We start from the raw sequence: 72,089 nt of genomic DNA on the forward strand, positions 1-72,089 counted from the left end.
AGCCTGCCAGTATTCCAGAAATTGTGTAGATTTTGTGTATTATGTTGCTTTAGTTTCTAAACTAACCCTATAGAAACTAACAGGGGAAAAGCTAGGAGAACCCACGTGTTAGAGATAAGCCTTAATTAATAGTCTTAATGATGAAAGCTGAGACTTGATAGGCTTAATGGCTGCTTTTGAATAAAGACTCCTTTCCTTTATCATCAAACATTTGCCTTTGAGATTTTGCCTATAGGGTGGCAGCAGGCAATGAGACCCCACTTGTTGTTCAGTAACACCTGGATTGGAACTTTCAATACTAAAATTTGGAAAAATCCCAGGAAAACAAGAATGAATAGATGACTCCTTCAAAGTACTATAGGAAGATGTTCAGAACACAGTGGAGACTATATGGTTATAAAAAGCTATTCAGAAACATATTGCTTGCATTATATGAATCTTAGAAAGTAATGTTCAAAGAAAACTTTTTGATTAAAGGAAATATACAGATTATCATTATAACAAAAACTTTATAGTAATATATCTAATTCTTGGTTTAAACAGTATATATCAATTTATTTAATTTATATAGCAACTCTTTTCCAGTTTTACAGACTTTTAAAATATATTTCTATTAGGCATCCTCCTAAAAAATCTTCACAGAGAAGATCATATAATTATGACTCAGGCAACCTTGTGATATTAAAGATTATCACAAGGTTAAAAATATTGTAGATTAAAATAATTTAGAAATAACTGAGATACTGTATGAAGTACTCATTAATGTTCTAAGTCAACCATTCTAAAAATATTTTCAAAATTTCATGGACATAAATTAGGTAATATAAAATTGCAATAGGTTTTCCTGATAAGTGTTGATTGAAAAAAATAAGCTAAGTAAATAGTATAAAGAATAAAAGTAAGCTAAAAACTCTAAGATGTCAAACTCAACCATGCCAACTTGTTGAATAAGTAAGAATGTACTTGATCACAGTCCTCAAAAAACACTATTCAGTCCTTCTGTGGGAAGAAAATTAAAATTTACTAAAAATACACTATTATTTAAAAAACTTGCAGAAACATTTAAAGAGTGACATTAATAAAATATTAGGGGATTTTGTATCTAAAATTTTGACTCTTCTATTCAACTCTGGGAAATACCTGAATTATATGTTTAACTATAGACCAATCTCCTGAGGTTTCACCATTTTATTTTTTATTCTTTTCTTTTTGCTTACTTAAGATTTCTTATTATGGAAACCAAACTACTGAAAGAACAGAAAGTTATAAACCTCAATTAGAAGAAAATGACACATATTGAGAACACTGGTTCATAGTTGAATAAAATAAAGTGTAGCAAATTATTGTCAGTAACACTACTGAAATGTAATTATTTGGAGACAAAATATTGTTAAGAGCATGTTCATTCATTCAAATATTCATTCAACAGTCATCCTTGACCTCTCTCTCTTTCTCTCTCTCTCTCTTTCTCTTTCTCTCTTTTTTCCCCAATTTAATTAATCAGTGAACTCTACCAGCTCTACCTTCACTTGTTTCACTTGTGTTGGTCATTTTCATTATTATCTTTTTAATACTGATCTCTCTACCTCCATTATTTTTCTTGTCCATTTCAAATGTTCATTCTAAACATCCATTCAGATAGGTCATGTCTTAGTGGACATGAGATTCTGTCATTGCTTTGCTTAAAACCTCCAGTGGCTTCTCATTGCATTTAGATTAGAAAGTAAAGTCCTAGCAATGGTCTAATGTATATATTGCCCATTCCTTATAGCTTCTTGACCTTGTCTCCTATCTTTCTTTCTCACTGCCCACTTTCTAGCAAAATTAATCCCCTTGCTGTTATTCAAACATGCAAAGTGTAATTCTCAATGAAGAATCTCCATTAACACATTGGTGCTAGGTGTGCTCTGCCTAGGAAACTTTACCCCAATGTAACTCACTCCTGTCCTTCGGGTCTTCATTGATGTATCAATCATGACTGCATCACTGCTTGACCGCCTTATTTAAATAGCAAGTCTTCTATCTCCTTTCTGTACTCCCTTTCTTGGTCCTTGCTTGATTTCCATAGTATCTGTCAATATCTAACATATATTATTTACTTGTTAATTTGTTTTCCAAGATGAAGGGTCGCCCACGCATCAACACCAGTTGTGCCAGCAACCCAGTTAAGACCCAGCAATTCATCAACAAGATGGAAGATGCACTCAGCGAGGGAGTGGCGGCAGATGACATTATCGAATCCAATTGGCCACGTCTCCGCGACACCATATACAACTCCACCATTATTGCTTACGGGAAGAAAGAGCGGAAGAACACTGACTGGTACGAGGCTCACTGGGAAGAAATGGAACCCGTGATCGAGGCTAAGAGGAAGGCCCTACTGGCTTACGAGGTCACGCCCATTCCCAGTACACTTCAAGCTCTACGGGCTGCCAGGAACAAAGTCCAGAAGACCGCCCGCCACTGTGCCAACACCTATTGGCTAAACCTGTGCAGAAGCATCCAGGAAGCCACCGATATAGGCAACGCACGAGGAATGTATGAGGGTATCAAGAAGGTAACAGGCCCAATCCCCTCCAAGATTGCCCCCCTTAAGTCCAAGACAGGTGAGGTCATCACTGACCAGGAACAGCAAATGCGGCGGTGGACTGAGCACTACCTCGAGCTATACGCAACGAGGAACACCGTAACAGACACTGCTCTTAACGCCATCCCAGACCTACCAGTCATGGAGGAGCTAGACACCCCACCTACTGCGGCAGAGCTCGGCAAAGCCATCGACCGCCTCGCTTGCGGGAAAGCACCAGGAAGCGACGGAATCCCTCCAGAAATCCTAAAGAGCGGGAAACCAGTCCTGCTACAGCCGCTCCACCATCTACTCTGTCTCTGCTGGAAGGAGGGTTACATCCCCCAGGATATGAGAGACGCCAACATTATCACCATGTACAAGAACAAAGGAGACCGCAGCGACTGCAACAACTACCGGGGCATCTCTCTCCTCAGCGTCGTTGGCAAAATATTCGCCCGGGTCGCTCTTGCCCGCCTGCAGACCCTTGCTTCCCGCGTCTACCCAGAGTCCCAGTGTGGCTTCAGAGCTGGCCGATCAACAGTGGACATGATCTTCTCCCTACGCCAGCTGCAGGAGAAGTGTCATGAGCAGCATAAACCACTCTACCTCGCCTTTATCGACCTCACGAAGGCGTTTGATCTGGTCAGTCGAAGCGGACTCTTCAGCTTGCTACGGAAGATTGGCTGTCCACCACATCTGCTTGCTGTGGTCATGTCCTTTCACGACAACATGCACAGCACGGTGTCCTACAACGGCGCAACCTCTGAGGCCTTCCCAGTCAGCAGCGGAGTAAAGCAGGGCTGCGTCCTCACGCCTACGCTGTTCGGAATCTTCTTCTCCATGCTCCTCCAATACGCCTTTAAGGACTGCAGCGAGGGTGTCTTCATTCACACCAGATCCGATGGCAAGCTCTACAACCTGGCCCGTCTACGAGCCAAAACCAAAGTCAAAGAGGTGCTCATCCGTGAGATGCTCTTCGCCGACGACGCAGCCTTGACATCACACTCCGAAGAGGGACTCCAGCAGCTAGTCACTTGCCTTTCCCACGCATGCAAGGAGTTCGGACTAGCCATCAGCCTGACGAAGACAAACGTTATGGCTCAAGGCACGGGGACTCCCCCATGCATCACCATCGATGGATACACCCTGGAGGTTGTCAACGATTTCACTTACCTCGGGTCCACCATCTCGAGCTCTCTGTCAGTCGACTTGGAGGTCAACCGGAGAATCGCCAGGGCAGCCACAGTTATGGCCAAACTGAACCGGCCAGTGTGGAACAATTCCAGCCTCACTGAGAAAACCAGACTGCGCATCTACCAAGCCTGCGTACTCAGCACTCTCCTCTATGGCAGCGAGACATGGACCACCTACGCAAGGCACGAAAGGAAACTCAACAGCTTCCACATGAGGTGCCTGCGACGAGTCCTGCATGTCACCTGGCAGGATAAAGTTCCCAACACCGAGGTGCTGAAGCGAGCCAACATGAGCAGTTTGCATGCAGTTCTTAGTGAGAGACGCCTCAGGTGGCTCGGCCATGTCAAAAGAATGGATGCAGGCCGTATTCCCAAAGACCTCCTCTACGGCGAGCTAGCAGAAGGCCAGAGGATGACAGGGCGCCCAAAACTGCGGTTCAAAGACATCTGCAAAAAGGACATGACACAATGCTCCATCAATCTCAACACATGGGAAGTTCAAGCAGACGACCGCCTAGCCTGGAGGCTCGCGGTCAGGCAAGGTACGTCACGCGCAGAGGCTGCGCGCAACGAGGAGGCGGTCCAGAAAAGATCGAGGCGGAAGCAGCGTCAACAGCAGCAACAACAGCCATCTGCCTTCACCTGTAACAAGTGCGGCAGGGATTGTCACTCCCGAGTCGGACTGCACAGCCATTCTCGGCGGTGCAGATAGACTCTCAAGAAGCTACGCCATCGTCTCTCGAGACGGACGGCTGCCAATGACGATGACGATGACGATGATGATGTTAATTTGTTTATTATCATCCCTGTTGGAATAAAAGCTGCAGGAGGGTTAGGAATTGTTCTTGGTTTTGTTCACAGCTATAATTATAAGTGCCAGATGGTAGATTCTCAAAAATTAGTATAAAACAAACTGCATTTTATTAAATAATGATTTGGTTGATAATTTAGAAAGTAGAAATTTCAATGTAAAGGAGACAGACAAAGGGTCTATCCTCAGGGACTTTACATTTAAAATTTTATATTCAGAACTTTAGGATTAAAACCCAGTCCTCATTATCTCCTGTAAGAGCCTGAATAGATCACAGACTCAGGTTCTCAACTTCATTTTTAAAATGGGCACTGAGTCATACCTACCTCACGGGTGGCTGCAAGATTAAAAGAGCTAATAATGAATATACAACAGCAGAAAGGTCACAAGTGAGAGAGATCTATTAATGAAGAGACTAAAATTTGTAAGTAATTAAAAGTCATGCTCATTGTGGGAAGGGAAGAATAATTTGGAAGAACAAATTGTAGTTAAGGGGAAGTGTTAGGTGACATTTCATATATAAGCTCTCGTCTTTCCAGAGCCACCATGTATAGTTGTTCAGGATGCTTACTGAACAAGAGGGTCTGGACAAATATATGGGAAAGGAGCTAAAATCCAGTCGGTGGTTTGTATGGCAATATACAAAGCATAGGGTTGCCATCTGCCTAGAGAAGAGATGTTGATTGCAAATGAGCACCAAGACCCTGTATGGTCTATTGACAGCACTTTACCTTCTAGCCCAGGTAACCTCAGAAGTCAGACTGTCCACATTTCTTCTTCACAGAAAAGACTACTGTTTTTAAAACACCCATTGCTCATGAGACACTCTTATATGATGCATTTTATTGTTAGTATTACTTTATTGCTGTCATTATCTGTCAGTAAAACTTTTACCATGTGGTAGACATTTATTGAGTATCTGGAATGTGTGGGCTGGGATATTAGATGTAGATATGTTTATAACTTCTCTCTCAAAGAACCTAAAATGCATCTCGAATGTAGGAGTTGGTAGAATCTATTTGGGCCCCTTGTACAATGCCTGTTTAGATGATTTTTGAAGACATTTACTAATTGAGTTGTCTCTTTTTTTAAGACATTGATTGATTGATTGATTGACTAGGATCAAAATTGTCTGAGGAAAGCCAAATACACTGATAACAGACAGTAAAAAATAAGAATATAAATTAATTACTAAAATTGAAAGTGTAAATGTGGCTTGTAGCAGATGAAAAACTAAAGTAAAATCTTGAAAGCTTAGGATGTTTTTCTTACACTTCTTCATCTGTTGATCATCTTGTTTTTAGTTTTAGTATTTTTATGTTCTGACTTTTTATATGTTAAGATTTAATTTTAAAATCAGTTTCATATTAGAAATATACTTAGAATGACTTTGACATATTATTGAATGTGACTTTAGTTTTTCAAATAAGTGAACAGGAAAAGGGTGGGTATTATCCCAACATTTTTGAGAAATATATCTACTTCTTTTACAGAGTTATTATGCCAGTTAAGACTAAATTCTTGTATTCACATGTCCATTTTATTAGGACTTCTGCCTGGCAGCAGCAATTCTAAGATACCATCCATTGTAAGTCAGATTCTGATTTCAGAGATTTTAAAATAAGAGTATTTCATATCTTAGACTTGATGAAACATGGTAGTGGGTGAGCAGACAGGTTTTGCATTGGGAGAGGTGGGTGGGAGGATGTGCAGACCTAGACTATAGGAAAACTGGGAGACCAAAGTATAAGACCTCACTTTGGACCCAGAATAGGTTCAGGTGTGAGTGAGAATAACACAGGGTCAGGAAGCTCAAAGGAGTGACTTACAGCTCAAAAGGTTGCTGGCTGATGTGAAGGAAGCAAACCCAATGACAAGCAGAGGGGAGGGAAGGATGTTCTGAGGATGGAGTTGTGTAAGAGGCACATGTGAGTTAGATCTAGTGAGATCCAGCCTCAGGTGTGTGTAGATTTATTAAGACAGCTCAGGCAACCAAAGCAAACTGTTACTCTCCCTCAGAAAACCTCCACCGAAACTCAAGGTTACATTCGATTTTCTTTGTAACAGTCTATGCAAAAAGGAACAAAAATTATATTTTGCTTTAACAAAAATAAGATCAAATAAACCAATATAATAGGGCAGTCCCATTCTCTAAATAGATAACTAAAAGATTAAAACATAACAAAACAAAATAAAAACACCTCGATGACTGTATGACTAGTACTATTTTAATTCTACTGCTTTTCACTGTGTCTGCTGGTTTTATACAGCATAATTGATTTCCACTGTCATTGTGGTTGTATTATTAGCCTATAGCCCTGGGAAAATGCAATAAAATAGGTTTTATGAGAATGCAACTGGAAGCAAGGGATTTACAAAGGGCACTATTGTTCTGATTATGAACATTAACTCTATATTTATGTAACAAAAATATACTTTACTGAGATATTATATAATTATCATTTAAAGTAAAGCTCCAATAGCTTTGGATTTAATCCTGTCTCTGCTTGGAATAAAATTATACGGGCTCTTCTTCAACAGGGAGAGTGTAGAGCTAACTATAAATGAGAAAATTTGCAAGTTTCCTCTCACATGGGCCACATGAGAGTAAGACGATTTACCTGTGTGGCATGTGACCTGAAGCTAATGAGTAGCAGTCTGGAGGTGGAAGAAAGAAACTGTGTTCCCTTCTGGGATGGAGGGTTGTTTAGTTTATATGTCTCCCCAAGTCTTCAAGTTAAATCTTGGCCACATGGTTGTAATATTGTGTATACTATCAGGTCCCACAAATCTAGCACCTCAATCTCATTTAATACCACTTCCCCCACTTTCTCTATAATCCAGCAGTTTGTTCTTTAAATAAAATTTTACGTATCAGTCATGTGATACTCTGTGGTTTTCCCATAGTGCCATACCCTGCTTTGTTTTCAAGCCTTTATGCAGGCTGAGTTTTTTTTTTTTTTTTTTTTAATTCTTGATTCCCCTTTCCTCAATCCTTTAGGACTTCTTTTATATATGCCTAAAGTTTAGATTCATTATTTTATTCTTAACATCGTGCTGAATTTACAGCTGTCATAGCCCTTAACAGACTATTTATAATTACTCATTAATCTTGCATGTTTCTCCAGTAAGAAGGGAATGCAATACACAGATGATATATTATAGAATTGTATACTTAAAACCTATATAATATTATTAAGCAATGTCACCCCAATACATTTAATAACCTGAAATGTAGAAAATATGCCTAAACACATTTGGATCTAAAAAAAGCCATTCATATTATAGCGGTACTATCTATTCCTTGCCAATTATGTTAAGGGATTATAAGAGCAATAAATTCAGGTCACAATTAACTGATCTGCAAGAAAAGATCTAAAAAACTGGAGAACATGTAAAAATCAGGGATCCCACCGGGTTAGAAAACCAATGGTTTCTCTTACTGAACAACTGGATAAAACTAGTATTATTCAAAATCTTTCTCCAAGGAAATAAGTCATTGCTCCAGGCCAGGGATTCTTTGCAATTCCTGTTCCTTGGGATTAGAAATGTATCATTAGTTTACTGTGTTCATTCCATACTTCAATTATCAAAATAGTAGTTTTTACTGAATTAATATTTGTACACTGGGATTCATGTCCAAACCTAAGAGAGTATAGAAAATCACCCTGGGAATATAAAATTTGGGTAAGATAAAGTAATGAGGTGGAATATTTAGTTATTTCTCTTGATTGAGATGGATGGTGTTTTATGTAAGGGAAAGATTTTGTATAAGGATTGGTGACAATCTGGGAAGACTGTGGTGGTGACTGCTATTTATTACCAAAAATATCCATTCCCCTCTTCTTGGCTAGTGATAGAATTGAACTGTACCTGGGATGTAACTTCCCATCTTGGGACTACATATCCCAGCCCTATTGTGCTCTTTTTGCCTCTGTGATTAATCTCCCCAGTGCGAGCTAGGGGGCAGTAATGAGTTCCTCTTTTTTTTTTTATAAGTATATTTTATTGATTATATTGCTACAATAGTTCCAATTTTTTCCCCTTTGCTCCCCTCCACCCAGCAGCCCCCTCCCCCAACAATCCCACCCCAAATCCATGCCCATGGTTCATACATACAAGCTCTCCTGCTTCACCCTTTCATATATTCTTCTTCTTTTTTAAATAAATAAATGATTAATTATTTTAATAATAAAAAATAACAAACCCTCCCTCTCAGATATTAAGATCTTTTATAATCTTATAAAGGACAATGGAAGAAGGTCTCGAGCTCCTCTAGCTGCTTCAAGCTGGACATGGTTGTCATCCTACCTACCCTTGGGTCCAGAAATCCCTAATAAGAGTGGGGGTGTGGAGAGGAGCGTGGCCTTCCCACATGGGGAAGGATCGTGCAGACTCCAGGTCAGTTGGCTGTCCCCGGACAATGGCCTGCTTGGTTTAACAGGCTGGCATCCTTGTTGTATTCCGGGGACAACAGATTTGGAAAAAAGGCTAAAAAGACATCATTCAATCCATAACTACGAGATGACAAAAGGCAGGAATTAATTTTTCAATGTCCCACATTAGGGAAAAGAAGGGCTTCTTTGGAGGAAGGTGTGCCAGGCACATCTCACCTGTCCAAAACCCTTTTGCCCATTATACTTAGTTTGGACTGAGGGAAATAGTTTAGGTTTCCCCCCTCTCAGACCTCTGGGCTCTTTCTGTCCAAGCCATTAGGATAGAGAAGAGAAACCAGTTTTAAAGTGAAGCCCACAGACCACCCAATTCTTCACCAACCCAGCTACTTAGTTCAGTCAAACCATTGAGTCTCAGGAGGCAGTGCTGCAGACAGGATTAAGTGAGGTCTATATGTACAGACAATCACTCAGGTAATGAGGTCATAGGCTTATGCCCTTTGAAAACAGAAAACACATGTTAATTTATGTAACATAACCCACAAACAAGTCTCTAAATCTGTAAGACTATCTTATTGGAAAGACATCCATTTGTAAGGCATTTGACATTCTTCTTGCCTGTAAATTAAATATCTTGATAATACCACACATAGTTTAACTTTCAAGTGAAAACATATTTTAAATGAAAAGAAACTTTAAAGATGGTTAGCTGCACTACTTTATAGTTTACCACTGAGCGTTGTGATTTTCCTTGAATCACGATTTTTCTCCCTAAGGTTACCCTCCTTGTCATTAAAGGGACTGCATTAAGTTCATTTTTAATTTATCCTGTTCATTTGCATAAATACAACAAGAGCAGCAAATGATCACTTATGATCTTCAGTTCTGCTTTGCTGGACCTTACACAAGGAACATTTAGGGTGATCTTCAGTCTGCTCTTCATGGCACAGAAGCTGAGCCACATACCTGGCATTCAGCCTTGCCTGTAAGCACCTGTCTTTTCCAAGTCCTTCTGGTTTTTCATTGTGCCTTAAGATCCCATCTAGCCATCTTTCAGGAAAACAACCTTCATTCCTTCCCTGGAAAGATTGCTGTAGACTGCACAACCAACCACGGTACCACACCTTTTATCTCGTGGGCTTTTATTACCTTCAAAAGTCATTCCCAGTTCCTCAGGGCTTTTTGGTAACAACCAGAGCCCAAGCATGTCTCCTTTAGGCATGACATTCCAGTCAAAGAATTGGTCAAAAAAAAACAAAAAACAAAAAACAAAACAAACCTCTATTAACAGCTGGTCTTATTAGTTTTATGCAAAGAAACTTATGTCATTACTTCTTTAGAATGCCAAACTCTGAAGGGATCAGATAGGGAGAAAAATATACAATGTGAAGAAAAATCCTTGTCCTTCTAATATTCATTACACTGGCATTTCCATTCTTCATATTTTCATTTTTACCCCCACTAAATTTTTTTTGTTTTTCCATTACAGTTGTCCCACTTTTTCCCCCCTCTTGCTTTTCTGCACCCTGTCCTTCCCCTCCCCTACATTCAGTCCCCACTCAGTTGTCCATGTCCTTGGGTCATTTATACATGTTCTTTGACTAGACCCTTCCCCTTCTTTTTCACTTCTCTTTCTCCCGCCTCCCTCCTTGTAATAAGTCCCTCTTGTAGGCTTCCATTCCATGCAAAATATTCATGTGACAACCACTGACCTTTCCATTCCTGCATCTGGCCTTCTGTCAACTGTCTATGCAGGTGTGATTTTTGACATCCCTTCTATGATATCCTTACATACATGAGACACTGGAAATACCAATAAAGCTGTGTAAGAATCATTTCACATAGACATAGTGTGTAACATTTTGTCTTTCTGTGTTTTTATCATCTTTTAGACCTCTATCCAGGAAGCAAGACTTGGATTTTTTCCATTCTCATGCCCCAAAACCTCAGTGAGAATGGGTTGTCTCTCCATGTTTCAGCATGGGAAAAAATTAAACACTAGTCCCATTTCCTGGGTATCCACCAACCTCTTCAATCTCTCTCTCTTTCTCTTTTTATTCTGAGTATTTTTGCTCTTCTTAGTCCAAGAAATTATTTTCTATTCTTGGAAGACTATGCTGGAAGAAAAGAAATCTGACTCTGTTTGTTCTCCAAAATGTATGTTTACACGAGTATTTTTAATTACCCTGTGAACTGAATATTTTGAAATTCAATCAGGGAAAGATGTCTTTTTTTTTTTTTAACTATTCCTCTCTTCCATCATTACACATATCATTCCTAACACAATAAACACAGAAGAACCTTGCTATCAAAATAGAAGAAAAAGATAAAAGAGGAAAGGAAATGTTAGAAAATAGTATCATTGGTTTATATTCTACACTTTAATAGGACAAATTACATGATGCATACTTGTTTGAGAGTCTAAAGTTGGTTCCAATAAAACCTATCATAATATAATAAATAATAATCCCAATTTTAATTGTATAAAGTTTGATTAAAGTTAGAGCAAAACAGATAATGAAAATTTCATGAAGGAACAACAGAATTCTATTTCTCAGAAGAGTTGATTGGTTTCAGACGAGAAAATAACCCGAGAACCAACGTGAAGGCTCCTATTTAAAAATCAAGAAGAAAGGTCATTTGGGGTCCAGAAGAGGTTAAGTTGGTAAGCAGAAGAGATTTGAGATTCTTGGGCCAAGTCCTGGAAACTGTTGTCACACTGCAAATTGTCCTCCAACCCAGTCTCAGGTTCTTAAAAATAGATGTGGGGTGCAAGTGATTCTCCTTGGCAGAGGATGAGGAACCAAACTGTCTTTGTTATCATTGTGACCAATGTTTTTAATTTTCTTCTCACGAATTGGTGAAACTCAGAGAAGGAAGATTACTAGTTACCAACAGCAAGCCTATCGTGAAACAAAAAGGTAGGTTGGTGCAGTCTATTTCTTTTCTCTAGATGATGAAAAAACTCTGAGGCAGGCCTTGGATAGAATATGAGTGTCCCTTGGTATCTTATGAGAAAAACAAATAGTTGATTTGAGAGGCCAAAAGAAAGATACTGTGTATCATAGATATTGTTCTACCACCTCATACAAGCTGTCAAGATCCCATGACACAGAAAGACAGACAGGATCAATGGGTGGTAGGAAAGATTAAGTACTATAGTTTTTAAAGATGTTTTGGTGACTTAATGTGTCCTCTTTGCCAGAGATCTGTCCAGAATAGTACTCAATAAAATAGCCATTTTGAGGAAGTTATCCCCAGACATCACCAATGCTCACCAATGCTAATCCCTAATGCCTCTTCTATGATATCTTCCTAGTGAACTTCTCTACACTTTTGGAAGCTGACCAACTTTCTGAAACTCTCTCCACTCTGGTCACTGAGACATCCTGCCTCCTGATTCTTCTTGTACCTCTCTGATTGTGTTTTTTCCTCTAACTCTTCTCTTGCATCAGATCCTTAAAATATAGGTTTTCTCTTATATTCTGCACTCTGTTTTCTTCCATCTCTTTACTGTTTCCATGGAAAATGTCACCTATCATGGATATATAGCAGATGTCTATCTATATCTGTGAAATCCTTTCAGATTTCACAGCAGAATTCTTGTATCCTCCTTTGGTGCTACAGTGAAATTTGCTTGGAGCTCCATGAGATCAAGGGAAGTCTCCATTCACCCACTCTTTTATAACTAGGTCCTAGCACTGTGCTTAGCATATAATGGTATTTAGTGTGTATAAACAATGCCTGTATGTATAAATGAAGGTTTACTTACATCTCCATGTGTTATGAATTAGCTTTTAGTGCAGCCATTTTTGGTATCAATTAAAAAAATTCCCCAGTCTCAAACGTGAATCCATGCAACTTTCTGAACACACTTGTTTAGTTCCCTTGCCTTTAGCACTTCTCTGTCAAATGGCTTTCTAATCAATTTAAAAAAAAAAATCTGTTTAAAACCATAGTTACTACAACAGGTCTTAACACTAAAAACATATTTTAGGATAATGAAGGAAACAACTACATACAAAAGCAGTGTTCTAGAAAGAGTAATCAAGCTAATAACAATGCTCTTTAATATATTAATTTTAAATACTTAGTGTATTTATAGAGTGGTAGAGAAGCCATCAGTTTATTGTAATATTTCAGTCCTGGTAACAGTCACATTTTTTATTTTCTATACCAAGATAACACCAAAAAAGTTACAACTAAAACTGATCTCAAAATTGAATGATTGATTGAGACAAAAGATACAAAATCTCAAAATTAAAGCTGCCCTTTTGCTAACTTATATTGCGGTGGTAATTTGTTTACCTTCAATGAATACACCAATTGCCCATTTATGTTAATACTAACATTTCAAAATATCATAAGATTATTACCATGTCATTTGCAAGTGTCATTTGCTGATTTTTTCCCAAGAATCAAAGATATTTCCTCCTAAGGGATAATCAAGAGATCATTTTGTTCAGTTCTCTGCTTTTAGACACACAGGCAAGGTATTAATATTCTGATCCTAGAAAGAAGCCACTGTGAATTATGTAACCAAAGTTTACCTCTAGTTACTGGTGAAAGTCTAGGTTTCACATCTTCCAACTGTACTGTACTTGTTACTATTCTGTACTGCTAATTTCCATCTGCAGCATTTGTTATACTGAACTAACTTCATAAAATTCCATTTTGTTATGGTATATTTAGAGGTCCACAATAGTGGGAATCAAAGAGGGAGGGTACCTGAAGAACTTATAGGATCAAATGAAAGGAAAGGAACAGTGATGTTCAGTCTCAGTCATTACACTGTAAAGATTTTAGACACAAAACAAGAAAATAAACCATTCATTTTTTTAAAAATTATAACTTTGATTTGAAATAATAATACTTGAAGGGTAAAGTAAGGGTCAGAGTAATGTCAGTAGTTGGAAAGAAGTTTTAATTCTTTCTCTTTATCCTTTTTCCAATCCAGAATGCTGTGAACAACCAGTAAAATTCAACGCTTGTTCAATTTGAACTGTGTTCATATAGAAAGATAAAAGTGGAAAATATCAATTATATTAATGTTTTGGTACTTGCTATCCACTCTTTAATTTTTAATTAAGAGATTTGCAGAAAGAATCTGTAAATTATTGCATTTGTGTGGTAAAAACAAATACATGCCCTTGTCAACTTTCTGTCTGAAACTCCTTCAACTAAAAGCAACTGTTTACCCCTTCTTCTGCCACAGAGAGATATATTATCTGGCATTACAAAGTCCCATCTTAGAATCCAGTTGTATCTATCCTCTTCAGGCACTGTGCAAAGTTCTGACTTTGTTATCTTTTCTCTTATTTCTCCATCATCATGACAATTCCTACTTCTTTACAATATCCTCCAGTGAAGTGCATTCTGTGGTGGTTGTCCCAGCAGTTATCATCTCTGCCCTCTTACAGTTATAAGCCCTTCATTCTAGGGGCCGGCCGCAATCAGACCTGGCCAATCAGAACAGTCCATCCTCCTAGCCACAATGACTTGTTCAGGTAAAGACTTGTATAGGAATTTGGTCCAATAAAAGTGAATCTCATGACTTTGTTCAGATATAGAATAGGGGAAAAGATGATTTCTGTTGCTGTGAATTGTGTGGTATGTAGATATGAGACCTGTATCTTTCTTGACCATTCTGTTCTGATAAAGAAACCATTGTGAAAACACAGCTAACTCAGCAAACAGGGAAGACATGAGGATCATGCAGGAACAATGCAATGATCAAGTCACACTCGAAGCTTGCTTGTCCTCCTCACTTTTCAGTTACAATGGACAAAATCAGAGTTCAATACAGAGGCAAGTAGCTAGTTTGAGTTAGTTACCTTTTTACTTTTAATTGAAAGCATCTTAAGAATTCACTAGGAAAAATTATGGTGTTACAATGTGCCATGCAACATGAAACTTTCTGAGGATATCGGTCCCAAAGCAACAGGAAACCCAGTCTAATAGTAAAAAAGCTGGTAATTCTGTTTTATGCCACCTCATTAAAGGTATGTGTGTACTAAGTTATAAACTACTGATGGTATAATTATCTGATTTGACAATATAACTCTTCCAAATTATTTTCACTTTTACGGCCAGCTTTTTAAACTCAAAGGAGTGATTTTCTTTTGCTGTTATTTGTATTAAGTTAGTTTGGAGGCCACCAGAGTTTCTTATTAATCTCTCAAATCATACAGACGATTCCATCTGTGTGTGATACAGGTTGAATGAACAAAAATAACATGATCTTACTATGAATTTAAATAAAAAGGGAATGCTATTCCTTCAACTTATGCCACAATTCTTAATTCTCTTCTGTACCATTACTTTTTTCCCCAAGCACACCATAATGTTAAAACTTGTACTTATTTTATAATTAAGGAACATCTAACAAAGTTTCAGTAAAACCTTGATGCTTGCAAACTTCAAGTTTTTGTCAGGTTTGTTATTTTGTTCTGTCTTTATTTTTTTTATTTTTTATTTTTATTTTTGTAGAAACTAAACACAACTGAATTACTGCATAAAACAGGGCCACATAGAATTTTAGTCTCAGCTGCATAACCAAGGCAGATGGAAAGATGCAGCATCTGCTACACATTCTGAGTTAACATTTTGTAGCCTCTTAAACAAATAGAAATTCAAGGTGCCCTGTGCTTCTGCCCAGACCTTTGGCTGGCATCCAGGAGGCCTGGTGAACCATCTGTCCATTCATGCTTATATTGAATTGTTGAAGACATCCATGATGTTCTCTCATTTTGTCTTGTTTACTAATGTGGTTCATATATTGCACTGAGAAGAGCCCAGGACTGCAAATACTGGGTTCTACTTATTATTTTGTGTCTAACCAGCAATGTAACTTCAGGTAGAACGTTTCACCCTTGACAACTCCTTTTCTCATCTGCCAATTATGGAATTAAACTGGATGTCAATCTGAGATGACTTCCAGATTCTCTGAAGAGATTTTCTACACAGAAAAATACCATCTTCCTTCCCTGTGTGGTGACATAAGGCCTGAGACCTGTACTTTGACAAAATCCTTCAAAATCTGAAGAAATAACTTCGGACTTATGCAAAAGCCATGTAGACTCAATAAGCTGTGGCAGTGACTTCAATAAAGTACTAGTTTAAATTAGACACTCTCTTTGGGCACAGTTGGGCATCCATCCATGCGTCCATTCAACCATTAGTTCAACTTGTCTTGAGCATTCACAGTCACAGGGACTCCTGTATTTGTTCTGTGAGAAGTGAGGAATGTCAGGGATGGACACTCTTTCTGTGCGCAAGAGTGAAGCTCACCATCTTGTGAGGGAACAAACATAAATTATTAATTTACTGGCTTCCTTTGTGGGTTTGGGGCCAAGGATCAGAAAGTGAAGGAGAAGAATGAGGCTAGAGTAGAGGAGGCTCAAAAGTGGAGATCACTCTGGATACAGGGGAAAATTCTTTTCAGTTGCTTATTTTTCCATACCACAGTTAGAAAACTACCCAAAAGAAATTCACCCCATGACTATATAAGAAGTGTAGATGGCTAAATATGTACTTAATGAGTCAATTTGCTGAATAAATGTGAACTCGTTGAGTACTGGAACTGGAACTGTGTATTCCCTGATCCCAGCCCTCCAATTAGCACAGAGTCTCTCTGTAGTGGGCACTCAATAAATACTTGCTGAATGGTTACTGGATGAGTTGATTTAACTAATTCTAATCGAAGGCATGTGATGTCTTTTTTTTTTATTATCAATTTTAAATAAGTAGGAAAGGAATTAGACTCATTCATGAACAACAAAGCATTACAAGTTCATCTTTATGACATTGGGAAGAAAATGGTGAGATGACTACATACTTCTAAAGAATTTTAATACTGAAAATTAATGATCAGAGAAGGAAGAAGTAAGAACTTTGTGTGGGCATGGAGCTCTAACAATCCAATTTAATACAGAATCTGCTAAAACCTTATTATTGCATTTACTTAAAAGCCTCTGCTACTGTATAAAAGCCCAGAGCAGCTGGAGGGGACCTCTCAGAGGATAACAGTCAGAGCCAGGGTGGCCAATTTTGAGCAAAAATGTAAGTAGCCTGAGAAACAAAGATCCAGCATTTCACCCTATGACAGGCCTTGAGAAATGTAATGGTAGCCACAGACCAAAGGGCATGTGTGTGTCTCTGTGACTGTCCATCATCCCAGCAATGAGCCTTCTTCTGTCACCCAGAGAAAAACAGCAATAATGTCATCAAGATTGTAGCACCTACAACAGCTATTTTTTTTCCAAACAAAGGAGACCAATATACATTGGAGATATTTACATTTTATTTATATACAATAAGACATTTTGATGCAAACTATTGCTTTTATGTAATTTTTACTGATGGGCTTTATTCTTCTGGCAAAGGAAATTACAGGCCTGAACCTTCTCAAATGAAAATAATTTTAGCTTTTATAGGAGCAATAGAGTGATTTGAAGCATTCGGGACATCTTAATGATTAAAGACCAATATTTTCCAGTGTATAGGGGAACTGATGGAATAGGGGCTTAGTCAGATTTGTGGGTCATAGAATAGAGTCAATGACCAGAAGCTTTCAGAACATTTTGTGGCTTGAAGGAAAAAGCTTTCAAATCTTTAAAAATTGCTCTGCAGTAAGGTATTTTGGGGCCCACTTCCCTTTCAGATTCAACCATTACAAACATGGGAAGCATTGCAATCATTCAAAATGGGCATGTTGTGCAGAAGCTAAGAGCAGAATTAGGGGTATTAGAGCACTTTCTAGTGGTCTGTGCTCTCTCAGTTACTCAGCTAATCTGTTGGCAATGATTCTAAAACTCTAAAGCTACATTGTGTTAGCCAAGAATTATGTGAGATCTCTTCATAGAAAAAAAATGGTATTTGAGAAAGAATGATAGACGCCCTATCAGGTTAAAGTGCTAACATATCCCCTATCTTCCTAGTGGTATAGGCAATTTACTGGTGACCATCTGAATGTCATTTGCTGAGGGAAGAGACTGTCCTGCCCTTAGGAGTTAACTTCTCATCATACCTGCTCCCATGTAATTGACACTTGCCAACATTGCTGACTATAAGCTTCTTCTTTCCTTTAAAGAATGGAATAGTCAGACAATTATGTTAATAGTAGGTCGCCTCGGTATATTTGGTAGTAGATATTTTCAGCTGTCAATCCATAGCTTCATCTGCATAGTCAGAGCTCAGACCTTCTCATGATGGACAGAGCCTGGGTGGCTGGAAGGTCCATGTCAGCAGATGCTGCTGCCATTCAGGCTCTACATACCATTTTTATGTTCACATGACATTAAAATTTTTAGGAAGTATTGACTTCCCAGATATCTATTCTCCCTTTCTTTCTTAAGAGAAATCTGATCAGGGGTTGGGGGGCATAGTATTGTGCTCAATGAAAATATTTAATACTCTGGTTCTCTGTGTTCAAGTGACATAATCATTGCCAATCAAATGTAAGCAGAAGTCTGCTCAGGTGGACCTTCCGGAAAACCCAGAATTTCCTAGAGTGTTGGTTCTCAAATTCCCTGGACCAACAACATCATTATATTCTTGATCCTTGTTAGAACTGCAAGTCCTTTACCAAGACTAATGAACCAGAAACTGGGGCTAAGGCCCAGCAATCTTTGTATTAATAAGTGTCAAGGTGATTCTGAGGTATAATAAAATTTGAGAACTATTGTCTTAGACCTTGAGTAATCCTTCTTAAATGTGGATGAAAATTGGAGTTGCCTGGGGTGATGAATGTTTGGGTACTACCGCCAGAGAGCCTCATTTAATTGGCCTGGGATGTGGGTTGAATCAATGCCAATATCCTGGTTGTAGTACTGCACTTTAGTTATGAAAGATGTCACCCTCTTGTTTCCCAGGTGATTCTCTAGTGTGTAAAGCTTGAAAGACCCTGGTCCCCTAATGGCACCATCCATGATTTTCTGAGTTACTCAGTGATGGAAAAGACTGAAATGGCATCTGCATTTCTACTTCTGTTCTCTTATTAATTGAAACCCTCACTTTAAAAGTAACAAGGAGAGCAATGCCAAGATTCTTGGGTGCTTCCTGTTACCCATCTCCCGACCCTCAGTTGTCCTAGAAAATAAAAAGTGGGTTAGATCTCCAAGGTACTGAGACACTTCTAAGTATGATACCAACAATAATGTAGCTATGAAACAATAAAATAATCTTTGCCTTCTGTTCACTGCAGGATCCCTCAACAGGGCAAGCAATGATTTTTCATATGTTATTGTGAGACATATCCAGCCTTCTCAGGAGGTTTGTTTGAGACCTCCAGCCAAAGCTAGCAGTGGATTTGCCCCAGCCTGAGGTATGCCAACTAAGCAAGTCAGTAGTTTAGACTTGGGGCACTGTGGTTTGTGGCTGTCCAACTTTACTTGTTTATTGGCCTCTGGGTTTCCCTAAATTGTTGGAGAAGCCAATCCAAAAGGGCACAAGTGGTTGAAGCAGGAATCTGAGCAGTGTTTAAAAGCGGGGTTGTGGTGAATGAGCAAGACTGGTTGGAGATGGTGCATTTAGTAAAACACACCATTAGCAGCTGATGATGGTTTTGCTTCATAGCCAGAGTGGACGTGCACAACTTAGAGTGATGCTTGAGAGAGAATTCAATGTAATAATATGTGGCTTCATCTCTGGAGAGCACATAGCTGAACTGAAAAACAATTTACTTGGAGTATATTGATTGTAAATTGTAGAAATTATTTTCCCCAACTCCCCTCAGTTACAGAAAATTATAGCAGGTTAATATTTACTTAGAGTACCTTTTCAAACTTAAATGACATATACACCAGTTTTAAAGAAAAAAGTCTTCATTATTCTCAGTAATGACATAAGATAGTTTTTAAAAATGTTATTTATAAAATCAATAATCCAATATTAAAATTATCATCAACTTAATATAAGTGGTGTCTGCTGAAGGCAAAATAAAAAAGTATTTCATTTTCAACCACCACGATATAATGTTTCACTGACCAGTGCATTATTCTGGGTCCTCAGAAAAGCAGATGCCAAGATGAACATGCAAGAATTATATTAAGACAAACACCTGTGAGAAAAAGCAGGCAGAGAACTAGGAATTCTGACAGAAGTTTGACACCTTGCGAGGGAAGGCAGAATGAAGGCTGCCTAAAAGTGTTCAAGACTGGTGGGCAACGTAAGGAAGGTTTGTCCAGGCCATCAGGGAGTTGTTGAGCTAGAGTCAGTCATCAGAGATATCCTGATGACTCAGGAAAGAACCTGCTTTAGTATCCCAACTATAACATTTAACCAGTAACATTATTACACATTAGTATAGATCAGATATATTCAAGTTAGTACTAAGCCCTAACAAACAGGATCTTTTGAGATAGAGATGGCTATGCAACCATGTGATGTTTGATGATTCAATTCTTCCACCAGTTTCACATATTGTGAAATATTACTGATACAACATGTTCAAAGGTCATTTGGCCTTCCCTTGCCAACGTTTCTTCATTTTCACATTAAATCTTTCTCTGTTCCTTTCTCAGTTGCCAGAAACAATTAAAGAGCAATATATTTTAACTTTATGCTGTTCTTGTGATTACAAAAGTCTAATTTTTTAAAAAATCATTTGTTAAACTACAATGTTGTGCTATGAAAACATATTTTAGTTTTGAAAGACCAGAACAGTAGATTTGTTTTTTATAACCAGAAAAGTAATTCAACATGAGTAAATAGCTGCCTTTACACAGTTGTACTTTTGAAAACGGAACAGGGCAGCTTAATGACAGCCAGTTGCCCTTACCAACCCATGAAGTTAAATATCATCGCATTACTAGATTATTTTTTCACAAATATAAGTATGCATAAAAATACAATGGCAGCACTGCATTTCTGTCATGGTGTGGGATTACTGGGTGGTTGCCCAGATCAGCCCAGATCAAGGATTCTCAATCACAGCTGCCTGATAAAATCAGAATGCCGGTGTCACCCTTTGGAGATTCTGATCCAGCTGTCTTTGAGTGCAACTGGGTGTCTATATGTTTTAAACGCACAGGTTTTAAATGAAAACAACCTCTAAATTTATAGTGAGTTTTTAGATTATTTTAAGAATGAGAAAATATTGTAGAGAGCTCTTAGATCTTTTAAAATATGATCATGGGTGCTATAGCCACTTTGGAAGACAGTTTGACAGTTTCTTACAAAACCAAATATATTGCCACCATATGATCCAGTAATAGTGCTCCTTGGTGTTTACCCAAATGCACTGAAAACTTAGTGACCACACAGAAACCTGCACAGGAGTGTTTATAGCAGCTTATTTACAATGGCCAGAACTAGGAAGCAACCAAGATGTCATTTAGTAAAAGAATGGATAAACTGTTACCTCCAGACAAAGGAATATTATTATTCAATGCCAAAAAGAAATGAACTATCCAGCCATGAAACTACATGGGAGGAATTTAAAATGCATATTAGCGAGTGAAAGAACTCACTTACGAGTTAATACCATTAGTGACAAAATGTATATATGTTGGAGATAATTCCAACAACTTTTGTTCCTTTTGCAATCAAGGGATGGTTCACATGGCTCTACTACTTCTTCTTCTCCTTCTCCTTCTTCTTTCTTCTTCCTTTTTTTCCTGGTTTCCTGAAAATCTGGGGATGTTATAATTCAAAACCGAGAAACATGGACATGTTCTCGGATACAAAATTATGTATAAAGTATCTGAGTTTCCAAGACCCACCCCTGAATATACCCCAAAGCCCTTCAGTTTCATGGCTTTCTATCTCAGTGTGTTCTGAGGATGGTGTCATAGAAAATGCAGAGTTAGGAAGAACCCTGGGCGATTCTGTCATAGAGACCACAAGGGCCAGATGACAACACATACAGTCAGTTGAATTGTATGTAAATGGGTGTAGTTTTCTCTGGTATCCTGGACTCTAACCCACCCAGACCTCTGTGCCTTATTCTCCCCAGTATCTCTAATTTTGATTTTTATGCTGACCAGACCCAGAGTACCTCATTAACATCCTTTTGAACAAACTAAGTAACACATCCTAAAGCCCATTGTTAAGCTTCCTTCTTCCTTTTCAGACTTCTGGCACAAAAATTAGTGGTGAACATGTTCAATTTATTTTCCTTTACAGACTGCTACAACCAATGGAATCTATGCCCTTCAACCTCAGACATGCACTCAACTGACACAATTGTCTTAGCTCTGAACAAGGAAATGACTTTTAGGAGGCCTATGCCATCTGCCACCAGAACCCCTTTCTTGGTTCTAGAAAAAGTACAACTCCTGCTGATTACTATTTCCTGTAAAACTCAAGGCTACTGGCAGGAGGAGCTCCCAAGCTGCGTGTTCTCTCCTTGGTTTTGTTATGCTAAGGCTGACTTCTATTTCTTAATATAGTAATCACAATGACTTACTATTTCATGATCTTGGTCCTTTAAAAAGCACTGAGGAATTATTTTTATATATTCCTCAATCTGGGTTAGATGGATGTTTTCTTATGATTGCATTGAGTTTATACATTTTTGTCAAAAATTACCACAAAAGTAGTATCATGCCTTTCACAAGACATTGTATTAAGGGTTACATGATGTCTACTAATGATCTTTACAACTAAATACAATATGGGATACTAGAACAGTAAAAGGTCATTAGTGGGAAAAAATAGTGAAATTTGAATAAGATTTGTAATTTAGTTAATAATGCTTTATAAATGTTAATTTCATTTTCTTGATAATGGTACTATGGTTATATAAGAAGTTAAATTAAGTAAAGAAGGTTGAGGGATATACAGGATCTTCTTGTAGGACATTTGCAACATTTCTGCGATATGAACATTACTTCGAAATAAAAAGGTTCTGAAAATGCAGGATGCTCAAGAAAGATAATAAAAGGATCTTGTAATATATCAATGAATAATACATGTCTATCTAACCAAGTGGTGGTTAAGATTGCTCTCTGTATATACCGAGCATATTCTCCAGTACAAGAGATAAAGCCTGGGCACAGAGAATATAAGAATACAATAGTTTTATCTCTAAATAGGATGCTTTAAAATAGTTTGATAGATAAATAAACATACAAGCATATTTCTTTACCATGTCATCCAAATCTAAAAATGGATTACAGTAGGAATTTTTTTTCAAGTTTGCAAATATTCTCTGAGATTACTTGTTCAGAGTTTCAAAGTCTACATGGCTGTTGTCCAAATGACTAAAAAATAATTTTAAACATTTCATCTCATTGTTTCAAAATCTTAGATATTTTCTTTTGTAATATAACTCTGGATCAATGCAATTTCATCTAAAATCAGAGGAGGTTCAAGCAAATAATTTAAGATTAAATCATTTTTTTAAAGCAGCTGGAGTTGATTAAACAATTCCAAAGGCTTGCCTCAAGTGTTTTTAGAGATTTGCATTTGAAAATAATTTAGCAAAAATGAGTAGTATTTGTTTTAAAGAAAGTGTTGCTATTGATATTAAAACAAATGTTAAAAATAGACAAAGAATCTTGTTTACCATTTGTGGGTTGTTTGTGGCTTTTTAAAAATTTTGGTATTGTTACTAAGTTTGTGTTGTTGCTTTTTATATGAACTGTTTGAATCAAAGCAGCTGTTTTTGCTGGGACAATATGCCAATTTTGAGAGAGATTTTGAGGACATGCTTTAAATGTTAAATTCATCCAAGAAGTTGTAGGAGGGCTAACTAGGCTAAATTAAACAGGTCCCACCATTCCCCTGTAGCTTCAATAAGTGCCAATTATGGATAAATAGCATCAACATTCATGTATCCAAAATAGAGTCCTGTCTGTGTGAATGAGTATGATTGGAAAGCCCAAATAAGAAGCCCAGGGATTCTTTCCTTTCTTTTTCTCACATGGCCATACTTAATTTCTTTCATTTTTTCAATAAAAACTTTAATCACTTTTCAAGTTTTAAAGAGTGTATCATCTTGTTATCTCAAGAATTATTTTGTAATGTATTTTTCATTGGATTAGTTATGGCAATTATTAATTAATTCATTCAAAAATTATTTATTGACCATTAATTATAGTTCGGCTTCCTAGAGGGATTCTTTGTAAAATGGAAAACTGTTTATGCCTCTTATGTATTGTTCAATAAGTCTCTAATTTTCAAGAGGAAGCCCCAGCTCTAACACAGCAGGGAAGGCCCATTATGGCTGGGTGTTGCTATAACCAACACACTTCCTCTCACCACCAACATTGCTACGGTTCAAGACATATCAGATTACATATGGTCTCTTAAATTCATCCTACTTTTGCACATGACCATCCACAGTATACAATTCGTCCAAACAAAACCCAGCTGCCTTTTGGACAGTATCCAAAAGTCAGCTGCAGGGCCACCTTCTCTGGAAAGCGCTACCTAATAAATTCTTATAGAATAAAAGAAGAGATAAAATAATGAACAAATTCCTAGTTCTGTTCCTGATCTTGTCTGGAGGGTTTTTTAGAGGCTTTGATCCTGAGGGGAATGTCTAGAGCAACCATGGTAGACAGAGTAGTCTGTTAAAACTTCTGATTTATATAATAAATTTGGTCAGCTTCTAGACTGTCAAGAGATGTGTGAGGTTTTTTTCTCTTTGGGGTGGTAAAGATGATGGTTCTTCTCAAACTGAATAATGCTGCCAGCTGAGAGCAGTTCATTCTGGATTTTCTCTGAAGTACTCTGGAATTCTTGTTCCATGAAGAGTATATTCTTTGTACCTATCTCAACACCACAAATGCCTTCACCAAGCAGAGAAAAATCACTGAAGAGAGACAATACTCAGTACAATCAGGGATTTTTAAGTACTAAAAATGAAATCCATCTAGAAAACTGTTAACCAAGAGTTCGGAATAATTCTTGAGCATTGAAGCAGCCTAGAGTGGGACCCTCATGGAAGACAATCCTCTTGCATTATTCGATGCTGGGTTTCAAGGCTAGTTTCTCCATTATGTAGACCACAGGGCTTCCCTTGGTCCACGGTTATTCTCAAGGGCGATCAGTCCTTGGCAGGGAAGGTCAGACACCCTCTTAACTAGCTGAGTGTATGGCTTTCCAGTAAGTTTCATTATCTTCTACAGAGGTTCTTTAAAAAAAAAAAAAAAAAAGAGGTAGCAACACCCTTTCCTCCATCCAATATAAGTTTCATAAAACTCTCAGCAGCTCCCAGGAAGTCCATTATGCACTCAGGACATGATAGCTCCTGACAGCATTCTAACATGGATAGTTGTTACCGTTGATTTCTTGTTGTTTACACAGTAATGGGGCCCCAAGTATATATGTGTTTTAATTTACATATATTTTCTATTGTTGCTATTAATCTCTAAATATCCTGAAGGTGATATTTATATTTGAACCATCAATTTATCCTCCACAGCAACTTGTACTATATTTTACAGATAGAGGTAAATAAATATGGGTTAAGTTATTGATAGAATGAAATAAAAATCATATTTATGACTTAAGAAAAAGTACAATGTGACTTTCTGTAACTTCTATAGTAAAACTTAATTCCATGTTGGTTTTATCATTGTCAACTTTCGGCAAAATATTAGTTTCCTTACTTGATCATATCTACAAATTATAATATAATAAAGTATTTAATGTAATATAAGCAATATTTTGGAGTGGAATACTTGGGGACATTTTCAGAGTGAAGTTGGGCTTTCAGATGGTGTTAGAAAACACACTATGCAATGTTAATCTCTATTGCCTTTTTTATTTTATCATTTAATTCATTAATAATTTCTTTCGGTATGTGGGAAACTGTTATTTTTTTATTGAGCAGAATATATAGAATATTTGCCATTTATTTGATATTTTTAAAATAACAATTAGCTTCTTAAACTAAATAACATAAGCCTCCAGAATTAATAGCAGTGATAAGAAATTATTACAGGGAAGGAAACAATTGCTTCACCTGAACCAAGGATATTTGAAACCCTAGATGTATGCACTAACAGGTTGCATTATTTTGTATTGCTTTCAGAAAGTAGCACTGAAATTTAACTGAGATAGTAAAAACAAATCTAGTCCTACTTGCTCGCATTCCACTGTAAGCTTTGCATTTTAAGATCCTTTTTTCTCATAATCAACTGTAATGAAATTTTATTATTTTTTCAGATTAGAATGCTCATTCACTTAGCTTAGCCACTTTCAATAGGGAGAAAGCACTGTACTAGACTCTCACAAATATGACTTGTCAGCCTACCTCTGTGTTATTCTGTGAAGTCATCTTTTACTTACTTCATGATTTCATAGTCTAACATATATACAATTGTATGTGTCTGGCGCATAACTGAAGCCAAGCCAATATTTGTTGAATGTATTAATTAATGCTGACTGTGACTGGTCAAGAGCTCTTCATCTCTAAAATCAAATACAGGGATATCCAATTTCTCTTCTAAATCAGCGATTCTCATCCAATTTGCTATGAATATAAATCTCAAAGTATTTCAGAGTAGAGCAAAGTAGGCTACTTTATGTTATTATTTAAGTTGTATATTCACATTTCATCAGTGGTTTCATCTTTGGAGAAATGAGTATATCTATATATATGTATGTAAGTATGTATGTATATATGACTTGTATTTTCTATATTCTTAATGATAAAGGCACTTTCCCTGCAAATTTTCTTGCCATAAGTTTCATGTTGGAAAAGGGTTAAATAGAGAACAAAATCAGTCATTATATTTATGCTGCCTGATAGTTTACAATTTGATGTTTCTCCTTTGTTAGAGTTCTACTAACTTCTTCCCTTACCAGCAGCAAACAGGTTTCAAAATTACATCACCATTTAAAATTCATAGTCACTGACTTTCAACACTTAGGAACACACTGTTCTATAATAGCTCTTTTACAATAAAATCTGGTGAGGTTCAAAAAGTTCTTTTGGCTTGAAGAAATAAACCAGTGGACTATTGTTCATGTGAACTAAGACTATGATTATAGAGATGATCTTTAAAATAAGAACTTTCTGATTTTCTTCTTTTTAAGTATACTTTATTGATTATGTTGTTGCATTAGTTTCAATTTTTTTCACTTTTGCTCCTGTCTGCCCAGTACCCCACTTCCCTCCAGCAGTCCCACCCCTCTTAGTTCATATCCATGGGTTACGCATATACATTCTTTAGCTTCACCCTTTCCTATATTATTCTTAACTTCCCCCTATCTATTTTGCATTTACCAATTATGCTTCTTAATCCCTGCACGATTTCCCCATTTCTCCCCCTCCCCGCTCCCAGATGATAACCCTCTGAATGATCCCCATACCTATGGTTCTGTTCCTATTCTGATTTGCTTAGTTGGATTTTGTTCTTATTTTTTAGATTCACTTGTTCATAGTTGTGAGTTTGTCATTATTTTAATGTTCATAATTTTGATCTTTTTCTTAAGTAAGTCCCTTTGACATTTCATATAATAATAGCTTGGTGATGATGAACTCCTTTAGCTTTACCTTGTCTGGGAAGCACTTTATCTGCCCTTCCATTCTAAAAGATAGCTTTACTGGGTAGAGTAATTTTGGTTGTAAGTCCTTGTTTTTCATTATCTTGAATACTTCTTGCCAGACCCTTCTTGCCTGCAAAGTTCCTTTTGAGATATCAGCTGATAGTCTTATAGGCACCCCTTTGTAGGTAACTCTCTGGTTTTGTCTTGCTACTTTTAAGATTCTCTCTTTATCTCAAACCTTTGGCATTTTAATTATGATGTGTCTTTGTGTGGTCCTTTTTGGGTCTGGCTTGTTTGGGACTCTGTGCTTATTGGACTTGTATATCTATGTTATTCACCAATTTTGGGGAGTTTTCCTTCATTATTTTCTCACATAAGTTTTCAATTTCTTGCTCTTTCTCTTCTCCTGGCATCCCTATAGTTAGGATGTTGGCATGTTTAAACTTGTCCCAGAGGTTCCTAAATGTCTCCTCATTTTTTTCAATTCTTATTTCTTCATTCTGTACTGATTGACTGTTGTTTTCCTCCTTATGTTCTAAATAATTGATTTGAACCTCAGTTTCCTTCCCTTGACCATTGGTTTTGTGTAGATATTCTTTCAATTCATTTAGCATAGCCTTCACTCCTTCCCTTATGCATTTTTTTTATTTAATTTTATTTTTTGTTATTCAATTACAGTTGTCCCATTTTTCCCCCATTGCTCCCCCCTCCCAGCCCATCCCTTCTCCCACAATTATATCCCTCCCCGTTGTCCATGTCCATGAGTCATTCATATACGTTCCTTGACCTGACCCTTCCTTTACTTATCCCCCTTCTCTCCCTCCCCCCTCCCCCCTACTGACTACTATCCTAGTCTTTGTCTATTTAGTTCGTTTGTTTGTGTTGCTCTTTAGTTTCCTGTATTGGGTGATATCATATGGTATTTTGCTTTCTTTGCCTGGCTTATTTCACTAAGCATAATTCTCTCTAATTCCATCCATGTTGTCGCAAATGGCAGGAGTATGCATTTGCTGTACTCAAACATATCTGTCAAGCCTGAGAGCACCTTTATCACCAGTGTTTTGAACTCTGCCTCCATTAGGTTGGCTATCTCCTCATTTGTTAGGTTGGCTATCTCCTTGTCACTTATTTCTCCCACTAGAACCTTGATCTCTTCCCACTTTTGGGCCATACTTCTCTGTCTGCTCATTTTGACAGGCTCTTGTGTTTGTTTGCCTCTGTGTCTCAGATAGAACTCTTGCACCTGTTCTGTTGTAAGGGGCGGAGCCTTAGGTTTTCTTGTCAGTAGAGGGCAACCTGTTTCACCACATTGTGGTGTTGTGTGTGGGAGAGGGGTCTGAGAGGGAACAATGTTGCTTGCTCAGCATTTGCCCCTTTTCCAGGCACTTCTCCCACTTTGTATGGGACTGGCACCTCTCTAGTTGTTGCTCTGGCTGTTGTTACCAGAGCGGGTGGGTCTGTGGACATTCTAGGACTGTGGGGGCTCTTTAAACAAGTGGACTCTGCTCAGAGACTGGCAGTTTCTTCCTCCACCCCAACCCCCACTGTTTTCCACAGTTAGAAGCAAAGAGGCTTTATTTTCCCCGGCACTGGGACCATGAAGGGTCCAAGGGAAAGACGGAGTCAATACAGCTTGGCTTCAGGTGCACCGCAGGAGTTGCCGGTGTTGACTACAACGTCAAACCGCCTTAGGGACTCCGGCTCCGGATTTTCTGTCGGGGTTTACTCCCTTAGCCTTTCCCCTGAAGAGGTATGCTGCAAGGCAGCGGAGGTTTTTTGGAGTCAGAGTTTTCCTTCTCTGATGTGCCCTGACTGGAAGATCGAACCAGCGACACTTAGCTCGCAGGCCTTCGCCGCCGCCGCCGCCGACGACTGGGACCATGAGCTACGTGGTCTTGTCTGGTGCTGGGACTGCTCCCCAGGTGTCCCTCCTGACTTTTTAAGTGTGCGACTGTGCTTTCTGCAGGCCTGCTGCTGCCACCACACTGCATCCTCTCTACCCCAGCTCTGCTCCTCCTATCTGTCTAGACAAATATTTCTTCTTTATATCTTTGTTTGTTGGACTTCCATGCAGCTTGATTTTCTGGAACTTCAGGTTGTTTCTAGTTTTGAAGTAGTTGTATTCCTTCTTAGTTGTGGAGGGAGATGCAGCGTGTCTGTCTAGGCCTCCATCTTGGTCAGAAGTCCAAGAGATCTGATTTTCTTTCTAACTCTTGACTAGCTGTTTATCCCACTTTTAGGAAATATACATATACACAGAGCTTTCATTTCTCCACTTCTCTTTGTCTCAGTTGATTATTTTCAGTGAACTTGAGATTTAAGTTGTCAAGGTTGTGCTGGACACAATGTGAGCTCAATTTTTTTTTTTTTTTTTTTTTTTTACTGACATAGATATTTAATTGCCTGATCAAAAAATCTGGACAATGTGGGCTGTTGGTTAAGTACAGACCCTATATATATAGCTGGTTGGGCTCTCTATACCCTAGCTTTCTAACTCTTAATTTAGTTTTATTATCTCTAAAATTAAGTCAAACCCTTACCGATGTGGCTCAGTTGATTAAGCATTGTCCTGAAAAGCAAAAGGTTACTGGTTCAACTCCTGGTCAAGAAACATGCCTAGCTGTGAGTTCAGTCCCTGGTTGGGGCATGTATGACAGGCAACTAACTGATAGATGTTTCTCCCTCACATTGATGCTTCTCTCCCTCTCTCCCTCCCTTCATCTTTAAAAATAATAAATAAAATCTGTTTAAAAATAAAAATAAAATTGAGTCAATTATAGTATGTATGTGTATATTTTTGATTTTTTATGGATTTAGTAAATTGATATATCTAAAGAATACTATCTGAAAAAAAGCACTCAATAAGTTAACTATTATTGTTATTATAGTTATCATTATTTTGAAAGGAGATCTTTTAAACAATCTTTACTAGGCATAATACCAATACACTTTCCTATCCAGCATTATACAGTATTGAGTTTTAAATATTTCTTCTTCAGAGTATAGCTTGAGAATATTATAATGACAGCATGTAAAAAACCAATAAAGTGTCCTTTCTTAGAAAATGGCCAGAAATCTTTTATTGGTTTAATGTTTTGACAGATATTTTCAAGAAAAACCCAAAGAATATTTAAAACTCGATACTAGGCAATGCTCAATAGGGAAGTATATTGGTATTGTTGGCACTGGTATGTTTAAAGACATAAATTTAAACATTCAAGAAGTTCAATGAATCCCAAGCAGGATAAATACAAAAAAAATTATACCAAGGCAATCCCAATCAACTGCTAAAACCGAACAAAGAGAAAATTTTGAAATTATCCAGAGAGAAGCAAAGCTTAAAAAAAAAAAGGGAAGTGGGTGATTTAAAAGATCTATGACTTATCATTAAAAAGCATGGTATTATGAAGCTAGTGGAATGCCATCATTAGAGTGAGAATGTGTCTCAAGAATAAAGACAAAAATACAGAAATTTTTATATAAAAGAAAACTATGAGAATTTGTTACCAGCAGCTCTGCACTACATGGACTTCTAAAGAAAGTTTTTCTGATTGAAGGAAAAGGATACCAGATGGAAACTCTGATTCTCAATATGATATAAACAGCACTAAAAATATTTTTTAAAAGCCCACAATAATATAATATATTTTTAAAACTATATAACCAGATTTAAAAATAAAGTTTTATTTTATTTTTTCCTTTCACTGCTTTCAATCATGTTGGGAAAAAAATCTACCCTTGTTGACTCTAAAATGTCTCAGCTAACATCCATGGCTCTTCAATCTCTTACAGCAGTTAAAAAAGTTCTATCTACTTGATTTTTAAATTTTTTTATCTAATTAATGCTCACTTTTCCCCATCCACTCCTGCGAAGCAAATTTTAGGTGACAATTAGAAATGGGTATACATATGCCCTGTTCTGTCACTTTTTTTCCTTTGTCTTTTCTGTGTCCCTTTCTCTGATATTATATGAGGAAAATGAGAAAACAAAACCATCAACTCTCTTTTAACGAGTGCTCTAACAGTCCTTTTTATGTTGCCTATGATGCAGGTATGCAGCCTCTGGGCATATCACAGGGTCTATGTTGTAAGTATTCAGACTCTGATCATGTCCTGGGGCCTGTGGCACAGATATTCAAGAGCCTGATCATTCCCAGGGGTCTGTGAGCCATCAAATGATATGTCTCATAGACTGGTTCTGTGATGGGCTCTTGGGAAAACTTCATTTTTGACAGTAGCAATACCTCCTCAGCTACCATTTCTATGTAGGTATTCTCCAGTCACATCCTCTGGGAAACCTTCTTTGCCTAGGCTTTGTATAATTTAGTAATGCTCAAGATTGTGCTTGGCTGGGATGAAAGATTGTCTTCTTTCTTCTATGTCTGTTTAAGCCACAGAAAAATCTCTCAAAATGTGTGGGATTACAGATTATTCCACGATGGCCTCCTTTCTCTGCTCATCTATTTATCCTTACCCCCTATCTCACCCTTTTCTCAAAAGAACAGATGACCGATCAGAACTTCTTTCCTAAGCAGGTGAACAACCAGGTATGAGATTCCCATCTTCCTTTTAAGCCTTCTTACTTGGCTGTAAAGAGAGGAAAGAAATGTGTCTTCATTCTACAGGAAAAGAGAGACAAGCCACAGGTCTCTGCCTCTAAGCCAATAACCCACCATTTCCATATATATCCTTGAATTTCCTCTTATTTTAAAACTTTTGTTAGAAAAAAGTTAATGAGAAAATGGCTAGGAAAGCAGAATTTTGACCATTTCTGTTAAAGTCCTAGATTACTCTCTGAGCCTGTGTTGACTCATTTTATAATGTAGGAATAATCACTTTTTTGTGTTCACCTTTGAACCCTATTTACTAATTTAGGGTTGACAGGAAAGGATCTACTTAGCATTCTGTTACAATTGATCAGATAGAAATCTCCTAAATATAAGATCCAATTTTGCTTAAATTTTTTTTAAATTTGGAAGGCTAAACAAAATAAGAAAACACTTTTTTAGTAGTGTGGGGAATTCTGAATTTCTATGTGTTCAGTCATTCAAACTAGACATTAAAAATATGTACATATTCTGAGGTTCAATCTAAATGACCCCAAGACTTCTCAACTCTTGGTCCTGCAGCCTCCATCTTTTTCAATGGCCAACTTAATTGGCACATCCTTAAGAAGAGTCATAATGCTTAAGGTCAGGGTCATGGTTGATAACTGTTAAACTTGAAGGCAATGGTTATATTATTGAAAAACTATGCACTCTATTTCCATATTTATGTCTTCACTAGCTCTTATGTTAATGTATTCTAAATCTGTATCTAGCTAGTCTCCTCTTGAACTCCAGAAAAATATATATGCAATGATCATATAAAATTTCAGCATGATCAAAACTAAACCTATCATCTTTTTACAAATATCCTATATTTATATTTTTTCAAAAAACCTATATTGAGCATTATTCTCACAGATTAGCCAGTCTCAGGGTGCTGGATTGGTAACAAACAAATATTATGTGAGATAATAAATATTATCAATAATAATAAAGAAGGGAACACAGGATGAAGGCAGTGCTACTTTACATAATTTGGTCAGGGAAGTCCTCTATGATAAAGTGCTATACTGGCTGAGACATGAAGGAAGTACAGCAGTAAAACATGAGGATATTTGGAGGAAGAGCAGTCTAGAGACAGGATCTGGGCCGAAGTGCTTAGAGAAAATCAAGGAAACAAGTGTGTCTGGAGCTGAGTGATTGAGGAAAGGAGTGGTAGAAAGTGAGGTCAGAAAGTTGTGTGGGTCAGATCACATATGGTTCTATAAGCTGCTATGAGGGTCATGGATTTTATATAACACGATGTGTGAAGCAATCTGGATTTTTAACAAAGAGGTGCTGGAATCATTATAATGCAAAAGGAGCCATGTGAAAAAATAGACCATAGCAGGAGTTCCTATAACAGAACTAGTATGTAGCAAAACAAGGGTGGTGAGAATTGACTATGAAGGAGGTGACATCATAAAGATGGTGACATAATTAATTCCTGACTTGAATCTCTCTCACAAGAAGATCAACTAGCAACAACATCCCTGGGAGTGAGGCTGAAGCACCTCTGGACCACTGAGACCGAGAAGGACCAAATGGGTAAAAGAAGTAGTTTCACTTTGACCAAATCACCCCTACTCCACACCTGCACAGCCTCACACTGAGAGGGCCCCCCTAGGTCTGTGGTTGCTCTGGTGGGAAAAAGAGAGACCAAGGTTAACATCAGTTTTCTCAACATTGTGGAATGTTTCTTGGAAGATCCACTCTGGTCAAGGCTCTTGGTGTTCACTGAAGGAATCTGCCAGATTCAACCACTGGGGAATCAGATACAGACGGAGTAGGGGGCCAGGACTTACAGCAGCTAGTAGTCAGATCTTAGCAGACTATATTTTCTGCTTGCAGCAAGGTGTGGGCAGAAATCATCACCAGCAGTTCTGTCTCTCTGCACAGCCAAGCTATTGGCCATGTCTAGCCAGAGAGTTTAGTTGGCAGCTCCAATTTGTGTTCTCATTCTATGTTCTCTCCCAGGCAAGAAAAGAAGTTCAAAATTCCACAGCACCTTCGAGTATAACCTTTAGTCCTACCCCCATGGAAAGCAAGGTCACAAACACCCAGCAGCCAGAGAATGTCTCCTACGGCCTGCCTGGTCTGGGAAGCAAACCTGCAGCATGTCCAAATGCTAAGCATAATCCCCAGTCTGCACACTCTTTCTACTTCCTGATATCTTGTTATCAACTCAAGTCTCTGCTCCTTATCTACAATCACTCATATGTTCCTCTTCCCCAGGGATGTCTGCCTTTTCTTTTCCTGTGTAGATTCAGGTGCATTTTTTATTGCTCTGTTGCTTGCTTTCATCCAAATATAATGTAGTGGTCTTTTTACATTTTATCATCACTATTATATTGCGAACTCCTGAAGGTTCAATGGCTATCTGTCTGTCTGATTGTTTCTATTCATTTTTATTGTAATTTACTTCCAAGAACCTAACACAGTGCCTGAAATGGAGTAGGTGCTAATTAAATACATAATGCAGATTCATCTCATATATTGCAAGTTACAACTTATTCTGATCATTAAGGAGAAACTTTGAGTGAGAGTATGTAAAGATAATCCAAGAAATGGAAAAAAAAATTGCATGTTATATATCTGATAAAAGTTTAGAATCTGACTTATATAAAAAACAATTACAACTCAGCAGTCAAAGACAATCCAAATTTTTTTAAAAAGCAAAAAAACTGAAAGTGTTTCTCTAAAGATATACAGATGGCCAACAGCATATGGAATGATACTCAACATCAATATAGTCATCGGGGAACTCAAAACCGAAGTTAGATAGTATTTCACATCCGTTAGGAAGATTATAATAAAAATATTTAAAGATGTGTTGGTAAAGATGTGGGGAATTATAGCCCTATTACTTTGCTGATAGGAATGTAAAATAGGGCAGCTGACATAGAAATGGTTTTGCAAATCCTCAATAAGTTAAATATAGAATTACAATATGACCCACTGATTCAACACTTAGGTATATTCCCAAAAGAATTGGAAGTAGGAGTTCAACCAGAAATTGTATGTGACTGCTCATGCCAGCATTCTTCACAATAGCCAAAAGATAGAAATAACTCAAATGTCTATTAATCAAGGAATGGATAAACAAAATGTACTATGCCCATGAAATGGAATATTACTCAACCACAAAAAAGAATGAAGTACTGATATATGCTATAATACGAATGAAGCTTTTAAAAATATGCTAAATGGAAAAGGCCAGACACAAAAGGCCATCTATTGTTTGATTCCCTTTACAGGCATTATTTAAAATAGGTAAAACTATAAAGAAAGCAGATTACGGTTTCCAGGAGCTGGTGGGAAGCAAGAATAAAGAGTAAGCACTTAACATAGGTTATCTTTTTGGGTGATGGTATCTAGAACTAGATAGTAATAAATGTTGCAAATATGAATGTGTTTAATGTCCCTGAATTATATACTTTAAAATTGTTGAAATAACAAATTTTATCAATCTGCATGTATCGCAATAAAAGAGTGCCCTGTAAAATAAAAATAAAAAGAAACTTGAAGCTATGTCTTTGTTAGAAAAGGGATATTTAGTTAAAGTATTTTGTTTTTTACTAAAATAAAATTAAGAGAACAAGTTAACCAGAATGATATAGGAAGCTACTTTCTAATTGAAGTAGATACATATTCTTTTATACTAGAAAATAATTTAGGCATGGAAAAGGGTGGCCATTTCAATTAGAAGTACAGAATTATAAAGTTTTCTTCTCTAGTAACTAAATTACATATCTTATAAATGAAGAAATTAAAACTTTAAATAAATTGCATGTGTTCAGTAGCACAGAGTTAGTAAATGGTAGAGACTGAAACAGAAGTCACATTTCAAGACTCAATTTTCAGCTATTGCTAATAATACAAATATTAGAATAATATAAATATAAATTATTCTGCTGCATCAGTGTAACTCCATATAGCTGTCTATGTATCTTACTATGTAATAATTCAACCTGTATTAAAGTAAAACAAGGACATCTGATTGCAGGACCTGGTTAATATAATTATCATTAACTCAACTCTAGCCCATATAAAAAATAACAGATTTGAGAACAAAAAATGATTTAATTTCTTCTAATCAACATAAGCAAGTGTTATAGTTACAATATGCTTATTCCAGCCATAAGCCTGAGTAGTCATCCTAAAAATATCTTCTGACTCAAAGCATATACCAAAATATATCAAATATCTTAAATAATGTACAGTTGAGAGCATATGAAATATTGAAACTTGAGACTCCTAATTAAAATGGGATTTTAAAAGAAAGTATAAGCCCACTAGGATTGGAAAATGGGAGCAAGAACAGCATCAACATTTTGGAAATGAGGAAGCATTACACTTGTGATAATGAAATTAACAGCCCATGAAAATGCTGAAATCTAAGCTGGGAGTGGAGAAAGCCAAGAAATGACTTTATTTTTACCACAGAATCCTGTCTCAAATGGCTCAGGACTTAGCAGCACCAGGTACCTGGTAACGGGGTTAAGTTTGGGAATAAATACATAAAATTGGTTGAAATATGTATGAGAAACAGAAGTCCCAAACTTCTTCCCACACTTTGGCAGCAAGCAGGAGGTTTACACTGGGAAGTTATAACAGAGTCTCTGGCTTGGGCAATACCTGTAATTAGGGTAAGTGCTGAAAAACACTAAATGCAAAGAACCCAACATTCTTCCTTTATTCAGCTCCCAGAATGCTGGCAGCCAGGCCCTTGAATCCCCAGCAGGTTTGTTGGGTAGTTTACAGGACTTAACCAGCCAAAGAGAAACAGTGTAAGGATACGAACGTGTAGGGCTTCTTGTATTATTTTCAGACACTGCTGTGACAAAGTCCCACAGACTGAGTGGCTTAAACAACAGAAATGTGTTGCCTCAGAGTTCTGGAGGCAAGAAGTCTGAATTCAAGGTGTGGCAGTGTTGGTTCCTTCTGATGGATGTGGGAGAAGGATTTATTCCAAGGCTCTTTCCTTGGCTTGTATAAGAGATGACCATCTTTTCCCTATGTCTTTGCACATCTTTCTTCTATGCATGTCTCCGTGTCCATATGTTCCTTTCTTATAGGGACGCCTATCATGTTGGATTAGACCCCACCACAGTTACTTCATTTTAACTTGATACATCTACAAAGATTCTCCCACACTGGGAAATACTAGGTTAGAACTTGGACATACCTATTTTGGTTAGACCCAATCCAGTTCAATATTCCAATAAAACTGCCAAGCTCCATAAACATGCACAAAGATTTTTTTTTTATCTTATTAATGTTCACTTTGAAATATAAATAGAAAAAATTGAGAAAATAACTTTGAAGAAAGAGATACACAGGATGAGTAAAATTAAGGAACAATTCTCAGATAGTTAGGAGAAGACAGAAGCAAATAAGAACAGGTATTCTAATTGAGACAGGGTTTAGCATCAATTCTGTTCTTATGTGGGTTCTTATTCTTTTTAATTTTCATAGACCTAAGAGCTGAGAAAGTTTCCACACATATAAAATATAATAAGTAGGTGAGAATGAAAGAAATTTTCTTGTAGCTCTTAGTTAGTTGAACTCCCTGTTATGTAACAAAAACATAAAGATCCATTATTAAATTTTTAAAATGTAAATTAACTAATAAAAAGATTAGATCTTACTAAAGTTTTGTTGAAAGTTAAGCATCATTAACACATACAATACATAAATTTGTTATATAGGCGTTAGAGTTGTTGACTTTCTCTAAATCAGGGGTCCCTAGCCTCCCTCCTCCCCATATGTTGAGACGGCAGCATTACTGCCTGAGCTGTACCTATGTCTCCCACTCCCTCCCCGAGCATGAAAGTCTAAGCTCCACTTCCTCTCTCCCACCCCCAACCTGGGTCAATGGAAAAACTGTCTTCATGAAACCGGCTGCTGGTGCCAAAACTGTTGGGGACCACTGCTCTAAATAAACCACAGTATTTCAAACTATCCTTTTGGTACTCAATGGAACTTTATGGGTTAGTGTTCCATGGTGAACTTCCAAGTGGATACACACATTTTCATTTTCATTTTATTTCACTTTAAATTAATATATAGAAACATTTTTTATTTTACATGTACAGTTCTATGAATTTTAACACAGGTATGAATTCATGTAAACACAATGGCAGTGAGGAAACAGAATGGTTGCAAAAACCCCTTCCCACAAAAAGCTTCTTAGTACTCTGTTCTCCATCACTACATATCTGTGTTTTACATAATATTATATAAATGAATTTACATAGTGTGAATATATTCATTATATATTTTAAGACAATTTTCCACTTAGCATAATACCTTTGAGGTTTATATAAACTTATTCCTTTTTGCTGCTGAGTAGTATTCAGTTGCATGGATATATCACAGTTGTTTATTCATTCATCCATTGAAGGACATTAGAGGGTTTCCAATATGGAGCAATCATGAATAGAGCTGCTTAAACGTTTGTATGTTGATTTTTTTGTGAACATAGGTTTTCATTTATCTAAGATGAATATGTAAGAGTGGGGTTTCTGGGTCATATATTAAATATATGTTTAATGGTTTATGAAACTGCCAAACCATTTTCAGAGTAGCTATATAATTTTGCATTTATCAGCAATTTATGAGAGTTCCCATTGTTTTACATCCCACTAGCACTTGATATTGTCAGTATTGTTTACCTTAGCCATTTTAATAAGTTTATGTAAGATGAAAAAGTGATAGCTTTGAAAGGAGAAATGGGAAAGGAGAAACAGCAAGACACTTCAATAAGCACTATAAGCAGCATCTCAGGAAAATCACTTTAGGGAAAAAATAATGTGGAAGGTGAAGTGAATTGCTTCCATTTAAACTATTTATGTTTGCATGCCTTATGGAGACATTACGCCTGTTTCTAAGGGTACTTTTACCAAAGTCTAAAGAAGTGCCCATAGGAAAATATATGGATGCACTTTCAAAAATATATATGAAAGTGCATTTATATAATATACCTAGTATTATATATAAATACTTGGACAGGAATAGTCATTGCAGTATTGTAATAACAAAAATCTAGAAATAACCTGAATATCCAGAAACTAAAAAGAATTATAGTCCATTCATATAGTGGGAAATACTGCCATCTTAAAAATAAATAATCTAGAGCTATTTTTATTAATCTGGATGAATTTCACAACATTGCACAAAGGTGGAAAAATGTTTAAAGTATCATATCATTTATAAAATGTTTAAAAACAAAAGATAATACTATGAATTATTTAAAAACTCATGTATACATAGTAAAATATAAGTACATGTGTGTAAATGAAAAATAAATAAATAAATGGGTGACTTTTGTTTTTGATCCAGCAGGTAAGAAGATTAATAGTATGCCCTCTGTTCTAAAAACAAATAAAAAGACGAACAAACAGAAAAACTAACAACACTTCTCAGGTCCAGTAGAAAATGAGGTCAAAGGGAAAATTGTTGACCCCAAAACTGAAGAAATAGAGAAGTGGGTTCAGAGGATCACAACTTACCAGAGCAGAAACCATGAGCAGAAACCTCCTTGGGAACAAGTGCTTGGGGAGGAAAACAGGATCTGAAATTGATGAATTGCTGGAGGCAGTGTGCCAATTCTGAAATTAAAAACTTCAGACAGAATGACCTAGAAGAAATGGATAAATTTCTAGAAACATACAACCAGATAAGACTGAATCATGAATAAATAGAAAATTTAAACACTCTGATAACTAATGAAAAGATTAAATCAGGAGTCACAAAACTCACAACAAACTACTCAGTACCAGATGGCTTCACTGGTGAATTCTACCAAACATTCACAGAACAATTAATATCAATCCTTCTCAAACTCTTCCAAAAACAGAAGAGGAGGAACACTTCCAAATTAATTTTATGAAGACAGCATTACCATGATACCAAAATGAGACAAGAATGCCACAAGCACAGATAATTACAAAAATGCTCAACAATATACTGGCAAACAGAATATAATAACAGCACTTTAAAAAAATCATATATCATGATCAAGTGCATTTACTCCAAGGATGCAAGTATGGTTCAATATTCTTAAATCAATATGATGTATCACATTAACAAAACCAACGGTAAAAATCATATAATGATCTCAATAGATGCAGGAAAAGCATTTGACAAAATTCAATACCCATTTAAAATAAAAACTCTCAACAAAGTGGGTACAGAGGGAAAGTACATCAACATAATAAAGGCTTTCCATGACAAACCCATAGCTAACATCGTACTCAATGGTGCAAAGCTGAAAGCTTTTCCTCTAAGATCAGGAACAAGAAGAGAATGCCAAATCTCATCAATTTTATTCAACACAGTATTGGAAGTCCTAGTAAGAAATTAGGTAAGAATAAGAAGTAAAAGTTATTCAGATAGGAAAGGAAGAAATAAAAATGTCACTATTTGCGATGACATGATATTACATATAGAAAACCCTAAAGATTCCACCAAAAACTGTTAGAACTAATAAATTAATTCAGCAATGTTTCAGGATACAAAATCAATATGCAGAAATATGTTGCATTTCTACATACTAATAACAAACTATTAGTAAAGGAAATCAAGAAAAACAATCTCATTTACAATTATCATACATCAAAAAGAATAAAATGTCTATGAATAAATTTAACTAAGGAGGTGACAGACCTGTACACTGAAAACTATGACATTGATGGAAGAAAGTGAAGCCACGAATAAATGGAAAGATATTCTATGCTCGTTGATTAAAAACATTAATATTATTCAAATATCTATACTTCCCAGAGCAACCTACAAATTCAATGCAATCCCTATCACAATTCCAAAGACATTTTTCACAAAAACAGAACAACTGATCCTAACATTTTTATAGACCCACAAAAGACCCAAAGTAGCCAAAACAATCTTGAGATAGAAAGTTAGAGGCATCATACTCCCTAATTTCTGTCTATTTTACAAAGCTATGGTAATCAAAACAGTATGATACTGGCATAAAAAGAGATGCTTAGATCAATAAGAAAGAATAGAGACCAGAAATAGAACCATGCTTATATGGTCAATTAATTTAGGCTAGGATCCAAGAATATACAGTAAATGACCATAAACTTTTATTTTTCTTAACTGATCTAAGAGTTAACATTTTGCTCAAAGTAATATTTGCAACAATGTATGCCTATGTGTGTGCACTTATCGGGTATTTTCATTATTCATTGAGTGATATGTTATTTGAAAGTGGAATTGGATTTCTTATAAATGTATATTACAAACTCTAGAGCAGTCATTAAAATGGTTAAAAATCATATAATAATGATATGATAAGGAGGAAAATAAAATCATATAAAATGATTAATTAAAATCACAAGAACAGAAAAACATGTGTTAAGACAGAAGTAGGAACACTGAACAAGGGCAACAGATAGAAAAACAGTAAAGAATATGGTAGGTGTTACTCCAATTATATCTATCATTTCTTTAAATATTGATGGTCTAAATACACTAATTAAAATAGATTGTCAGAATGAATCAATAAATAAGAACCAACTATATGTTGTCTACAAACACCCACTTTAAGTATGAAGACATATATAGATAAAAAGTAAAGAGATGGAAAAAGTTATATTATACTGACATGAATCAAAAGTAAGCAGGAGTAGACATATTAATTTCAGATAGAGCAGACCTCAGAGCAAGGATGTTATCAGGGATGAAGAGGGCTATTACCTCCTGATAAAGTAGACAATACTCCAAGAAAGCATAACAATATTTAACATGTATACGCCTAACAAGAGAGTGTCAAAGTTGTGAGGCAAAATAAGAGAACAGCAAATAGAAATAGATAAATTCTTTATTATAGTTGGAGACTTTAACACACCTTTATCAGAAACAGACACATCCAGAAGGCAGAAAATCAGTAAGAATACAGCTGAACTCAAGGACACAAACAATCAACTGGATATAATTGGGATCTATAGACTATTCCTTCCAATAGCAGCAGAGTGCACACCTCCTCAAGCTCACATTATACATTCACCAAAGCTGAGATTCTCAGCCATAAATCATTCACCAAGGAAGATCAGATTCTCAGCTTAATACATGTAAAGAAATAAAAATCATACAGTATCTGGTCTCAGAACACAATAGAGTTATATGAGAAATTAATAACAGAAAGATAGCTGGAAACTGCTAATATACTCAGAGATTTAAAAAAGCATACTTCAAACAAGGTCAAAAAGGAATCTCAGAGTTACAAAATATTTTAAACTAAATGAAAGTGAAAATGCAATTTATCAAACTTTGTGGGATGCAGTAAAAGCAGTACTTAGAGAGAAATGTGTTCCACTGATTGCATATTTTGGAGAAGAAGAAGGATCTAAATTACTAATCTAGGCTTCCATCTTAGGAAATTGAAAAGAAAAGAAAAGTAAATCTAAAAGAAGCAGAAGAAGGAAAATGATAAAAATTGAAACAAAAATTAATTTTGTTAATGGAAATTAATAGAAAAAATTAACAAAACCAAAAACTGCTTCTTTGAAAAAAATCCATAAAATTAATAAACTTCTAGCCTGGATGTAACAGAACCCATGGGCTGCTCCGATTGAAATAGAGCCCACGGGCTGTTTAGTTAGGGGCCCGATTGCCTGCCGCCAGAATCATAACTCCGAATACCAGAGTCTGGTGAAAAGGAAAAGAATTGTTTATTTACACAAAGTCCTGCCTCCCCCTCCCAGACCTGGCCAGTCTTAGGAAGGTCAGAAACACCGTTTCCCTACTTCCTAGGCACAGTTCAGCTTTACCAGTAGCTGCCAATCACTCAGTTCTGATTGGGGAGGTCCTTTCTGTGCTGTGGTGCCCTCCAGCTCTCAATGCAGGACCGCCTGGATTCTCAGCCTCCTTGCAAACTGCCTTCTTCCTGCAAACCGCATGGATCTCCTCTCCTTCTCCAAGCAGTCTGGCAAGAGCCTCTTCTTAAAGCCGCCTGGAGACCCCTGCTCCAAGCCAGATGGAGGGAGCCCACAAGAGCCAGAGAGTGAGGGCGTGAGGGCCAGAGAGAGCCTGAGAGAGAGAGCCTCCTAGAGCCAGAGCCAGCCCAAAAATGTCCGCAGCTCCTCTCTCTTCCTCCCTGCCTCCTCTCTCCCGGTGCGTTCTCTCACGCAGTGGGTGTTGCAAACAGTTCTGACCATTCACAGAACCCTCCGTAGGCTCTGTCTGCTTCTTCCCTACAAGCCCACAGTCCAAGATCCCTCCCATCTTCCTGAGTCTTGGAAGTAAAGCGGTTCTTTGCAACAATGTATCCAGCCACTAGCTCCAGGCATGCAAGGGCATCCTGAAAGTTGCTTCCTTTTCCCTATCTCCCAGCCGCAAACTCTGGGGTTTGGTTTTGGACTTCCCTGTTTCTGTAACAAAGACAACTAAGAAAACAGGAGAAAAGACAAAATTTACTAATATCAGAAATAAAAAAAGGAACATCACTACAGATCCCATTGACATTAAAAGGATAATAAAAGGAGAGAAACAAGATGGCGGAGGAGTAAGTGGAAGCTACACTAACTTCCTCCCAGAACTAGTCTGGATTTACAACGCAATTTTGGAGAAATCATCTGGAATAACCAACCGAACACCAGCTGGAGAGAAGTCTTATAACCACGAAGAGACAGAAAAGGCCGCTACATCACAACGTGACCGCTAGGGAGTGTGGAGACGCAGAAGGGCTGGCTGGGCTCACATGGGTGGCAGCTGAAGGGACTGAGAAACAGCTCAGCAGCTGGGGATTCCCCCTGAGAAGGGCAGGGTCTAAACCCCCAGCTGAACTTCCCAGCCTACAGCAACAGACTGGAAAGTAAAGTAGTATCCAGCTGAGAAAAACGAAAAGCCACAGGGTTTCTTGCTAGCCAGAGAGAAACAGCTGGAGAAAAAGAGCTCTTAAGCGGATCACATACAAAAATATTTTGGCCCCCACTTACCCTGGGCTCAAGCGGAGGGAAGGAAGAGAGGACTGAAGATGATTGGGGAGAGTTTGGTGTGGTGGCTTTGAGGGGAGAGCTGGGGAAGTGGCCGGCCGGGTCCCAGGGCTGACTCATCCCCACACTGCAGGCAGACCATTCCCGGCCAAGTGGCATCAGCCTGAGGGGAAGCAAAGGCCCTGCCTACAGGAATTAAGCTGCCACACCCATGGTCCTTAAACCTGATGGCTAATCACAGATTGAATAGATTAACAACTAAAGGAGACAGACAAAGGCAGTAGATCCCTGGAAGTCTCCAACAGGCTGCCTAGGCCCAGACTGGTACAGGATCTGACACCACCAGGGGCAGATCTAGGAAGTGCATATCATTCTAAGAAGCACCAACAAACAATAGGAGTCACAAAAATGGGGAGACAGAGAAACAACCCCCCATCGAAAGGAAAGGCAGAGTCCCCAGAAAGAGTGCTAAATGAAATAGAGGGGAGCAAACCATCAGATATGGAATTGAAAGCATGTATTATGGAGAAGCTCAATGAGCTCAGCGGAAACTACAAAGAACTCCAGAAAAACTACAGTAAACTCCAGAAGAACTATAAGGAACTTACTGAGAATTATACCAGCATGAAAAAGGACATGGAAGCTATCAATAAGAGCCAGGAGGAAATGAAGAATACGATCTCTGAATTGAAGAACACAGTAGAAGGAATTAAAAACAGGCTAGAGGAAGCAGAAAATCGGATCAGCGAGCTGGAGGACAATGTAGACAAAAACTCACAGACAGTGCAACAAAATGAAAAAAGGCTGAACAAGACTGAAGAGGCTCTAAGACAGCTGCAGGACAACATGAAACGTAATAATATCCGTATCATAGGAATTCCAGAAGGAGAAGAAGAAGTGCAAGGGATAGAAAACCTCTTTGAAAAACTAATGACAGAAAACTTCCCTAACATGAAGAGAGAAAGAATCACACAAGTCCAGGAAGCACAGAGGGTCCCAATGAAGATGAACCCCAACAGGCCCACTTCAAGACACATCATAATTAAAATGGCAACATTCAAAGACAAAGAGAGAATCCTAAAAGCAGCAAGAGAGAAACAACTAATAACATACAAGGGAGCTCCAATAAGGCTATCATCAGATTTCTCAGCAGAAACACTACAAGCCAGAAGGGAATGGCAAAATATATTCCACGTAATGAAAAACAAAGGCCTACAACCAAGAATACTCTACCCAGCAAGGCTCTCATTCAAAATGGAAGGTGAAATAAGGAGTTTCCAAGACAAAAGAAGGTTAAAAGAATACATCTCCACCAAACCAGTATTGCAAGAGATGCTAAAGGGTCTGCTCTAAGAAGATGAAGAAACAGAGAGAGACAGAGAGGAACACGAGTACAAAGGGGGAAAATGACAATGAATAAATACTGAAAGAAAGAAGGAACTTCTACCATTTGCAACAACATGATTGGAACTAGAGAGAATTATGCTTAGCAAAATAAGCCAGGCAACAAAAGAAAATTACCTTATGCTATCACCTGTTAGAGGAAACTAATGAACAACACAAACAAATGAGCAAAATTGAACCAGAGGTATGTAAACGAGGAATAAACTAACAGTAACAAAGGGGGAGATGGGAGGGAGAGAAGTGGTAAGAAGGGGAAGGGTCTAGTCAAAGAACATGTATAAGTTATCCACATGGTCAGCTGGGTGGGGACTGAATGTGGGAGAAGGGAGGAACAGGGTGCAAAGAAGCAAGAAGGGGAAAAAAGTGAGACAACTGTAATGGAAAAACAAACAAACAGAAAAAATTTTTGTGGGGGGAAAAATAAAAATATAAAGAATAGAAATGCAAGTTCAGTGAGTATTAGAAGGACAAGGATTTTCCTTCACACTGTATATATTTTCTCCCTATCTGATCCCTCCAGAATTTGGCATTCTAAAGAAGTAAGTAATGACCTAAGATTCTTTGCATAAAACTAATAAGACCAGTTGTTAATAGCGATTTTTTGACTAAGACTTTGACTGGAATGTCATGCCTAAAGGAGACATGCTTGGGCTTTGGTTGTTACCAAAAAGCCCTGAGCAACTGGGACTGACTTTCAAAGGTAATAAAAGTCCACAAGATAAAAGGCCTGGTACCTTGGATGGATGAGCGGTCCATAGCAATCTTTCCAGGGAAGGAACGAAGGTTGTTTTCCTGAAAGATGGCTAGAAGGGACCTTAAGGCACAATGGAAAACCAGGAGGACCTGGAAAAGACAGATGTTTACAGGCAAGGCTGAATGCCAGGTATGTGGTTCAGCTTCTGTGCCCTGAAGGGCAGATTGAAGGTCACCCTAAATGTTCCTTGCGTAAGTTCCAGCAAAGCAGAACTAAAGATCATAAGTGATCATTTGCTGCTCTTGTTGTGTTTATGCAAGTGAACAAGATAAACTAAAAATGGACTTAATGCAGTCCCTTTAATGACAAGGAGGGTAATCTTAGGGAGAAAAATCAAGATTCAAGGAAGATCACAATGCTCAGTGGTAGACTATAAAGTAGTGCAGCTAACCATCTTTAAAGTTTCTTTTCATTTAAAATTTGTTTTCATTTGAAAGTTAAACTATGTCTGTGGCATTATCAAAGATGTTTAATTTACAGGCAAGAAGAATGTCAAATGCCTTGCAACTGGATGTCTTTCCGATAAGACAGTCCTACAGATTTAGAGACTTGTATGTGGGTTATGTTTCATAAATTAACATGTGTTTTCTGTTTTCAAAGGGCATAAGCCTACGATCTCATTACCTGAGTTATTGTCTGTATGTATAGGCCTCACTTAATCCTGTCTGCATTGCTGCCTCCTGAGACTCAACAGTTTGGCTGAACTAAGTGGCTGGGTTGGTGAAGAACGGGGTGGTCTGTGGGCTTCACTTTAAAACTGGTTTCTCTTTTCTATCCTAATGGCTTGAACAGAAAGATCCCAGAGGCCTGAAAGGGGGGAAACCTAAAATATTTCCCTCAGTCCAAACTAAGTATAATGGGCAAAAGGATTTTGGACAGGTGAGATGTACCTGGCATACCTTCCTCTAAAGAAGCCCTTCTTTTCCCTAATGTGGGACATTGAAAAATTAATACCTGTCTTTTGTCATCTAGTGGTTACGGATTGAATGATGTCCTTTAACCCTGTTGCCCCCAGAATACAACAAGGATGCCAGCCTGTTAAACCAAGCATGCCGTTGTCCAGAGACAGCCAACCAACCTGGAGTCTGCACGATCCTTCCCCTTGTGGGAAGGCCACCCTCCCCTCCACACCCCCACTCTTATTAGGGATTTCTTGACCCAAGGGTAGGTAGGACGAATACCATGCCCAGCTTGAAGCAGCTAGACGAGCTCGAGACCTTTGTCCATTGTCCTTTATAAGATTGTAAAAGGTCTTAAGTCTGAGAGGGAGGGATTGTTATTTTTTATTGTTAAAATATTTAACTAATTAGTTAATTATTTTTTTTTAAAAAGAAGAAGAATATATGAAAGGGTGAGCCATGGGCATGGACTTGGGGAGGCGATTGTCGGGGAGGGGGGTGCTGGGCGGAGGGGAGCAGGGGTGAAAGGATTGGAACTATTGTGGCAATATAATCAATAAAATATACTTTAAAAAAAAGGATAATAAAAGAATATTATAAATAACTCTCTGCCAATACATTTGATAACCTAGATGAAATGGACTAATTCTTTGAAAATACAACCTGCCAAAACTCACATGAGAAGAAATAGACAATCTGAATAAGACTGCATCTGTTAAAGAAATTTAATCAATAATTAATAGCCTTCCAAAAAAGAAAGATTCAGGCCCAAATGGTTTCACTAGTGAGTTCTACTAAACATTTAAGGGAGAAATTATACCAGTTCTCTACAATAGTTTTCAGAAGTTAGTAGCAAAAGGAGTGCTTCTATTTCATTCTATATGCTTAGCATTACTCTGATACCAAAACCAGACAAAGAGTTTGCATGGAAAAAACAGACAAACAAAACAATTACAGACTGTTAACTCCTGTGAACATTGATGTAACATCCTCAACAAAATATTAACCAATCAAATCCAGTATGTATAACAAAAACTATGCATCGTGACCAACTATGATTTATTCTAGATATACATGACTTTCAAAATTCATTTATTTAATTATTTCACCTTATTAACAGGTTAAAGAAGAAAAAACTCAACGATCATATCAATAGATGCAGAAAACATATTTGACAAATCTAGCATTCATGATAACTCTCAGCAAACTAGGAATACAGGACAACTTCCTCAACTTAATAAAGGACATCCACAAAAACCAATTACTAACATCGTACTTAATGGTGAGAAATGCCATGTTTACCCACTAAGATCAGAAACAAGACAAGAATGCCCCCTCTAATCACTCATTTTCAACATGATACTGAAAGTCCTATTTAATGCAATAAGACAAAAAGAAAATAGCAAGTATGCTGAATGGGAAGGAAGGAATTAAACTGTCTTTGTTCCCAGATGATATGATTATCTATGCAGAAAACCCAAAAGACATGGAGGCATCTTAAATACACATTACTAATTGAAAAAGCCAATCTGAGAAGGCTATATAATGTACAAGGTGGACTCAAAAAAACCTGAAATTTTTTTATAAAAAATTGTGTATTTATTCTTCATCTTTAAACTTCAGTCACTTTCAAAGTAGTCCCCTTTTGATGCAATACACCTACTGAGATTTTTTTCCCACTGTTCAGAACAGGCTTTGAACTTGTTGATTTTGATGTCTTTTGGTGCTTCTGCTGTTTTTTGTTCCACCTCTTGCACGTCGGCAAAATGTTTACCTTTGAGGACTTTTTTCACCTGGGGAAACAAAAAAAACAAAAACAAAAACTTGCTTGGGGTGAGATTGGGTAAATAAGGAGGGTGGGGTACAAGGGTCATGCTGTTTTGGGTCAAATAGTGCTGAACACTCAGTGTGGTGTGGGCAGATGTGCTCATAAATCATCATGAAATGGGCAAACACATTGAGTCTTCAAAAAAAAAAATTCACTGAAGCCTAACACAACCACTCATAACAATGCCAGTGGGTACACTGATACAGATGGATTCCTAGAATACTCATCTAGTGGTGAGAAGCCTGTACTACAAGGCGCCCACCCTCCAGAAGATGATTGTTTCTGGGGGGGCTCCTCCTGTATGATTTCAACTATATGATCCTGAAAAGGCAAAACTATGGCAATAGTTTTAAAAAATCAGTGGTTGTCAGATTGGGGGAGAGAGGATGAATAAGCAGAACACAGACGTTTTTTAGGTGAGTGAAACTAATCTGTATGGTATTACATTGGTGGATATGTGTCATTACACATTTGTCACAACAACTTAGGATAAACCGTAAAGCAAACTATGGCTTTGGTGATAATGATTTATCCATGTAAGTTTATAGATTGTAAAAATTGTACCACTTGGTGCAGGGTGTTGGTTGTGGAAGAGTTGTACATGTGTCAGGACAGGTGATATATGGGAACTCTCTGTACTTACCATGCAATTTTGCTATGAACCTAAAACTGCACTAAAAATATTTTATTTTTTTTTAAATAAGTGTTAATGATTGATAAGAAGGTATAAAAAGGTAATCATAGATGGATTTTCTACAACTGTAACATTTCTTAGCTCAGTTTTAAATACACAAATACTGCATAATTCTTTATGCCTTTTTTGCTTATCTGAAATATTTAATAAAAGTAAAAAAGATATTCATCTCATCCCTTTTGTATGCTATCAATTTTTTCATGTTCATTAAATGATAATAATTCATTTCAACACTTCTGCTCTTGTATCATATTCCATTTAAGTCTCTAGATCTTAGAACTTATTCGGAAAAAAGGAAACATTAACTATTGATTACAACTTCCAAGACTGTTGATATATATATATATATATATATATATATATATATATATATATATATATGTCATTTTACTTATTTTATTTTATTTTTAAATTTTTGATTCATTTATTGTTTTTCTATTAAAGTTGTGCCACATTTTCTCCCCATTGCTCCCCACCCACCCAGCCCACCCCTTCTCCCACAGTCAGTCCCCACCTCATTGTACATGTCCATGGGTTATTTATACTCGTTCCTTTACTAAACCCTTGCACTACTTACTCCCCTATATTCTTATTTCCAAATGTATTTTTGGATTGAGAAAGCAACAAAATAATTCTAAGACATCAATTTTGGAAGTTAATCTTGATGAAAATTGAATTATAAACCTAGTGTGCAAAATAATTTTTCAATAACTAATTATTCAGCAAATTCATTATAATATGCCTCAATTCTTGGCTAGTTAGGTTTTTGTTTTTTGTTTCTAATCAAGAAGTGGGTTACACCATTAAAACTGTTGCTATGGAGCCCTGGTTGCTACGGCTCAGTGGATTGAGCGTCGGCCTGCGAGCCAGGTGTCGCTGGTTCGATTCCCAGTCAGGGCACATGACTTGGTTGCACGTCAGGTCCCCGGTTGGGGGCGCGAGTGAGAGGCAACCACACAGTGATGTTTAAAAAAAAAACTGTTGCTATGGTTTACTTAAAACAATAGTATAGTGAATTAATAGCAGGCACTATAATATTCTTGTGATTTTCTTCATCTGTATACCATACTTCCTATGTGACTTAGATTTCTTTGCATATCATTACTTAAGAAAATTAACATAAATTGATTAGCTATGATTAATTATATATGTGATTAGATCAATATGATTAGGTAAAATTCCATTTTATCCTAGAAATATTGATTGCTACTATGTTTGCCTTTTCCATATATTGCCCATAAGCTAATCTTTGAACTTCCCGAGGACAGTGTTTGCTTCAGCCATATAGTCTCCAGCACTCTTCAGCATGCCTTCTTTTCCCCAAAGCAAACAGTTTTTTTGAATGCCTGATTAAATGAGCAAGTTAGTGATGCTTATTGCTGTTTGTTTTTAAAAAATTCATTTGCCTTGCTTTTACTGCACTATAATACCAACTTATGTAGAACTCAATATATTATTCATTTAATTACTTTATATAACTGATCATTTCATTGTTTTTACATACTATTTTTAGATGATATTTTTTATTCATATTGCCTAACTAATTCTTTAACAACTATATTAAGGTCTTACTGTCAAGTTACCCATTTTAGACAAGGTTTTAGATGTGGGTGAGCTTCCCTAACTTCTAGGGCTCTGTCAATCACAGACAGAAATGGCTTGAGACAGTAATTTGTAAATGCCAATAAAATCATTCTAGTTTCACAGATGTTTAGATTTATCTGTATCAAATTTGACTGTGAATACATGTTTCTAAGTATAATGATCTAGAGCAAAAGGATGAAAGCTGTTCTTAAAAGAAAAAAAACAACGGCATTCTGAATCTTTACTGTAAATTATACACCATACAAAATCAGTCCAAATTGTTCAAACCCTTGGACACTCACAGTGTTATTATGCTCCCTGCTCGGAGTACTGTGTAATTATCTCAGTTAACAGCATTTGATGAGTGCTGATCTCCTAAGAAGAGATGCAAGGCTTATAGAACTAAAATCAGTACAGATGTGGATCCCTGTTTTTGTTCTCTGATTCTGCATGTAAAAAACAACCACTTAATTCCAGGCTTTTCTCATTTCCCTAGTTAAGATGTTTAGCTAGATGGATTGAGTGGTTGCTTGGTAAATAAGAATTTCAGCAGTGAGCTGTAAAGCAAAGTGTTATATGTGTCTCAAAATCTAAATTCACTTAATGGGAATGGACATGAATTTTTGGACATAATGAAGAAAATTTATTCCATTGTATCCTTTTCCTTTCTCAGCATGGGAAAATTATTTTTGAAAATACTTTGGCTCTTGTTGACACATTATTATAATTTATTACAGTTTCAGAAAATAATGAATAACAGAAAGACTAATGGGAAAAAAGGTAAGAACTAGGCAGGTCTGCAGCTGCATCTCTATCTCTAAAGAGAAATGAGAACCAGAAACGGCGCTTGGATTTAAATGCCCCCCACCCCCAAAATAAAAAAAAATTGAGTACACTGTTTTCAACAACACTAATGTTATTGAGGATCTCTTTGCCTTGCTTTTTCACTGATCCAGAGAAGAATCGGGGTATCGGGAAGGCAGTCATTGTGGAATATATAAAACCCTCTCCCCGGTACAGAAACCTCACTCACCCAGAGGCTCCTCTGGGTCTTGTAAATCACTCTTCACTCCTAATTGTGTCAATTAACAGTGCCCTGAGTAAGCCACAGGGACAAAGCTGAGACGTCAGAGAAGAAGGTGAAGAGGATGTGGCAATTCTCTTGACATAATGGAGACTAACCTAAATTACACACTTTATTATAATGGTATCACTAACCTAAATATCATTGCAGCTGATTCATTCCTATCATAATCATGGGGAAACCTTGCAAGTCAGCCCGGAAGAGAACTGAGTCCTCATTTTCTACCATTTCATTTGACACATTCTGCCTTAAACATAATAGCAAGTTAAGAGTCTGTGGAATTTTAATTCATCTCCAAAGGGTTGCTTTTTTAAAACCAGGCCTGGATCAATGTGACCAAAAATCATGGACATTGAAACCCAGTTAAAAGGGGATTGTTAGGAATGAAGCTGTTTTTTACCCTGAGCATATTTCTGACTTAGTTACTCTGTGGTAACTGGAGCTAATAGGATTGTTCTCCATGGGCAAAATAAATGTGAGGGTTTGAAGCAATGACCTAGATAATCCAGGCAAACCACCCATTTTTGCCTGGAGTGTCAGGAAAATTGCTCTCATTCTCCACTTCACTTTGATAGTGGAAGCCTTGTCAGTTTCCTTCAGTGTCCCATCAGGCTCTGAGCTGCTTTCCGTCCACAGGATGGGGCTGTGTGTGTCAGCTGGAACTCACGCTCTGCAGCTCTGGCTTTGATTGCTATTGAACTGTATGAGACTGAAATAATAATTCTGCTGAACTCATGGGGGCCATAGAGCCATGCTTCACAGTCCAATCACTCTGTGTCATTTAAAATGATGCTGTGTGAACAGCAATAACTGAATGCTTCAGTTGGTCATTCTTTGTTATTTCCTCCGTGTTATAGATAATTAGTAGGTGTTTATTACATCTGTTACAATCCACAGTAGCAGCATGTACATGACTGTAGTGAAAATTGGTCATTTCTTTTGGCCACCTTGCTTCTGAACATTTTTCATGTGTTCAGGAAATTCTCCAAATTGTTTGAGCCATGCTCCTGAGTGGGGAATCCATTTACCCAATAGTCCAGCCTCACTTTTTAGTTATGATACAGGGGAGATTTGGAAGTGGAAGCTAGTGAAGAAAAAAACAACAACAAAGCATTGTGTGGATGGTGGCAGCTCTAAGTTCCATAGCAGCAGAGGGTCCAGCAGTACCTTTCAGTGTACAAAACCGATAGGTGGCAGAAGGTAAAGGGTCTTGTGGAGAGAAGCAGCAGAAATAGCCCTACTGAACTAGTTCTACCATGTGATTTGGGGCATTGGTTTAGCTTTGCAGACTCTATTGTTTTTCCCCGTAACTCCAGAGGCGGATTTAACGGCAGGCACACCAGGGGCATACACCCGGGGCCTCGACTTCTGAAGGGCCCCGCAAAACCCCAACTTTACATTTTTTTTCTAATGACACCCAGTTTGGTTTCATATGTGCAATTTTAATTACATACAAGTTTACAATCAGCAGTAAAACCTGATGGTATATTTATATTCACTTATTTTCATTATTTCATTACTATGCTGCATACTATACACATACTACACTGCATAGGCCCCGCATGGCCTATGTAATTATACTTTTACATATGTTCAACTATTAGTTCAAAACTTTGTGATTATTATTATGCTATTATTAATTATATTATACATATATTATATTCAAATTTTATTGGAAATAAAACATTAATAGTACATAGTAATTTTTATTTATTTAAAAATATGTTAACATGCACTTTTATTTTCCCTGTCTCTCTTTTTTAAAGGGGTCCAATATTTTCTTCTGTGCCGAGGGCCTCACTGACTTTAATCTACCTTTGTGTAACCCAAACGACACATAAGCTACCTAATATAATTTAATAAATACATTTTTTTTCTGAATAAACTATGTAGAGTTGGCTTCTCTTATTTGAGGTTAAATGATTCAATGGGGGACCCAAAACAGAGTGGCCAGTTCCAGTAAGGGAAGAAGGGTGACATGAATGGAATTATATATGTGGCCTCCCTTGAGCTGAGACTCAAGAGATGATCAGGGTTCCCCAAGCCTCCCTAGTTTGACTAGTATTGCATGGACATACCACAGATATGATTTTTGAATAAGGACTGACTGAAACACAGATATGTAGAAGAATGAATAAACAGATGTCTCTAATTTTAATTATGAAGTGTAATGCTTTGATATGCTTAAAAAATTCAAGGATTTAAAATTTAAAAATTGTGGATTTGGTTTACCTTATTATATTAGTCAGGGTAATTAATACAACAGACAGGCCCTCAGTGGTATCATGCAATATAAGTTTAATTCTCAGCCACCTCAGAGCCTTATTTTTGTGGGGCCATTCCATAGGGTAGTTCTCATTCAAAAGGGGACACAGGCCACATCATACAGAACATGTGGCCTCCAAAGTCACTCAGTGTGGCAGGGGAAGATAAGGAGGAAGGGACAGAATATCTTTTAACTGCCTAGAATCAGTAATATCAGAAATGACTTCCTTCCTACTATCTTAGCCAAGTTTGCTTTCTTATTTCCTACCTAGCTTTCAGAAAGTTTTGGGAATATAGAGATATCCGTAAGCCTCAACAGCCCCTGCCAATCTATGCTTTGGTCACTCAATATTCAGTCCCTTTCTTTCCACACACAGACACACACACATATATACCCCTCCCCAAGGGAGATAGCCCAAAATCTACTATTTTCAACTTCTAATTAAGGTATGTTGACAACAAATAAAGTTTGGGGAATATAAAATGTCGTTAATTGTGATGCTTTGTAACACAGTGAGTCTCTCTGCTTTACAGTTCTATCGATCTAGGAATATGTCCCCATTCGGGATTGTTCTGTGACATAAAGAAAAGTGGGGGTAGGACAGAGTATGTTTTTACTCAATCCTATATATACATATCTGCAGATGAGTGCAGGGGGACCACACACAGGACCTATAATGAAATTTGATGTGGTACAGGATATTTACTTCTTAGCACAGTAATTAATCACCCAGGACAACCAAATTAACCTAGCTTGGGGATAAGAAGAAACCGGACCTAAAAATAAGAAAAAATGGCAGAAAGAAACTGCAATGCTATGTGACTTCCTGGCATTGGATTAAATACTCTAACCAAAATTAGTCCCTAAATAGAATGTTAGAGAGGCCTCTTTCCTCTCAAAGCCTTTCCCACCCTGACACTGGCTTGGAGAACATGCATAAAGGAGTGTGTGGTCACTGACAATTTTTCAATGAATATGACATGAGACCTAAGATGAAATGTTCTAGAATTTATCAAAATATTGTCATTTGCTCTATGGCATACATTAATTTTCAAGTGTTTGGGAATTCAAAACAATAGCAAAATATCCAAGTTTATTGTTGATAGAAAAAAAGTAGCTTTACTGTAAATATATTTTTAAAGAGAAATAGTACATATGTGTTTTTGATTTATACACATTCAACACTATTTTGGGGAACTTGCTTGCTGTTCAAATATCTGTTAATCTCTGTTCCTAATTGTTTATTTAATTAAAAATGCAATCTATATGAATAGATTGTGTCAATTACAGAGATTTTGACTTGAAAAGCTTACTCTACAGATTAAAATTAAAGTCCAAAATATCTTCAGTGAAATGAGCACCCTAATAGAGCTAAACAAACCTATGAAAATTTAATATGCATTTTCTAAGTGTTGACTGTGATTCACTGAATAACCAGATGTCTTCTGAATTAGTAGAATTATTCCTCTTTCCTCAGTCTGTCACTCTGAAGCTTATCTACTTGTCTATTTAACATTACCTATGTCTAGTAGGAATTGGAGGTTAAATCTTATGAAATATGCATATTTCTGTTAATTCAAAGCCATTTTTCTTTTATTTGAATAATTAATATATTCATTTTTATTTCATAGAAATGCAGAGAAAACACGTTTCTTTCTAATTCTAACTATAAAACTAATATATCTTCAGGATATATTTTCTGATGAACTTGAATAAAGAATCAGGCTATTGCTTCAAAAGAATAATAATAATATAGGGCCAGCTTGTGCCTAACACAAAATAATGGGGACACAAAGAAAAAAACTGAAAATGAAGGTAAAATGATGTTCTTTTAAATTTTTAGCAGCTATGTCTCCAGACTAAGGTTAAGTTTGAAGTATGAGTGTAACTGAATAAGTCATTCCATGCTGAGCTAATAAGTGGACCTACTGGAATGGCAGTTCCTATCAATTTTTTTTTTTTTTTTTTTTTTTCTGCTTAACAGTAGGGCAGAACCCTGGAGCAGTACATGGCTGACCTCTTCTGATCTCTGGGTGGCTGCCAGAGTCTTGCAATGGCATTCTCACCTAACAGTTCTGATATCACCAGAACATCACAGCCAGTTGCCCTGCAGCCTATGAAGCTACACCTTGCCAAATCCATCAGCTTTGTGCAGACTTGTGGGTACCCAGCTGGGAGCCCTGGAAGGACCAGGATTCCTCTTCAGCAAAGAAGCCCAGGAGCTGTCTTCACTCTCTGAGCCCAAAGATGGGGCAGATCCACCCCCAGCCAGTGGCCTCTCTGTTGCAATTTTACCTGACTGTTGTTTCTCCCCCTTGTGTAGGGCATGGAGTGTGGGTGGGTGGCCTGGTACTTCATTTCTTTCCCTTTATCCTGGGAGAAACTCTGTCCTTGCAAACTAAGAACAATTATCCATTGTCATCTTAGGTAACATATTTCCTTCCCTTCCTGTGAGAGGCATGCCATTCATCTGCAACAATCAGGCTGCCCTTTAGGAACAACTGCTGTTTATATTTCCCAGCAGACTCCATGTGTTGTTAGAGTCTGTGTTTATCTGAATCATAATTTTTAAAATGTCCTCTGAATAACTGATTATTCCGTGATGACACTGAGGTGTTTATTTTGTTTGTTTCTCTTCTCCCCATAACATTAACTTTATGTATCCCTTCTAAGAATTTATAAAATAGTTCTAATTAAATATTCAGCTATTAATAAGTCCTAATAAATTATTAATTATTATTTTTAAAAGGTTATATTTGTCTAAGACTTTGGGTTGTTTACCCAGAAAACAGAATTCAATGAGTCTTAGTTAATTAAAAAATATTTTATGTGGGACATATATAATAATTTTTATTGTGTAAAAATTCTTATTTTTATATTTTATATACTTTTTAAAATAATGCAATAGATGAAAATATAATGTAAAAGTAATTTGTTTCTCATAGTCTTATAAGAAAATTGTCAGTAGTTTTATCTTAAAGTTCTTATTAAAAAACAAAATTGACATTAAAAAAAGAAAGAAAAAAAAAGCTAGGACTTCCAGCCAGATGGAGGCCTAGACAGATACCTATGTCTCCCTCCACAAACTAAGAAGGACTACAACTACCTCAAAACTAGAGACAACCAGAAGTTCAAGAAAATCAAGCTGAATGGAAGTCCAACAAAGATTAAAGAAATACTAATCCAGACAGGTAGTAAGGGCAGAGCCGTGGCAGAGAGGACAGGATGTGGTGTTGTAGCAGCGGCGGTGGCAGCAGCAGTCAGCATAAATTACAGTCACACATTTAAAAAAGTCAGGAGGGACACCTGGGGAGCACTCCCCAGCACTAGACCAGACCACGTAGCTCACAGTCCCAGTGCCGGGGAAAATAAAGACTCATTGCTTCTGACTGTGCAGACCAGTGAGGTTTGAGGCAGAGGAAGAAACAGCCAGTCTCTCAGCAAAGTCCACTTGTTTAAAGGGTCTCCACAGTCCTAGAATGTCTGCAGACCCACCGACTCTGGAAACGATGGCCAGGGCAATAGCTAGAGAGACGTCAGTCCCATACAAAGTGGGAGAAGTGCCTGGAATAGGGGCAAGTACTGAGCAAGCACAATTGTTCCCTCTCAGACTCCTCCCCCACATATAGCACCACAACGTGGTGAAACGGGTCGCCTTGTACTGACTAGAACATCTAAAGCTCCACTCCTTATAATGTAACAGGTGTGACAGTTGTACTTAAGATACAGAGGCAAACAAACACAGGAGCCTGTCAAGATGAGAAGTATGGCCCCAAAGGGGAACGGATCAAGGTTCCAGTGGGAGAACTAAGTGACGAAGAGATAGCCAAACTAACAAATGATGGGATAGCCAACCTAACAGACACACTGTTCAAAACACTGGTGATGAAGATTCTCACAGCTTTGACAGACAGGCTTGAGTATGGCAAATGAGTTGGGGAAGAAGTGAAGGCTATCCTAAATGAAACCAAGGAAAATCCACACAAAACTAAAAGTGAAGGGAAGGAAACTGAAGTTCAAATCAATGATTTGGAACATAAGGATGAAAACAACAGTCAACCAGTACAGAATGAGGAAACAAGAATTGAAAAAAAAGAGGAGAGGCTTAGGAACTTCTGAGACAACTTACATGCCAAAATCCAAAACATAGGGGCGTCAGATAGAGAAGAGGAAGAACAAGAAACTGAAAGCTTATGTGAGAAAATAATGAAGGAAAACTTCCCAAATTTGGTGAAAGAAATAGACATACAAATCCAGGAAACACAGAGAGTCCCAAACAAGCCAGACCCAAAGAGGACCACACCAAGGCACATCATCATTAAAATGCCAAAGGTGAAAGATAAAGAGAGAATCTTAAAAGCAGCAAGACAAAAGCAGAGTGTTACCTATAAAGGGGTGTCTATGAGACTATCAGCTGGTTTCTCAAGAGAAATTTTGCAGGTGAGAAGGGACTGGCAAGAAGTATTCAAGGCAATGAAAAGCAAGGACTTATAACCAAGATTACTCTATTCAGCAAAGGTATCATTTAGAATGGAAGGGCAGATGAAGTGCTTCCCAGACAAGGTAAAGCTAAAGGAGTTCATCACCACCAAGCTATTATTATATGAAATGTCAAAGGGACTTACTTAAGAAAAAGAAGATCAAAACTATGAACATTAAAATAACAACAAACTCACAACTGTCAGCAACTGAATCTAAAAAATAAAAACAAAATTTAAGTAAGCAAACCAAAATAGGAACAGAATCATAGGTGTGTGAATCGCTTGGAGAGTTATCAGCTGGGAGGGGGAAAAGGAAGATTTGTGGATATGGTGCAGGGATTAAGAAGCATAATTTGTTGGTACAAAATAGACTGGGGGAAGTTAATAATAATGTAGGAAAAGTTGAAGCCAAAGAACCTATATGCACGACTGTGGACATTAAATAAGGGGGGGTGAAATTGCTGGAGGAAGTGGGGTACTGGGCAGAGGTGAGCAAAGGGGAAAAATTGAAACTACTGTAACAACATAATCAATAAAATATACTTAAAAAATAAAAAAACACAAGCTAAAAATATCGAATATTTCCACTTACTGAGTCAATATTTAAGTTCTTCTAAACATTTTTTAAAGTATATTTTATTGATTATGTTGTTACAGTAGTTTCAATTTTTTTCCATTTTTCTCTTCTCTGCACAGTACCCCCTCTTTCACTACAGCTATCCCACCCCTCTAAGTTCATGACCAAAGGTCGTGCATATCAATTATTTTACTTCACCCTTTCCTATATTATTCTTAACTTCCCCCTGTCTAATTTGTACCAACCAATTATGCTTCTCAATCCCTGCACCATTTCCCCATTTCTCCTCCTTCTCCATACCAGCTGACAACCCCCCAAATGATCCCCATATCTATGATTCAGTTCCTATTCTGGTTTGCTTAGTTGGATTTTCTTTTTATTTTTTAGTTTCAGTTGTTGATAGTTGTGACTTTGTTGTCATTTTAATGTTCATAAGTTTGATCTTCTTTTTCTTAAGTAAGTCCCTTTGACATTTCATATAATAATAGCTTGGTGATGATGAGATTCTTTAGCTTTACCTTGTCTGGGAAGCACTTTACCTGCCCTTCCATTCTAAATGATAGCTTTGCTGGATAAAGTAATCTTAGTTATATGTCCTTCTTTTCATCATCTTGAATACTTCTTGCCAGCCCCTTCTTACCTGCAAAGTTTCCTTTGAGAAACCAGCTGATAATCTTATAGGCACCCCTTTGTAGGTAATTCTCTGCTTTTGTCTTGCTGCTTTTAAGATCCTCTCTTTATCTTTCGCCTTTGGCATTTTAATGATGATGTGCCTTGGTGTGGTCCTCTTTGGGTCTGGCTTGTTTGGGACTCTCTGTGTTTCCTGGACTTGTATGTCCATTTCCTTCACCAAATTTGGGAAGTTTTCCTTCATTATTTTTTTCACATAAGCTTTCAATTTCTTGCTCTTCCTCTTCTCCATCTGACACCCCAATGATTTGAATGTTGCTTTGTTTAAAGTTGCTGCAGAGGTTCCTATGCCTCTCTTCATTTTTTTTTTTTCAATTCTTGTTTTCTCATTCTGTACTGGTTGACAGCTTTTTTCTTCCTTATATTCCAAATCATTTATTTGAACCCTGGTTTTCTTCCCTTCAACATTGGTTTTGTGTGGATTTTCCTCTGTTTCATTTAGCACAAGCTTCATTTCTTCTTTTATGTGTCTGCCATACTTAAGTGTATCTGTCAAGCCTGTGAGCATTTTTATCACCAGTGTTTTGAATTCTGTGTCTGTTAGGTTGGCTATCTCCTCATCACTGGAACCTTTATCTGTTCCCTCTTTTGGGCCATACTTCTCTGTCTCATCTTGACAGACTCCTATGTTTGTTTGTCTCTGTGTCTTAGGTAGACCTGTCGCACCTATCTGGATGAGTATTTGTTCTTTATTTCTTTGTTTGTTGGACTTCAATGCATCTCGATTTTTTGGAACTTCTGGTTGTCTCAAATTTTGAAGTAGTTGTATTCCATCTTAATTGTGGAGGGACACATAGCATGTCTGTCTAGGTCTCCATCTTGGCTGGAAGTCTCATAATTAAGGATTTTTGAGACAAACTTTCGTGACAATATTCATTTGTAAAATATAAACCTCAATTTTCTTTAAGGATGGGGTAGTTTCAGAGACACTAGCAACTGGTATTAAGCACTAATAATAGTAACCATTTGAAACTATTTGCCAAAAAAATTAATAGCTACTAATGCTTTTATGGTCTAGGCAGCATAGACCAAAGAAATCTAAAGGGAGGGTTTGAGAATTAGAGCAACACATTTTTGAAGAGTTCGATTCATATTTTAAAAGTCACTTCTATTAAAAATGGAGCCAGCTTAGATAATTGGCAAACATCAGCACCTGTCTCTTCAGAATTTTGCTGAGTTAACATTTGCTTTCACATCAAAGTGCAGGTTTTTTTTTTTTAAGTAGGTAAAAAATACTTTATGCATAAAGGTGACATGGAATTTATGAAGCTGAGATGTCTGGGGTATTTCCATCACCAACAAGATTATCTGTAATTTCTTGCTCTGGTTCAGGATTAGGAGTATGTTTTCAGTTCCCTAATTTACATTCTTTGCCCCAGGGGTAGCTAATTTAGTCTTATTTTTTGTCAAGTGTTGGAGAAATTCTCTCATCTCTCAGAATATGAGGCCCTTGACACATGGCTTTCTGGGAAAGGTTCTCAGACTAGGAGAGAAAGAAGAAAGATCATTATCTCAATGACTTGGTGTCATCATCTCTCTGACTCTTTGTGTATCCATGCTCAAGGAATTAGTTCTTTCAGAAACAGATTTTAATCAATTTCCATTTTGGTTCCTTGATTCAAATGATTGGAATTTGCCTGAAAAAGTAAAATTCTGAAAATAAAGTCAGAAACTCAGTGATGTATGTTCTGCAAGCTTTCTTAACCATCACAGCAAATATGAGTGTTTCACATGTGTCTCTCTTCAGGGTATAGTGCATGGGTTGAGTAATGTTGCAAATTCAGTTATGCCTATACTGAGACCTCAAACCTTTCTTCTTTTTGGTGCTCTAATGTAGAGGAAATTCAATTTCTCTACAGAACTACTAAATAACCCAGACAAATTTGTCTTTATTAATTTAAGTGATAGCTACAAAATCCAGGTATCCAAATACATTATTTTTAGCTAAATGCTTAGTTCCATGTGGAAATAAAAATCTCTACATTTTAGAATTTCTTTAGTGCTTAATTATTTTAATATGTACACATATCATAATGGTATAGAAAGTGATCACATTTTCTTGTATGATTACCTTAACTCATGAGTTTAACATTGCTTAAATAATTCTTGAATAGCATGTCATTGCAGAAAATCTGTTGGTTTTCACAGAAACAGTAAGAAAGAGAATTTCTTCTCAAACAGTTTTTGTAAGTTTTTAGAATATAAGCATTTTACTTTGGTTATATACAATACAATAATAAGAAATAGTTATAGTTTCATTTAATTTCATTTCTTAATATATTGATTCTCTAACAAAACAGTTAAATGAGCTGCCTTTTGACTAAATAAGTTATTTTAAAGACAATGAGGAATTGAAAACAAATATATACAATGTATTAGCAATGAGCTTAAAACATATAATCTGTAAACATTTAATTGTAATCTTTATTGCTAGAGATTAACTTTATAAAGTATGTCATCTATGTAGTCATTTAATATAATTCAGGTAACTAGATTAATTATTTAGGTAAGCTGTGATAATTACCATATAAATAGATGTGCAACTTAAAGTAATTAGAGTTATATGCTTTTGATATAGTGTCATCAAATTTGAAAAATAAAACCAGAAGAGAATTATGAAGCAAAGGGGATTGTGTGGCTTCTAGATTACCCATTAATGCTCTCCAAGAGTGGGTTTTAGTGTGCGATTTTCTTTCAGTCACTTGTGTTACTCCTCACCCTCTCACAGAGATACATTGATTCACACCAGCCTGCTGAACAGTATGAAATTCTCCAAGATTAATGAATTGGTACGCATTTTAACAGCATACACTGAGTAGCCTTTCTTCTCATAGAGAGAATATGTGAAGGTAAGACATAGAACGACATGGTCATAGAAGTGCGAGCAGCATCAGGGGTGCCTGTGCCACATGTGATGAAAGCTCGCGTTGGCAGGCATTAGGGAAGCCAGTGGCAGGAGGAGCATGATATGGGCTAATTAGCTATGATACGAATGCCTATATTCACGTGAAAGTGTGCAACGAGGAAGCTCGTGATGGAAAAAAATGCCCCTGGAAGCTGTCAATGCCTGAAATGAATCACTTATAGCCAGGAGACCTGCTGCTGAGATTCTCATTTTACTAAATTAGGCTTCACAAATTGTCAGGAGATACCTAATGAACAGTTTCAACTACAATGGTGAAAATGCAACCAAAATTCACCAAATACTAACAAGAAGGCAAAACAACAAACAGTAATGCCAAACTCACTAAAAGCAATAATTTATGCCCGAGGAAACAGTAAGTAGGGAAATAAGAACAAGATTTCAAAATATCAGGGAAAGGTCTGATATTCAACAAATACCCATTCAATAAAGAAGAGATAATGAATGGCACTAGATGAATTGGATAACCATATTAAAAACAATACACAGTTCATACCTTGTATCACATAAGAATGATTAACTCAAAGTAGATCATAGACCTGAATGTAAAACCTAAATCCATAAACTTCTAGAAGGACACAGAGGAGAAAATCATGTAATTTTGAGCTATGGAGATATTTCTTAGGTTTGACACCAAAAGCAGAAACCATTAAGAATATAAATTGCTGACTTTGTCAAATATATGAATGTTTGCTCTCTGAAAGACTCAAGTAAAATAATTTAAAAAGTCACAGATCTACAAATCATGTTGATTAAAGAATTAGTATTCAGAATATATACAGGACTCTCAAAACTTAATAATAATTTAAAAATCCAATAATATAATGAACAAAAGATTTGACCACTTAAACTAAGTAAGGTCTGTAGATGATAAATAAGCATTTTAAAAGATGCTCAACACCCTTAGCCTTTAGGAAAATACTAATTAAAACCACCATGAGACACCAGTACACACCTATTAGAATAGCAAACCAAACAAAACAGACATTGCTAAGAGCTCACAAGGATGAAGAACAGCTAGAACTCTCCTAAATTCCTAATGGGAATGTAAAATGTTATGAATACTGGAAAACGTTTGATATTTCTTATAAAGCTAGAAATCTCAATCTTCTGTATTTACCCAAGAAAAATTAAGATTTATGTTTACATGTACACCCAAATATTAACAGCAGCTTTATTCAAATGAGCCAAACTAGAAATAATTCCAATACCCCTCGACTGGGGACTGAGTAAACAAACTGGGTGGCATCCATACAATGAACTACTACTCCGCAGTAGAGAGCAACTAGTCTGATAAAATCAGAAGCAGGGATGAATCTCAGGTGTGTTATGCTAAGCAAAAGAAGCCAGACTCCAAAGGCTGCATAGTGTGTGATTTCATTTATTTGACATTCTTGCAAAAGCAACACTATCAATGATCACCAAGGATCAGGGAAGATAGGAGCTACTTTCAAAGAGAATAGGAGGAATTTTTTGAGGTCATGAATATGTTCCTTGAAGTGATAAGTATCTTTCATGAATATGTGTTTGTCAAATTTGCAGAACTACACACTAATATAATTTTACTGTATGTAAATTATATTTTAATAAAAAAAGCAAATAGAAAACTTAAGAACATGGGGTAAAAAAATTGTAAATATAACGAAACATAAAAGGAAGTGAATAGACTTCAGTAAAATATGTTACTATAAAAAAAAGACCAGCAGTTCTTAGTTCTTAGGATAAAATATAATTGTTGATTTGTAAAATGAGTATATGGACTGAACAGGAGAAGGATAGAGGCTCAAGAAAGTTAATGTCAGGTAGAATTTAAATAAGTCATCAGGAGCTCTATCACATTTATAAAATATGTATTTCTTAACCAATGACTCAACTAGAAAAAATGAACAGATGGAAAAAAACAATATCAGTGAAGATGAAATTAGGTCAGATTAAGATATTTAAATTGTGAAGGAAACAAGTGTCATGAAGCGCAGTAATGTTGAACACTGAGTGAAGTTGTGTGTCATACACAGGGTGGAAGAACAAGGTAGGGGATTCAAAAGGCCGTTGCTTTGTTAGCCTGGAACTTGGTTGTGCAGCCATAATTCTCTACATTTGCCATGATCAGGATAGACTGACAGAATGGCATTCCCATTTTTATGACCAATTCCAGAACCAGCCCTCTTCAATAAGATGGCCTATGCCCTGATTCATGAAGATGACAAAGCAGTTATTTAGTATGACATTTCTGCTAAGGCTGCCAAGAAAAACCAAAGGCCTCCATGTTTGTGTGCTTCAGCTGCAAATGCAGAAGCACAAAAGCTTTATTTCTGCCCCATTTTCTCTTTGGAAATTGCACACTACTTTCTCATTATATTGGGGGATAAAATACATCTGCAACGCTAGTTGTAAGGAGTTGTATAGACTATAAGCTTTAGCTTTCTAGCTTTCTGTGCATCTTCCTATCAAATGTTCAAAATGAAGGCTGAAAAAAAAGGCTTCATGGGCATGAACAACAGTGTGGTGATTGCTGGTGGGAGGAGGGTATAAGGGGACTAAATGGCAATGGAAAAAATACAATGAAAAAACCTGCAACAAAAATTAAATGAAATGGATGCTGAACACAATCTGTTATACTCATTAAAAAATCATTTAATTTGTTTTCGGTATATGTATGTATATATATAAACATACACAGAGAGATACATATCCACATGTATATAATCATATGTGTGTGTGTGTGTGTGTGTGTGTGTGTGTGTGTATGGTGCTGGTTTTTAACGTAGCATTTCTCTACCTTCACAGAAATGAACTGGGCATCTGATTTGGAAGAAATAATTACTTTTTATAATGAAACTCATTTCTATTGTTTACACATATAGAAGTACTTTTTACCATCTACAGCACTCTATTTTAATTACAAGATCGGGTTTTGTAATAAAAACTTATACAATGTGTTCTCATACATAATATACTATTTGATCTTCATAGCAACTCTGTGAAATAGATTTGGCAAACATTGATCTTCCCATTTTATAATTGAGAATCATGAGCGCCAACATTTTTGGTGTTCAAGTTCACAAGACTTGAGGCATACTAAAATTTACTTTAAAATTTAATATTAATAGGACCAGATAGTCTTTTTTTTAGGATGAGTTAGCAGTATTTGTAAAGTTAAAAAATGTTTATACCCTCATATTTAGCATTTCTACCCCTTGGGCTTTATTCTACATAAACATTCACACAAGTACTTGAGGAGATATCTATAACAAAGTTTAATGTAGTTTCCTTTGTAAAGAAACCTCATAGAAGGAGAGAGCTAAATACACACGAATATAAAACTGGTTAAACAATAAAAAACTACACAGCTCTTGAAAATAATGACATAAGTAGTAGATAAACAAGTGAAATATGCCTTATTAAAGGCATATTAAGTAAAAAAATTATGTTGAAAAATAATTAATACATTTTTTCATACATAAAAGCAACAGTAACATTACTGATAAATGCATTCACATTCAGGAAAAATGGCAGTTACATGCATCAAATTAAAGTGCTTATTTCCAATTAGTGAAATTTTCTTAGGTTTTTGTTTTTAAGTTATATTTGTGTAATGTTTATATCTAATTAAGCTTTGTGTAATTATAATTTGAAAAGTAAAGGTATGAAAGTAAGGTGATAAAAATACTAGATGATTAAAACAGATTTTTTAAAAAGATTCACTCCATATGTAATATTGTATGAGCTTGGCCTACAAACTTCTTGAAAGCCCAAGCAGATTGATATAACATGTTGTAATCCATGACCCTTTGGATAAACAATCTGGTATAAAAGAATTTTGAAAATGACAACAAACTCACAACTATCAACAACAGAATCTAAAAAATAAAAATGAAAAAAACTAAGCAGACAACCAGAGTGGGAACAGAATCATAGGTATGGGGAGCATTTGGAAGGGTGTCAGCTGGGAGGGGGGAGGGGAGTGAGGGAGGGTAATGGTGCAGGGATTAAGAAGCATAGTAGGAGGGTGGAGAATGGACAGGGGGATGTTGAGAAGAGTTTACATGCATGACCCATGGACATGGACTAAGGAGAGGGACTGCTGAAGGGGGAGTGCTGGGTGGAGAGGAGCAAAGGGAAAATAAATTGGAACAACTGTAACAGCATAATCAATAAAATATACTTAATAAAAGAATTTCTGGGTAATAGAATATTAGAAGATCTGAATTTGAATCAAAATTCTGTCCTTTCTTCAGCAAGTCACATAATATAGCTGAGCCACAGTTTTCTTATTTGTAAAATGAAAGTAATAAAAATACATAGAATGCTGCTCAGAAAATTCAGATGAAATAAAGATCAAATTGAAAACTAAAAACCAGTGTATTGTAAATGAGATAGGAAAAAAACTATTTTATGAAGTGCTATGACCATACTTCTTTAAGTGCTATCTTTGAAATTTTTCCAAAAATAAAAAATGTATAGATATTCTGAGATATTCCATGTGGGACACCACCAGCCTGGTTGGCCACCAACTTCAAGGCTGAGGACAATGAGATCCACTTCTCAGAAGAAGAAGAATTAGGAGCTCCTAAGGAAATACAAGTTCAGTGTTGAGAAGAGTTAAGCAGTGCAATATGACTCATATGCTTGTCTTTTAACCCAGTGAGGCATATTAAGATTTTTTGGTAGTTATTTGTTTGTAATTTATCAACTCAAGTTTTGGGGTATAGTTGGTTGGCCTAATCCATTGTGGCAGTTTAATTTTGCCTAGAGTAATATAAGCCAAAGATAAATCTTTAATTGGCATGTTGCTGTTCCTACATCAACTTAATTAAATTTTTCCCCTTAAAAAATGTAACCCTATATTAATGAAATTCAAACTTAGTGCATTTTCTTATAAAATATTTAGATATTAAAGAGGAACAATATAATTTAGATAATATTTAATAATATAAAAGAGCATTCCATTTTTTGTGATATTAATTCATTTTGTATTTTTAACCTTGGTTCCATTTTATATTACAAGGTATTTTATATATCTGAAAAGCATAGAAAATAACTAAATGACATTTATATGTCCAATACCCCAATCTATTAAATCCTAATATTTTTTCATAGTTTCCCCATATTATTTTAAGAAATAAATAAAATATTTTAGAAACATTTCAAGATGTCTATGTACCCAGTAAAAATCTACTTCTCCCTTTTTCAGAGATAATTACCACATTGAATTTGGTGCTCCAATCCACTACCATAAATAGGTATCTATACCTATACAGTATAGGCTCACAAATAGTGAATATTTTTTAAAATGTATATATAATATGTATTTTTGTGAAGTTTGCTTTCTTTATTAAACATTATATTTTTGACATTATTTATATTAATACATGTAGTCCTGCTTCAGTCACTTAATTTTTATTTAGTATTCCATTGTGTATATGTAACAGAGATTTTAAAATTACTGTTGAATATTTTAAGTTATTTGCGTTACTTGTCTTTTTTTTAATTTTAATTTTTTAAGTATATTTTATTGATTATGTTGTTACAGTTGTCCCAATTTATTTTCTCTTTGCTCCCCTCTGACCAATACTCCCCTTTCTTCCAGCAATCACAGCCCCCACTTAGTTCATGTCCATGGGTCGTGCATATAAGTTCTTTGGCTTCACCCTTTCCTATATTATTCTTAACTTCCCCTTGTCTATTTTGAACCAACCAGTTATGCTTCTTAATCCCTGCACCATTTCCCCATTTCTCCTCCTTTCCATACCAGCTGACAAGTCCCCAAATGATCCCCATATCTATGATTCTGTTTTTATTTTTTAGATTCTGTTGTTGATAGTTGTGTTTGTTGTCATTTTAATGTTCATAGTTTTTATCTTATTCTTAAATAAGTCCCTTTAACATTTCATATAGTAATGGCTTGGTGATAATGAACTCCTTTAGCTTTACCTTGTCTGGGAAGCACTTCATCTGCCCTTCCATTCTAAATGATAGCTTTGCTGGATAGAGTAATCTTGGTTTTGGGTCCTTGCATTTAATCACATTGAATTTTTTTTTTTTTTTTTTTTTTTTTTTTTTTTTTTTTTTTTAGTCCCTCTTGTCTGCAAAGTTTCTTCTGAGAAATCAGCTGATAATCTTATAGGTGACCCTTTGTAAGTTACTCTTTGCTTTTTGCTTGCTGCTTTAAAGATTCTCTCTTTATCTTGAACCCTTGGCATTTTAATGATGATGTATCTTGGTGTGGTCCTCCTTGGGTCTAGCTTGTTTGGCACTCTGTGGTTCCTGGACTTGTATGTCTATTTCCTTCACCAAATTAGGGAAGTTTTCCTTTATTATTTTTTCACATAAGCTTTCAATTTTTTGCTCTTTCTCTTCTCCTTCTGGCTCCCCTATGTTTTCGATGTTGACACATTTAAAGTTGTCCAAGAGGTTCCTAAGCTTCTCCTCATTTTTTTTCAATTCTTGTTTCCTCATTCTGTACTGGTTGACTGTTTTTTTTCTTCCTTATGTTACAAATAATTGATTTGAACTCTGATTTTCTTCTCTTTATCATTGATTTTGCGTGAATTTCCCTTCATTTCATTTAGCATAGTCTTCACTTCTTCCTTTCTGAATTTGCCATATTTAAGCATATTTGTTAAGCCTGTGAGCATCTTCATCAGTGTTTTGAACTCTGTGTCTGTTAGGTTGGCTATCTTGTCCTCACTTAGTTCTCCCACTGGGACTTTGATGCATTCCCTTTTTTGGGCCATACTTCTCTGTCTCCTCGTTATAGCAGGCTCCTGTGTTTGTTTGCCTCTGTGTCTTAGGTAGAGCTGTCACACCTGTTATGTTGTAAGGGGCAGAGCCTTAGGTAGTCATCAGTACAGGGCGACCTGTTTCACTACATTGTGGTGCTGTCTGTGGGGGAGGGGTCTGAGAGGGAACAATGCCACTTGCTCACCCATCCCTCTTTCAGGCACTTCTCCTGCTTTCTGTATTGGACTGGTGCCCCTCTAGCTGTTGCCCTCTCTGTCGTTCCCAGAATGGGTGGGTCTGTGGACATTCTAAGACTGTGGGAACCCTTTAAACAAGCAGACTAGGTTGAGAGACTTGCAGTTTCTTTCTCTACCCTAATCCCCACTGGTTTTCACAGTCAGAAGCAATGAGGCTTTATCTTCCCTGGTGCTGGAACTGCAAGCTACATGGTCTGGTCTGGTGCTGGGAGTGCTTTCCAGGTGTCCCTCCCTACTCTTTAAAATGTGTGACTGCACTTTCTGCTGACCTGCATTGCCACTGCTGCTACCGCTGCCACATTGCTTCCTCTCTGCCCTGGCTCTGCCTGTCTTACCTGTCTGGGTGAGCACTTCTTCTTTATATCTTTGCTTGCTTGACTTCCATGAAGCTTGATTTTATGGTACTTCTGGTTGTCTCTAGTTTTGAGGTAATTGTATTTCTTCTTAGTTGTGAAGGGAGACATAGGTGTCTGTCTAGGCCTCCATCTTGGCTGGAAGTCCCTCAGTTACTTGTCTTATAAGAAATTCTACTGTAGATATTTTTACATATCTCTTTATGCCTACATACATGTTTGTCTAAGGTATTATATATGTAGTCTGTCCAGAATGTATCCAGCCATGTAATGTGAAAAACAGACACATTTATTGAAGAAGATACAAGATACAAGAGACATTGTACAGAGGACAATGATTTCTCAGTCCCCTTCAAAATAGGCACCTTGGGACCTCACACAGTTCTTCCAATTGCCATCAGATGGCCAGTCATATTTTCCTGAATCTCACTTATGGTCTAAAATCTCTTCCCTCTCAAAGTGATTTTAGTTTGGGGCAAATCCTGAAGTCACAGGGTGCCAAATTTGGGTTTTAAGGGGACTGTGTTATCTGGGTGATTTGTTGTTTCTCCAAAAACTCTGAACAAGATGTGGGCACTTTTTTGTGATGAATTTGCCATTCACCATTTGCCCATGGCTGCTGCTTTCTGAATCATTCAAATAGCTTATGTGGAAGAATGTTCAAGCTTAACACAAAACCTGATGCAGATCCATTGCTCTTACTTGCTCAGTCATTTTGAATGCAGAGGCCACATAGTACACATTCTTACTCAATGACATCTATTTTCCTTACTGACTAGTACAGTGAAGTTTTCATTGTTCACACATGTGCATTCCAGTTCACTCTTCTTGGCTTCCTGATTATATCAATGTTATGCAAACCACTCTCATTATATTAATAATAGCTGAACTTTTCCAGGACAGACCTCATATATGTTTGTATGCATATCCAGACATAAATATAATTACAGGATCAATGATTATTCACACCCTTAACTTTACTAGTTACTAGATATAGCAAAATTGTTCTCCAAGTAAGTTAAACTAATATATACTCTCACTATCAGGGTATGAGACTTTCCTTTCCCTCTATTTTCTCAAAACGTTATTAATGTTCACCATTCTGATAGATAGTAAATAATGTTTCAGTATTCACTTTTAATGCAGACAATTGTATCTTACTTCTAGTTTTTAATTTTTATGTCTTGTTTTAACAGAAAATCATTTTCTGACCATATTTGTATAATACATAGATATTGTCTGATAGAAGCTGAATAACTTCATTTTTCACACTTAAATTTTTGTACCACTTACATTTCAATTTTCACATGGTATGAAATAGGATTCAAATTTTAATTGTTCCACTTGTATGACCAGTTGTCCTAATAATAGGCATCTTTTTTCTGCTGCTTTCTAATTTCACCCCTGTTAACTATCAAGTTTTCATACACATGGGTGTGGTTTTTTGATTCACATTTTCTTTAACTTAACTGGTTCTTATTCTGCCTGCAGTTAATAATAAAGTATGATCTTTGTATTTATTAAGTATATTTATCTGGTTATCTGATTTGATCAAAAAACATGTCATGCTATTTTTGCCATCTTAGAGTAAGGGATAAAGAGCAAATTTTATTTA

Source organism: Furipterus horrens, unplaced genomic scaffold (assembly GCF_987537825.1).
Source record: "Furipterus horrens unplaced genomic scaffold, mFurHor1.1.pri manual_scaffold_3, whole genome shotgun sequence".
Classification (NCBI taxonomy): domain Eukaryota; kingdom Metazoa; phylum Chordata; class Mammalia; order Chiroptera; family Furipteridae; genus Furipterus; species Furipterus horrens.